The 68,973-nt window shown below is 60.1% G+C and overlaps 2 protein-coding genes and 1 long non-coding RNA gene across 13 annotated transcripts; 2 read left to right on the top strand and 1 right to left on the bottom strand.

Annotated features, from left to right (window-relative positions):
* The first annotated feature begins 5,535 nt into the window (after positions 1 to 5,535).
* Positions 5,536 to 14,372, top strand: CB3H14orf180 (chromosome B3 C14orf180 homolog). 9 transcript variants are annotated; one of them, XM_053225032.1, is made up of 5 exons: positions 5,536 to 5,693; positions 9,702 to 9,828; positions 11,154 to 11,283; positions 12,796 to 12,831; positions 13,119 to 14,372. In XM_053225032.1, exons 2-5 carry the CDS (start codon positions 9,718 to 9,720, stop codon positions 13,565 to 13,567), a joined length of 726 nt encoding a protein of 241 aa, XP_053081007.1. In that variant the 5' UTR covers positions 5,536 to 5,693; positions 9,702 to 9,717; the 3' UTR covers positions 13,568 to 14,372. The 9 variants fall into 9 exon arrangements, with proteins under 9 accessions (XP_053081007.1, XP_026922554.2, XP_026922559.2 ...); XM_027066753.2 differs by having other exon boundaries at positions 13,183 to 13,534; XM_053225035.1 differs by having other exon boundaries at positions 5,693 to 5,713.
* Positions 14,373 to 15,241: 869 nt separating this feature from the next.
* TMEM179 (transmembrane protein 179) lies at positions 15,242 to 59,113 on the bottom strand. Of its 3 annotated transcripts, none has more exons than XM_053225038.1 (5): positions 59,082 to 59,113; positions 26,705 to 26,947; positions 20,055 to 20,192; positions 19,426 to 19,504; positions 15,242 to 17,775 (listed from the first exon to the last, which is right to left on the bottom strand). In XM_053225038.1, the coding sequence occupies exons 1-5, from the start codon at positions 59,096 to 59,098 to the stop codon at positions 17,596 to 17,598; spliced, it is 657 nt and encodes a 218-aa protein (XP_053081013.1). In that variant the 5' UTR covers positions 59,099 to 59,113; the 3' UTR covers positions 15,242 to 17,595. The 3 variants fall into 3 exon arrangements, with proteins under 3 accessions (XP_053081013.1, XP_053081014.1, XP_026922553.1); XM_053225039.1 differs by lacking the exon at positions 59,082 to 59,113 and adding an exon at positions 57,564 to 58,253; XM_027066752.2 differs by lacking the exon at positions 59,082 to 59,113 and having other exon boundaries at positions 26,705 to 27,090.
* Positions 59,114 to 64,750: 5,637 nt separating this feature from the next.
* Positions 64,751 to 66,973, top strand: LOC113601487 (uncharacterized). The gene is made up of 3 exons (XR_003422804.2): positions 64,751 to 64,953; positions 65,361 to 66,148; positions 66,789 to 66,973. It is a non-coding gene; the product is annotated as an uncharacterized LOC113601487 (long non-coding RNA).
* The last annotated feature ends 2,000 nt before the right edge of the window (positions 66,974 to 68,973 follow it).

The following is a 68,973-nucleotide window of genomic DNA, read 5'->3' on the forward strand; positions in this document are numbered from 1 at the left end:
GTTTGGCTTTTGCGGGGGCCGCAGGGTGAACCGAGCGGGGACAGGGTGGGGACCGCCAGCCCTGCATCCCCCGAGTCTTCGGGGACCTTGCCTGTCCGTAACCACCCTGGGGTCTGGAACGGCTCCCGGCCAGGGTGGGCGGTTTTGGAAGCTCCCGCTGGTTTCTTTGGGGTTCATTCCACCAAAATGGCTTTCCCTGCACACGCCAGGGAACCCGTGAGCGGGCAATGCCAGCGGTAACATGCGGCCCAGGCGCACGCCAGGGGCTGGGGCTCTAACCTCACGGCGGAACGCACGTCCCTGGGCCTGCCGTCAGGAGGGCTTGTGGCCGGATGCACTTGTCCCGGCCCCCCTAAGCCTCACTGACCAAGGCAATGTCCGGAGCCCCTGAGATCGAGGCCCACCCGGGCCCTTTATCCGACAGGCTCTCCCCGCCGACCAGCCTGGGGAGGCTCCCGCCTGCACGCGGCGCCCCCGGGGAGGGCAGCGCCCAGTGACGAGCGCGCCCGGGCCGGGCGGGTGGTGGGCACCTCAGCTACTGTGCCCACCCGGCCAGCGCCGCCTGGTGCCCCAGCAGCCCCTGCAGGGGAGGGGTCAGCGGCTCTCTGACGGGCAGTGACTGGCCCCAGGTCACGCAGCCAGGAGAAGGGGGACGGGGGCGCCCCAGCCCTCTGGCCCCAGGGCCAGCTCTTTCTAACGTTTCGCACCAGACGTCCAGGCAGCGATGCAGCCTTGGCTGCGAGGGAGGTGCCAGCGGGCCCGCTACAAACCTTCACCCTGAGCTGCCTCCTCAGGCTCCCGTGCGGGGCAGTCTCCCTGCAAAGCCCAAGTCCTCGTCAGCCAGGGGGGCCAACCCTGGCTCCTACCCACCGGGCTCGGCGAAGGTCGACGGGGGCTCAGCTACGGGAGGGCTCAGCGAGGACGCGCCGCGAAGGTGCCCACACACGAGTGACGCGGAAGGCAGATCACGTGTGAAGACATCGGGGCACGTGTCACGGGTGTGAATACTCAGCCCCGGGGCCAGCCAGGGCCACGTGCCTGCAGTGGGCTCTCAGGGCCCCAAGACCGAGGACCAGAAGCCAGCCAGCGGCACCCCCAGGGCAGGAGCCAGGCCCACACCGGATGGCTCTGCGCCGGAAGCCTGCACCCTGGGGCCGTGCGGTGCCCCCACAGAAGCCCGAGCACAGCCCCTCGGCAGGCTGGGCCAGCGGCGAGGCCCCCCCACCCCCGCCCCTCCGCTCGGTGCCCCCGCCTCTGCAGCCAGCCCCGAGACCTTGCTGGAAAGCCAGCTGTGACAGGCAGATTTCCACGGCCCCTATCTCGGTTATGGCTTATGTACCGCCCCCCAGGCAGCTGGCTCGCGGGAGGGACCGGCTTTATAAATAAAATTTATCATTGTAATTATGGCTCCTGGAGAGAGCTGAGGACTTTTACAGCCTCTTGGAGGTCATGAATAATTTAGGAGATGGGAAAAGGGACCGCTTTTGTTAGTGCACAACGGGGCCCAGAGCCTCCCGTTATCACAGCTGTGGAGACAGATGACTGGGGCCCCACGTCCCAGGGTTCCGACTGGAGCGGACCAGCCGCACGGTGACCCAGGGCCCCGCCAGGCTGGGGTGGGAGCACCACCCGGGCAGCCCGTCCTCCGAACAAGGGCTCCGGCTGGGTGGTAGGGTGGGCACGTGTGGCCCTAACCTCCCGAGCGTCCGTTTCTGTCCGAGAATGACAAGCCGTGGGCTCCAGAGGAAGGGGCGCTGACCTTGCACGGGGGCCTGTGACCCCACCAACATCTGCACTGGAAGAGAAGTCTTTCGCCGGCAGCTGTGCGTCAAGAGCGCCCTGGCGGGCACACAGGCCACAGGCTCACCGCTGCCCCCCTCCCTCCCTCGGTGCTGTCCCCACCCCAAGTGTCGTAGTGGAGTCGTGCGGAGTCCTGGAGAGTCCCCAGAGGCACAAATCACCCTTTGCTTTCCTCCAGTAATGGGGGACTCACTACCTCACGGTCAGCTGTTCCTCCCTTGAACAGAAACCCCCCCCACCCCACCCCACCGCCTCCCGCGAGGGGCAGCCTGTGCCCGGGGACCCCAGCCTGGTCCTTACCCAGAGCGCACACCAGCCCCTCCAGTGTGAAGCCTGTACTGCCCCCGCCCCCGCCGCCCCTCCGTTCTTTGCCCCTGAGCCCTCCCACTCTGGCTCTGCTCTCTCCAATCCACGGAAGAGCTCCGGCAAGTTCAGGGGGCTCTTCCCACTCGCCTCCTGGCCCTGCGGTGGCGCTGGGAGCCCTCTGCCTTCTCCCCACTGCCCAGCCCAGCCCCAGGCCCCCCCAGGCCCCACACTCCTCTGAGCGCCCGACTTCTCACACTGAAGGGGCCCGGGGCTCACCCTCGGGCTCGTCTCTGTGCCTCCGTCCTGGGTGCCCGGGGTCACTCCTCCAGCCCCGGGGCTTCGGCGCCCGCGCTGAGGTGTCCGGTCGTTCGCTGAAGTTGTCATAACAAAGTGCCACAAACAGGATAGTCGAGCGGCAGGAAACAACAGAAATGTATTCACTTACTCCCCGCAGGGGACGCAGCCCCGTGACCAAGGACGCCCGTGGGCTGTGCAGGGGTGAGTGGGGCAGAGTCTTCAGGCCAGTCTCCCCACGAGCCCGGCTGGGTGGCCTGCCCATGCTGGACCTGGCCCTGAGGCTGGGCCAAGGTGGGGGACCACACACGGGCCTCAGCTCCCACCTGCCCACCACAGGGTCCCTCATCCAGCAGGACCTTGGTCCCAGGATGGCCCAGCAGTCGGAGTCAGTGCTGGGCCACAGGCAGGCGCCCGGACGCCTGACAAAAGACGGAGGCCATCGCGACGCTCCCAGGCCATGCCGAGTCGCTGCGGCGGCTGCATTTCAGAGCCTCTGCAGTCTCCCTGGAGCTCCAGGTGGAAACCAGCCCTGCGATGGCTCGTCTTACGCGTCAGCGTGGCTGTGCGACAGGGGCCCAGGTATTTGGGGGAACGTTACGCCCGGCGTTTCTGGGTGAGACGGACATCTGACTCGGCGAACTGAGGGAAACGGAGGCCGCCCGGTGTGGGTGGGCCTCGTCCGATCAGTTGGGGCCTGAAGACGAAGGCGGAGGGGGAGAACCCGCCCCCTCTGCCCGTCTTCCAGCTGGGACACGGGTCTCCTCCCGCCTTTGGGCTCAGAGCGGGACCCACGGCCGGCTCTCCTGGGTCCGGTCGTGGGGCCTTGTGGCCAGCACGAGCACGGGGGGACCCGTCCCTAGAGTGATAGCACGAGCACGGGGGGACCCGTCCCTAGAGTGACAGCACAAGCAGCGGGGGACCCGTCCCTGAGAGTGGCAGCACGAGCAGGGGGGGGACCCGTCCCTGAGAGTGACGGCACGAGCACGGGGGGACCCGTCCCTAGAGTGAATCTCTTTCCACACGCACATGCTGTCGCTTCTGTTTCTCTGGAGAACCCCACTGATAAAGACACCTGTTCTCTCCTGGGCCTCACAGCTCTTGGGACCATAGGTCCTGGGACATCCCGCCTTCCTGGGAAACGACAGGCAAAGGAGGGCACGGGGCCCGGCACGGGGCGAGGCTGCCGCGAAAATCTGTGGAGGGAAAGCCGGCGGGTGTTTTGGTCCCAGTCGCTTGCAGCTCACGGGACGGTCTGGAGGCGTGTTGCCTCCCGTCCCCCGGCCGCACCCGGGGCTCCGGGTCCCCCACAGCGCCTCCCCAGGGACACAGGGACCGAGGCCCCTCGAGGACTCCCCTAGCCTTATCTCGCCCTGCAGACCCCAGGCAGGTACGAAACTCAGTCGGTGAAGGCACGTGGGGAGCGCGCAGTGTGTTGGATCAGATGAGACCAGGAAATACTACCAGGCTAGAGCGGAGCTCGGGCAGACCTCGTGCCGCGGGGCTTGGGGCGCAGAAATCACCGGGGCGGTCTGCCGCAGAGACGCCGGCTTCCAGGACAGCCGGCTGGGCCAGCCCCGTCCCCGTCGGCAAGGGGCACAGAAGCAGTCGTCCCGGAGCCCGGGTCTGGGGGGGTGGCCCCGCCTCCCACGGATGGGGGCGGGCACCTGGGCAGGGGGGGGTGTCACCCGGCCACGCACAGCGGGAGGGGGTCTCGTCCGGCTTCAGGACCTCAGGAGGCCAAGCGGAAGGCGGGACGCCCTCTGTTCCCGGCCCTCCGCGGTGCTGTCCCTAGAGCAGTGGCCGCCCAGCTGCCTCCCTGGGCCAACCGGCCCAGCTGACTTTTACAAATGAGGGTGAAAAGGGCTTTACTGGAACAGAGCCATGCCCGACCCCCGTCCGTCCCATCCACCGTCCATCCCGACCACTGTCCAGCCCATCCACGGTCCATCCCGTCCACCGTCCATGCACATCCACCGTCCGTCCCGTCCACTGTCCATGCCCGTCCACGGTCCATCCTGTGCACGGCTGCTTTGCCCTCTGAGGCAGAGTTGAGCATGACCAGAGACCCGAGTGCGTCTGCCATCAGACCCTTTGCAAGGACAGTCTGCTGCAGAGCGCAGAGATCGCCCACGGGCCCACCCCACACACACAGCACCTCACTGGCCTCTGTATACAGTGTGCACAAATGCTGCTTTCCAGGCCCCGTGGCTTGCGTGGCCCTCAGGGGACCCTGGGACATTCCTCGGCCCACACTGCCCCTCCCAGCCCCCATCCTCCCTGGACACCCTGGGGGCCCCGAAGCTTTGCCTGAGTTCCCGACAGAGACAGGAGGTGGGGATGGTCTCTCCTCGGGCCTCACCCCTTCCGGGCGGCCATATGTGCCCGCAGATCAGGAGCCAGCTGGGGCGAGCTGGGGCGGCGGCGGGGGGGAGGGGGGCGGCACTGAGACCCTGCCCGGCTGCCACCCCTGGGCTGTGTGGCTTTGGGCAAGTTGCCTCCCCTCTCTGAGTGGCACTTCCTCATCTGCTAATGTGGGACGGCTGCCGCTCAGACACAAGGAGCCCCCAGGCCAGAAGGACCCTGGGAAATGGAGGTGCCTTCACCCCTGCTGCCCCCCTCTGACCTGAACACCAGCCCCACCTGCTGGGCCAATATGGGGCTCAGCCAGTGCACCCCAAATGGCAGCATGGGGTCCATGCTTTGCCTGCTCTTCCTGGGACCCCAGAGCAGGATGCAGGGGCGCAGGGGTGAGTAGCAGGGTGGGCGCCCTCCGCCCCGGGGCCCCACTCTGGGGCAGGGTCAGGCAGGGGCCGGACTCTGTTCACCCCACCCTCCTGCCGTCCCCACCCCCACTCCGCCTCCGAGTCCAATCCACGTTTCCCAAGGGCTGCCAGGCTGGAGCCCGCATGTGGGCCAGCAGGGCAGGGCCGGGGCACTGACCCCATATCTTGTCCGTAGGCCTGTGTTCAGGGCCTGGGACACCAGTCCCTCCTCTTCTGCCAGCGGCCTATCCGCAGGGTCACTGCTATTTCTGCCAAAGGGGAGAGGTAATTATAGCTCAGGCGGCCTGGCCTGACGCAGGCCGGCCACAGACCGCCCCGCAGCGGACCAGCAGCGGCACCAGGCCAGAGCGGCAAGAGGCTGGAGGGACTGGGTCTCTCTGGGGGAAGGTGGCGGGTGGGGGGGTGGGGGCGGGGGGGCGCTACGGCCAGGCCTGGGCCGGGACCACACTGACATCCTGTCGCTGGAGACGCCACAGAGCCTGGCTTCACGGCCCCAGGGGGAGCCAGGTGAGATCCCAGCTCAGGGGGTGAGTAGAGGCTCACTTCCCATTTGGGAACGAAGCTGCTAGAGAAGATTCCCAGCCAGAGAAGCAGGAGAGAACCTGCCGTGGGCAGGCGGGCAGGCGGGCAGGCGGGCAGGCGGGGAGGTGGACCAGCCCCCTCTGAAGCCCAAGTCTTGTCTGAAAAGTGCGGGCGGTGGGTGCTCTCACTCCCTGGCGCTCTGAGCCCCCTCCTCTGTGGCCTGGCCTGACCCGAGGACCCCGGCCAGCCCTCCCTCTACACTCCTGCTTGAGGCGCAGCCGTCTGTGGGTCAAGTGGGGGACTTGGCCAGTTCCTACCACAAAGCTGGGGCACGGGGTCTCGATGAATCTCCCCCGGTGATGAGCCAAGCACAGTCCCTTCAGAAGCCACCCGTGGCCAGGAATCTTGTCATTTTGCAGGGGCAGCAGGCTCAGGCACAGACGCCTGCCCCAAAGGCCCCCGAGGGTGCTGCTGAGGGTAGGTCAACGTGGGCACAGCCAAGCTGAGCAGGGAATGGTCTCTTACTCGGGTCATCGAGCCCCAGCCCCAGCCCCAGCATTCGGGACCCTCAGGGAACCAGCCCTTTTCTGAGCTGATCTGATCAGAGGAAGTCCCCATCCTGGCCCACTGTGCACGTGGGTCACCCTCCAGCTCAGAACATGCCGTTCGCTGGGCACCTACTCTGTGCAGGCATGTTATCTCCACCTTTACAACATGCTGGATGGCTTGCAAACGCCCACCATTGTACGGGGGCCTGGGACTCGGGCTGGGTGACCCCCCTGGGTCTCACTGTGGCCAGGGCTGGGGTCCACCTGCTCCCATGTGCCTGGGGCTCTCCAGGCCAAGGTCAGCCATTCCAGAGCGCCCCACTGCACCCAGCAGGCACCCGGCCATCACCCTGAGCTGCTGTTGCCCCATGTCCTAATGTGCAGAGACTTGGGGGAGGGTCCTTGGGGACTGTCAGGACAGCTCCTGCTCCTCGTGCCCCCGACCCCAGGCAGGAGAGCCCAGTGAGCGAGAGGCCGGCCCAAGGGGCGTCCCCAGGGGTTCTCCCCTTGCTCACATCAGAAGTGTGTGTTATCTGGGGATCTGCCAGACTGTTCCGTCCTGTGAGGGCTGGGCTGGGGGCGGCCGGCCGGGCCCGGGAGCCCCCGCCCTCCCGCGGGGAGGCCGGCCTCGGGGTGTCCGTGGCCTCCTGTCCGCTTCTCTGGCCGGAAGAAGGTGCAGCTCGCATCTTGTGCGCTCAGCCCCCTGCCCCCGCCGTTCGGCCACGCCGCTCGGGGGAGGGGGAGGGCACACGGCCCCCACGGCCACCGAGCCCCGCTGTGATGGCCTCCTCGGCGGCCAGACCCTCCGGAGGCCACTGCCCGCTGCTGTAATGGAAACTTCTCGGCGGGCTCGTGAGCCGCGACAGCTCGGGTTCCCGCTCGGCTCCAGGCTCCGATCGGCCGCGGGTGGGGGGCCAGGCAGGTGGGCGAGTCACCCGGAGGTGCGGCGCCTGCAGGAGCCCAGGTGGGCATGTGTACGCGGTGTGGGCACGCACGGGGGTGTGGGGAGCTGTGCGTGTATGTGGTGTGCGAACGGGCGGGGGGGCTCGTGGCTCCGGCTTCTGCGCGGTGACGTCCTGCACGGTTCTCCCACCTGTGCCAACCCCGGGGGCCCCTGGAGGAGGTGACTGTCACCAGCCCCAGGTGAGCGGGGGGAGCCCAGGCCTCGCACTGGAGATGGGCCGGGGCACGAGGAGACCCTCGGCTTGCCCAGGGCTACGGGACCCGGCCAGGTCCTCCGTGGCCTGAACCCCAGGGTCCAGCGGGTGGACAGGCACGGCGCGGGGCGGGAGGGGTGACAGGGAGCCGGCGTGGCTGCTGACCTGGCCGCCCGCCACAAGGTCAGAGCTGAGGAAGGCCCCTTCCCCACGCAGGACTGCACTACATGGGGGGTCTCAGAGGGACCCCCGGCGAGGACGGAGACACTCCTGCAGGCAGTGGGTGGTCAGTGGGCGCGGGGAGGAGTGGGGCACAGAGTGGGGCGCACGGCCCGGGCCCGGGTTGTGGGGGGAGGGAGTGACAAGCCTACCGGGTGGTCACAGAGCCACGGCAGGTCAGGCGGCCCAGCCCGGGGGGGCTCGGTGCCGTCGGAGGCGTTGGGCCAGGCTGGAGCTGGCCCGGCCCGCCTCACACACGCCCAGAGGTCGGCGGGAGAGGCGAGCCGGGGCCGGGTGCAGAGGCGCAGCCCCTGTGGGCCAACCCCGACCCTCTGCGGGGACTTGATGCACAGCCTCGGCCAGACCTGCGCTCCTGCAAGGGAGGGCGGGAGGGCCTGAGGCTCCCCGCTCAGCACCCCGGGCCCACCCGGCCTGGAGCAGGAGATCCGGGGACTCAGCAGGAGATCAGCGTCCTGCGGCCCACCTGTGCCCAGCCAGGCAGGCCCCCACCAGAGACAAGGCTCCAGCCACCGGCAGGCCCCGTCCCAACGGGGCTCTGAGACCTGGCAGGCCTCAGTTTCCCCACCCCCAGGGAGAAGCAAGTGTGGCCTCAAGAAGGTCAGAGGCTGTTGCCCGAGAAGGCCCGCCCTGAGGGGTGGGGGAGGGGAGCGGCGGTGACACACTGCAGGCCCCAGGCCTGAGCTATTTTCCACCCTTTATCACCCATCTGTCACGAGCGGCCTCAGAGTGGAGAGCACTCGTGTTACACACTGTCGCTGCCAGAGGCCCGAGGGTGGGGGCCTGCCGGGCGGCCGGAGGAGGCCCGCGGGGGGGCAGGAGGGGGTACCAAGAGCAGTCTTCGCCTCCCCCTGTGCTACGGGGTAGGGAAACTGAGGCCCAGGGCAGTCACGCTGTTGAACGAGGTCACCGGGCCAAAGAAGGACAGAGCCCAGGACTCCCGCAAAGGCCCCCGCTTCCTCTCGGAGGAAATGACATTTAAGGGGGAGCCGGAGCCGGAACAAGACCGCCCGTGGAGCGAGGCCGGCGGGGCAGGGGCAGCGCGCAGCCGGAGGGCAGGGGGACCGCCCAGTGGCAGACGGTGGCCCAGGCAAAGGCACTTGGCCAGAGAAGGCCCAACACCCCCCCCCCGAGAGCCGCAGGGAAAGGGCACATCCCCCAGAAAGTCCTCACTGCCCTCGCGGGGGTGGGGCGGCCCCAGAGGCAGGGACCCCCACCCCCGGTGTCCGCGTGGCCAGGGAAGCCCTGTGTCCATTTCCCCATATGTGCAATGAGGGGTGGGCCCGCCCGCGCCCTCGCCCTCGCCCCGCGCCCTCGCCCTCGCCCTCGCCCCCCCGCTCCCAGCGCCCTCAAAGGACTAATGCTCGATGCCTGGCTTCACCTGCACGGGTGCCTGGCAGGGTCTGTGCCCGGAGAAGGGCTGGGGAAGGTCTCAAAAGTCAAGAGCCCGTCAAAGTCTGCAAAAGAAAACCCACGCGAGAAGGGCCACAGGTAGGGACGACAGGTGCGTAGCAATCACAGGCTCACAGGTGGGAACGGGGAGGCTCCCACCTGACACCTGATAAGTAAGCGAGTTAAACCTGGGACAGAGAGGGAGGGACAGAGAGGGAGGGAGACGGAGACAGAGTCTGTGCAGAACCGAGGGGCCGCCCCACCAGCCCAAACCCCTCAAGGAGGACGGACCCTCCGGAGCAGCGCCCCCAGCCCCACGGAACCCCAACAGTGCCGGCCCTTCGCTCACCCGCAGAGTCTCCCCCGTGAAAGGGGGAAGCAAGAGGTCTATTGCAACTTTACCCGAGGCCTCCGAACAGTGTGACGACAAGAATAAAATGCAAACTTCCTGCCCACCCAGTATCCGAGGCCGGCCGCAAATGACGGACGGCAGCCTGTGGGCCGTCAGGCAGCCGTGAAAGCTGACGATGAGGGACCCTGTGGCCACCGGGGAGGGCGCAGTGGGTCTCCTCGTGGGCGGGGCTGGCGGGAGAATCCCCCCCGGAGTTCTACTCTACCAGGGTCGCTTGTACAATAAGCAACGTCCTCGCTTGTCTCAGGACCATGCTCCGATAAATGAGGACTGCAGGGCAGACCTTGAGCCCCGACTCCCGGCCAGAGACGCGACATCAGACCAGAAAGAATGAAGAGGCCGCTCCGAGCTCGCCGCAGCCCGGGGCAGGGAGGGTAAGGCAGGGTCCCGGACAAGCCCCCATCCCAGGCTCAGCGATCTGGGCTTCCGCTGGGGCGGGAAGGGGGAGCAGGGGCGGGAGGCTCGGCCCCTGCCCTTGGCCCGGGCTGTCCCCGGCCCCAGGGGAGGAATCACCGGGGTGGGGAGTTCTCCAAAGGTGTGGTCTGGCAGAGAGGGCTGGAGCCTCGCAGGGTGGGACACGGCAGAGGTGCACGGCCAGGGCGGACGGAGGGCCAGCGTGCCATCTGCAAGGGCAGGGAGGGCGGGCCGGGAGGTCTGCACCAGGAGAGACAGCGGAGGAGGCAGAGGAAGCAGGAGCCACGGAGAGCTCTGGAGCGAGGCAGCAGCAAGTCTGGATGCTTCCCTGGCAAGGTCCCCTCGAAGCCCAGGGAGGAGGGTGTACGAGTAGGGGAGGAGGGGGTGGAGAGAGGAGGGCCAGGGTGTCCTGTGAGGGTGCAGGTGCGGAAGCCCAGGCCAGGGCAAAGTGGGAACCAACTTCAGACCTGGGTCCTGACCTAATGTCAGTGCTCACCACCAGGCCGGGCAGGCCGCAGGCACAGGCGTCCCAACCGAGGAGAGGGGACAGCCACGAGCTGGGCCAAACCCCAGGACTAGGTGGGTCTCGTGTGCCCCCCAGGAGGCCGGCAGCAGGCTCTGTGCTGCCAGGGCCCCCCAGCCGGGAGCCACTGAGCAAGGGGCCTGCCTGGGCTCAGAACGGCCTGTTGTGGCCAGTTTACAGATGGAAACACTGAGGCTCAGAGCAGTCCGGTAACTCTACTTTCCAAACTCATTGTGGGTGGGAGGGTGGCCCCTGGGCGGGCCCCTGTGTCCAGGCTCCGTCCGTCCCCAGCCCCCGTCTCATGCTCAGGTCCCTCACCCCGTCCACAGGGGAGTGACAGAGGCCCGCTGTGTGACCCACGCCAGGTACTGACCTCGAGCAGGCCCGGCTCGGGGCAGGGGGACAGTGGCGGGCATGAGCGTGCTGGGACTCAGGGAGGTTTTGTGTGGGCGGCTCGGCCGTGAAGACAGGCCTCGGTGGATATTCACAGTTACCGTCGTCCTCATCACGACCGACCCGTAAAAGTTGTTACAGACACCATCGGGACGGGTGACCAGGGGACACGGGCCTGTGCGGCCACGGACCGCAGCCGTGGCACCGCTAAAGCCGCCGTCCCTTGGGCCGGCCCCGATGGCTTTGTTCCAGGCCCCACCAGTCACCCGGGGGGCTGGGGCTGGGGCTGCAGGTGGGGCGGTCCACGGGGGGGCACCTCGTCTCCCGCGCCCAGGGGCTCACGGCTCCCCTCTGCGTCCCCCCCCCCAGGAGGGCTACAAGAGGTGTCCCCCCTCCATCCTGAGGCAGAGCCGGCCGGAGCGCCGCAGCCGCGGGGCCGAGCCACAGAAGACCGCCAGGCACGTGCGGTTCCGGGAGCCCCCGGAGGTGGCCGTCCACTGTAAGGGCAGAACGCGGCCAGCAGGCCCGGGGACAGGTGGGGCAGGGGGACACGTGTCCTGGGACCCGCAGGAGGCCCTCTGAAGGGACCCCGATGACCCCAACGAAACCCGGGCCCACGGGTCAGTCTGCACACAGAATAACAGTCAACAGAACAGCAACCGGCAGGAAAACAGTAAATCCACAGCTGCCCAAATCGCCACCGTCCTCTCGAGGGAAGGCCGGCGGGCAGGCGTCCCCAGCGGCCCACCCACTCCTCCCTGCAGCGCCCCTCAGCTGCTCCCACCACCGTCCACCTCCCGGCCCCAGCCCCAGAGCCCCTCACCGCCGCCGCCCTCCCCGCCCCCGGCCCACCTCACGCCTGCTTCGGCCCTTCCCTTGGGACCGGCCCCTGTATCCTCTGGCTACACCGGGTGACCACGGACTTAGAGGCTTCGAGCAAGCCACAGTGCCTATTGCAGTGACCCCACGGGTCAGGGGCGTGGACCCGGTGCAGCCTGTCCTCTGCTCAGGCCTGGCTCTCCAGGCTGCCGTCCAGGTGTGGCCCGGGACTGCCTCTCATCTGAGGCCTGCGTCCGTTCCAAGCTCCCTTGCCGTTTGCAGAAGTCAGTTCCTGGCAGCTCTACGAGTCAGCAGCTGCACCTCTGAGAGCAGCAGCAGGCCCTCCCTCCGCTCCTGATTAGGTCGGGCCCACCCAAGATCATCTCCCTTTGGAGGGGACTCCAAGTCAGCTGACCGGGGCCTGCATCTCAGCTGCAGAATCCTTTCCCCTTCGCTGTATTCTCTTGGGTAGAAGCAAGTCACGGCCCCCAACCGGGGAGGGGACGACACAAAAACGGGGACAGTAGGGAGCTAGGAATCACGGGGGCGTCTTACGTTCTGCCCACCACAGCCCCCCCCGGCAAGACCTCACTTCCTGAGATCTGCCGAGCTGTGGATGAAACTCTCTGCCCAACACGTGTTAGGGTCTCCCTGGATGGCCCGTCACGAGCATCCCGGCCTGGCCCCACTCCTCTCCCGATGCCGGGGGGCTCTTGCAAGGCTCCTCCTGCCTGCTCTTCGCCCCCAGCCCCCTGGCCTCCGCGCTCACCCCCAGGAGCCTCCCAACAGCTCTCTATGGATGGGGCACCGGGGCCCAGGTGGTCCAGGGGTGGTCGGGCCCCCCCAGGAGACTGCGCAGGATGGGAGTGAGGGTCCTCTACAGGCCCCCCCCCAGCCACCCGTGGGGTCACCACACCCCACACTGCACAAGCCATGAGAACAGCGCCCAGCCTCTCGGGGTCCCCGAGCCCCGGCAGCTTGAACCTGGGGCAGCGAGGCTGGGACAGACCCTGGAGGGCCCTGCACCTTCCCCTTGTGAAACGGGGTGGCTGTGTCCAACCCGGCCCTTCTCGGGCTCCTTTGGGGGTGGGCGTGGCACACGAGGCCCTGAGGGCGCGGGGCAGGCTGAGGTCGGGTGCGCCCCCAAGCGGGGGCCCTGGCCGCCCAACCGCGTCTCCATTCTTCTCCGCAGACATCGCCAGCAGGGAGTCCACCACGGCCACCAAGGGTGAGTCTGAGCCCTCCCCACACCCCCACACCCCGTGCCCAGGCCACGCTCGCCACACCCCCGGTGGCTCCAGCAGGTCCCCCTCCCAGCCCCTGACACACACGGTTGGCAACAGCACCCCTCTGGGGTCCTGCCCCCTTACTCCTGTCCCAAGGGAGGGTGCCAGAGGCAGGGCCAACAGAGGCCCCAGGCAGGGGTGGGAGACGGATGGAGACGGGGGGGGGGGGGGCCTCCACGCCCCATGGGGACCACGGGGGGCACCCGGGGACCCACCACCCTCCCTGCAGCCTCCCCGCCAGCCCCGCAGGAGCAGGGAGCCCCAGGCTCACCCGGGGCCCCCTCCGCCCCCAGCGCTCGGCCGGCCCCGGTCCCGCGGCGGCTCCCTGCTCCTGCGGCTGTCCGTGTGTCTCCTGCTGGTGCTCGTGCTGGGTCTGTACTGCGGCCGGGCCGAGCGGGTGACACTGGCCCTCGAGGACCTCCGGGCCCGGCTCCTCGCGCTTGCCCTGCGCCTGAGGCACACGGCCGTCACCTGCTGGCACGGCCTGCTGCAGCTGTGACCGCGGCCGGATGCTCGCCCCCACCCCCCACGGCCCCCGTCGTGCAGGGCGGGAGCCCCCGCTGGGGTCTGGGGGCTCCCGGGGCTGGGGGGGGGGCGCCCGGAGCCCTGGCTCTGGAGCAGCAGGCGGCCCACCCATCCAGTCAGGGCCCCGCTTGTATGTGTGGGGGTCCACCGTGAGGTTCTACCAGAAAACCGATTCCTCTGCCTGCTTCGGGCCCCGGAGAGCCCTCACCCCAGTGGGAACTCTCCGTATCCTTGGGCCAGGCCCAGAGGCGGACGCGTGGGGCCCCTTGAAGACAGGGACACCGGCCCTGTGCCCGCGAGACCCCTCAGAAGTAAAACTGGACCTTGCTGCTTGGGGCTTGTGGGGCCTGGACCTCAAAACCCCGCGGAGGCACACGGGTCTGGCTGTTGGCGTGGGGCCCTCCCCACTGCGGCCGCGAGCGTGCAGCGGGGCCTGGCATCTCCCCTTGGTGCTGGTGGTGGGACCCCAGCCTCTGGGCCCCGGGTCTGACGCCGAGGCCTCAGGGGCCCTCTCGTGCCCCAGGGGAAACATGTGCCGCCCACGACCTCCGCTGTCCACCCGGAGCGGCCGAGAGGCAGCCCGCTCTGCCCGGACCCCCACCGCCCCCGGAGCACGGCACGTGCGCCCGGACCCCAGGTGGTGCCACACGCCAGCCACAGTGCCTCCGAGTCCCGTGACCCCGTGCAGACACCGTGCCATCGCCGGTGCTGCAAGGCCATGGGGACCCGTGTGGTCCGGACCCCTGCCTGGAGGGGGGCCTGGAAAAAGCGGGGAGGCCCGTGGTCAGACACCAGGAGGGACTGCCAGGAAGACGCCATCTCCCGCAGCAACCCGCAGACAAGCGTCCACGGGACGGCCAACGCCGTGCTGCTCCTTCCCGGGGTGACGCTCTAAGTGCCTGTCCCCATTACCAAAGTGGGGACACACTGGTTTTCTATTAAAACGCACTGCCACCTCTTTTATTAGTCTGGGGGTTTTTACCCAAAGGAGCGAAACAGGGACCATTTGCTACGGAATTGGCTTCATCGGCTAAAGCAGAGGTGGGGGCAGCGGGGAAGCCTTTTCTGCCGGGCCTCAGGGGCTGGGGCGGTGGTTACAGGGTTCGGGATTCAGGGGCCCCGGGTGGAGAGGAGGGGCCGATCTCCAGAAGCAGGAGCCGACAGGGGCCATGGTGGGGGGAGGACCCCAGCCCTCAGGGACCATCCAGGGTCACAGCTGGTTCTAGCACGACCAGGGTGGTTACCACCTCCCGCAGCAGCCCAGCCCTCCCCCCAGGACCCCACCTCGCCTCACCCCACCCCCCGAAGAGGATGGGCAGATTACTACCCATATTCCAGATGGGGAAACTGAGGCTCAGAGAGGTAGGTCACATGTCCAAGCCCATGGGGCGAGCACAAGCCTCAGGCTCAACCCCTCCAGCCCTGGTCCCGCCCGGGGCAGTCCGCCATGAGGCAAGAGGCAGCCCCCTCCTCACAGCCACTGCTCTCGGCCAAGAGCCCGTGACGGCAAAGACATCCCGGGTCCAGAAGGCCCACAGGACGTGAGCACCTGCTTTGGGGAGAACACTGCTCAGGCTGTGCACGCCCTGAGAGGTCCGAAATCCCGCGTCCAGCCGTGTGCCCCGGGAAGCCCCGGAGCCCGCGCGGACGCGAAAGTCCGAACCCGGAGAGGCCAGGCCCTCATCCCGGCAAGGTTCTGAAGCGACAGGAACAAACACAAGGCAGTTTTTACACCGTAGGAGCGGACGAAACACCGGAAGCCAGGACGCTGAAGGTGGATGGAGGTTGGGGCCGGGGGCGCAGAGGCTCCATTGTCCACAACAAGGCTCAGGACTTTGTGTTTATTTGGACGTTGAACAACAGACACACCAGGCTTAGGAATCATTACTTTCGGTTTTCGTCAGGAGTGGAGTTAAGACAAAGATGTCTGTTATCCACGCGCAGCTGGGAGCAGCAGAAGCGATCGGGGGGGGGGGGGGGCCTTCCTGCCCAGCCCTGGGGGACCCAGCTGTCCCCTCCCTGGAAGCCCCCCGCTGGCCTGACACGGGTCTGTGCCAGCGACAACCCCGCTGCACCAGTGACACCTGCAGGTAAGTGGGCGCGTCTCCCCTAGCCTGACGGAGGAGGGGAGGCCCCAGACCCGGCCGGGCGCTCCAGGAGCGGCAGCCGCCACGGGCGGGCCCAAACCTGCCGTGGACCCTGGGGCTCCAGGAAGCCACGTCCCGCCCCTGCTCCTCTGCCCCGGGGCCTGGCTGTTGCTGGGAGCAGAGCGGAGCGCTCAGGGGCTGGAGAGGGTCCCCTCGGCTCGTGCACGAGGGCTGAGCCGAGACCAGATCGGCTTGGGGGCCTCGGTTCTCCCGAAACAGCTCCCCCAGCAACCCAGCTGCTCTGTCTGACATTCTCGGCCGGGCCCTGGGGCCTCTGAGATGGCAGGAGGTGACGGGCGGCCTCTCTTCCCTGGCCCCGGCTGCCCGCCCCACTCGGCACCTCGCCCCGGACCCGCATCTGTGGCCTCGGGAGATCCGTGCCCCCATGTGGGAGACCAAACCGGCCCCTGGCAGCGTGAGGCACGGATGCGGGGAGCCGGGCATCTTCTTCCCTGGAGGGTGGGGAGCAGCAGGAGGGTCAGCCCGGGAGACGAGAACGGGGTGCCCCACTCCTACAGAGGAGCACTGCGTGCAGATGTGGAAGCCGGGGAGCCCCGCGAGGAGGGGGGTCCACAGCCCAGCAGCCCAGGTGGCTCATCACTGAGCTCTGGGGTCACGGGTCCCCCCGGCTCCTCCACCTGCCCCCGTGTGGACGGGGTCATGCCCTCTGGCGGCCTCAGTGCTCCAGGCTCCGTCACCAGACGGGAAGGCAGCCCCTCCACCGGGGGGGTGGGGGGGGGGGGGGGCCGGGGGCACAGGGGGCGTCCCGGTGGATGAAGGCCAGAGAAGCTGCTGTGTCCTCACCAGCTCTGATGTCTGCTCACACCTTGCGGCACGCACGCACTCATGCTCACGGTTGGGCACACACATTCCCATCCATGCTCACACACTCGTGTGTGCACATGCACGTGCTCACATTCCTGCGCACACTCACTCACACTTGTGAATGTGAGCTCACGTAGAGCTACACGCTCACACACTCACACCTTCCCGTGCACTTATATGCGTGTGCACACACTCGTGTCACACATGCACTAATATCACACAGACACATCCACACACTCACAGGCACTCACACGCTCACCCAGACGCCTCCAGTGGCACCTGCCCCACCCCATCCTCCCTAGGGGGCGCTGTGCCCCTCAGCCCGTGTCCCCGCCTCCCCCACCTCCCCACCCTGTGACACAAACATTGGGGCCCGGGGAGCCTCCAGGCAGGGCCACCCGGGGCTCCCCCGGCAAGTCCCATGGCAGAGGACGAGGGGCACCGGGCGCGGGCCCCCAGTCCTGACACCACAGCCACTTTCCAGGACACCCACACAGCCACCACCTGACTCAGGGCAACACCACTGCCCTATATTTTGACGCTGAGACCAGGCCTGGCCACCTGGGCACCACAAAGCAGGAGCACAGGGAACCGGGCCCTGCGGCAGGGGCGGGGGGTGCAGGGCCAGAAGGTGGGGAACACACTGCCGGAGAGCTCCCTCCTGCACCCACCCCCTAGCTCCCAGGCCACAGAAGTCTTGGCCCACGCACTGCTCAGGAGCAAGGGACAAGAGCGACGCGTGGCCCTCGTGGGCTGGGGTCACTCTGGGGACGCAGGCTGCCCGACAGAATCGCACACAGAATCCCACCCGGGCAAGCCGGCAAGGTGACAGAGACAACACCCAGCCGTGGCGTGCAGGCGAGCCCTACGGCAGGGGTGCCCTAGAGTCTGGACCCCCGCTCAGCAGGCTTGCCCGGCCCGCGCCCCCCGGAAAGGCCAGCCGTGCAAGCACGGAGCCCGGAGGAGGCCCCTGCGTGGCCCTGTCTGAGGGCCGGCGCCCACCCCGGGCAGCCACCACACGCAGGGTGGGGGCGGGGGGCTCGGTGAGCGGGCTCAGTCACTTTGCACGGTGCCGAGGGGGGACATGCAAGGCGAGGGGCAGGTGGGGCCAGGCAGGGCCCCCCGCTGCTCCCCCAGGTGGGGCTGTGAGCCCCGGGGCGAGGCAGGGGTGGAGGGGGGGCGTCTGGGGCCGGGCTCCCCCGCCCGCACCTAGATGACCGCACTCTTCTCCTCCTGGAAGGAGGTGCGGGGGGTCGGCCTGGCCAGCAGCAGCTCCTTCTCGTGGACCAGGCTGTCCAACAGGTCCTCCTGGCGGTAGTTGTGGTAGACTTTCAGGAAAGCCAGGATGGTGACGGCCAGCCAGGCCAGCCACGAGGCCCAGAGGCCGAACTACACAGAGGGCAGAGGCAGGGTCAGGAGGCCGGCCGGCCCGCAACCCCCCCGCCCCGGGGTCCGCCTCGCCTCCTCCCCAACATGCCCATCCCTCCCTGGCATCTGGCGGCCTGCCCTCTGAACCCCGAGCTGCACGATGCTTTTGGGGGTCTGCCCACCCTTGCCCCCAGGCAGCCCAGCCCACCCGGCCCCAAGGAGAGCCCGCCCATGACAGAGCCACCTCCAGCTGCCGGGGTGAATTGACCTTTATCGGCTTCTCCCAAACAGCTGAAGGAGAAACAATTTAACGGAACCAGGCCTGAGCCACACGCAACAGATCCTCGTGTCAGGTTGTCACCAGACTCAGCTCGCGCCTTCCTAATCTAATTGGCGCAAGTAGCCCTGAAGCATTTTCCATTCCATCTTCGTGAAGGAGTCTCTGGTGCTTTCAGGTCATGTCGGCAAAGAACCTTGGACCCACCAGATGTGCAGCCCCCCAGCGGGCTCCTCTCCAAAGGAAGAGTCCTCAGATCAGCCACGGGCCCATGTGAGCCCTGAGAGGCCAGTCTGGGGTCCAAACATGGACCTGGATGCCAGCAAGCCCTGCCCAGGGCTGGAAGAAGCCAACCCCACCTGCGGACCCCGCAGCAGTGTCGTCTGCCTAGATACAAATGTGGACCCAGACACAGGCCCTCACTGACCGCTGACAAGCCCCGACACACCTGTATCCCAGCCAATGGGTCCCCAGAGAGGCACCAGGTCTCCTGAGGCCAGGCAGGGAGAGGGTCTCTGCCCCCCCACACCGTTCCTCAGACATGGCATCTGCTTCCCCTGGCCAGGCAGTAACCACAAGCCCCCCAGCATCTATCGGAGGGTCCCCGCTCCAAGCGCCCTGCCCCGGACTGCAGACCAGGGGTCTGATGCCTGGTTTCCTTTCTTGGCACAGAGCCACTCCCTCACCCCCTGAACCTCACTTCCGCAGTTAGCTCACGCTGGCCCCTCCTCCTAGGAGCCCAATGCCTCACCCCTCTCCACATCCACCTGCGAGAACCCTCACTCAGTCTCTGAGATCCAGCTCTTCCAACCCCTCCTCCAGGAAGCCTTCCCGAATATACCACTCACTCAGCTGCATCGCCTTTGCTTGGCCCCATCCTCGACCTCCCCTGGATGAGAGCGAGAGCCTTTGGAGACAGTCTGTGTATCCGGTGTATTCAGCAGTGAATGGAATCCTCCCCAACGATGCATGCTTCCCTGCCTAGCAGAACAGCCCCGCCTACCCGGCACCCCCTCCCACCAGAACAGCCCCGCATACCTAGCAGCCCCTCCTACCTGAACATCCCCGCCTACCCGGCAGCCCCTCCTACCAGAACAGCCCCGCCTACCCGGCAGCCCCGCCTACTTGGCAACCAGCGTCCCCTACCTGAACAACCCCGCCTACCAGAACAGCCCCGCCTACCCAGCAGCCCCACCTACATGAACAGCCCCGCCTACCCGGTAGCCCCACCTACCAGAACAGCCCCGCCTGCCTGAACAGCCCTGCCTACCAGAACAGCCCGCCTACCTGGGAGCCCCGCCTACCAGAATAGCCCCCGCCTACCCAGAAGCCCCTCCTACCTGAACAACCCCGCCTACCGGGACAGGCCCCGCCTACCCGGCAGCCCCACCTACCTGGGCGATGGCAAACTGGTCGTAGAAGGCAGAGTTGTCCACGTTAAGCTCCAAGTTGATGTCCTGGAGCTCTTCGCAGCTGAAACAGCAAGGCGCGGGGTGGCAGGTGACGCCAGGACACGGGGCATGGGGAGCGGCATGCAGCACCCCCAAACAGTGAGGCAACTGTCCTAGCCCCAAAGGCTTCATCCCTGACCCCCTCCAACCAGAAGCTTCTGCTCCCGCTCCTCCCCATCCCTATCGCTGTCTTCCAAACCCTCCACGACCCAATCCGGCCCAGCACTCAGCCCAGGCCTCTGCCCGCGAGGGCAGCACAGGGCGGGATCTCCAGGGCCTGTGCTGTGTAGCCATATCCGGCCCTCCAGGGTCGAGTGCGCTGGGCCTACGTACCCCCTCCCCCCACACACATTCGGCTTGGCTCCACCTCCAGGGTGTGGGAGGTGCCCTACTTTCACTGAAGGGGGTGTTAAGGCCAAGGGGGCGGGTCCCGGGAAGTCCCTGGCCAGGTGTGCAACGGGGGGGGGGGGGGGGGGCACAGGCAGGAAGGACAAAACCCCGAGCTCAGAATGGGATTCATGCGCCAAGACGTCGGCTGGGGGCAGTGGGGGTGGGGCGGGGCCCAGGCGCACCTGTGGGACACGGTGCCCTTCTCGGTGATGGCATCGCACCACATGGTGAAGCCCACGCTCACAATGGTGCTGGCGATGAAGACGAGAAAGACCACAGAGGCGCTGACCAGAAGGTTCAGGAAGGCGTAGAGGAAGGAGCTTCAGCAAAGGACAGGAGGGGACAGTCACTGCGTGCCACCACCGGGGTCCCCCTGACACCCCAGCAGTGCCAGGAGACAGCTGGCGTGTGGGCCCGATAGGGTGACGGGGCCCTGTGGGGCCGCCAGGGCCACCTTCCCGTCCCTCACTGTCCCTCACCCCAAAGTCCCATGCTGACCCCAGGCTGCCCAGCCCAACCTCCCGGAGACCCAGCATGGGGACACGTGTCAGCACCGCCTTCCGGAGGAGGCAGAGCCAAGACTGAACCCCAGGACGTTTGGTCCCAGAGCGTCAGGACCAGCGCGTGCTGACAAAGCAGGACGCCCTTCCCAGGCCGTTCCTGATGCGGCTGCCCTGAGGCCACGTGCCCACGTGGCCATCGACGCCGCTGGCCTGCACCTGCACCTGCGTCAGGGGCTTGTGGTGCGACCCCGCCCTCATCTCCCCACTGCATCCTAAGGCCCAGCTGTGCCCGGGGAGGGGGTGGGGGACGCAGGAGGCAGGGCCAGGAGGACAGAGCTCACTCGGGGTCCACCCGGACACGGCCCCACCAGGGTGCCTACACAGGACACCAGCGTTTGCTCTCCGGCCGAGGGGGGCGTGTGGCTGGGGCACGGCAGCCCACCCCGCCAGACGCCCCTGCCCCACTACCCGCCATCTCCAAATCGCCCCCTGGAGACTCAGAGTCCCGGGTCTGGCTGAGCCTGGGGACCTGCAGGGTTGGGGGACAGGGCCGCCCTCAGGGGGGACGGCAGCCCCGGCCACACCTACCGCGTGGACATCTGTCCATCGACACATGGAGTCTGAGGGGCGAGATCGACCCAAACTGGCTTCACAGAGAACACATCCTGGAGGTCTCAGCCGGGGCCCCAGCCAGGAAATTGTGAAAGCTGCTGTCGGATGCGGTGGCTTCCCCCGGGACGAAGGGGGATGCACGCAGCGTCCATTTTGCGTTTGTCCCCGCCTGCACCCGCCACGCACTGACTGAGCACCCCCTCACCCCGTGCTGGGCCCTGAGGACAAAGAAATAACCATGCCCCGGTCCTGGCCCCGGGAGGCACCCCAGCCTTGGGCGGGCGATCAACCGCGGCCAGCAGCACGGCCAGCAGGGCCAGGGCTGGGGGCGTGAACAGGAGGCCGGAGGCCTGAGGCTGCAGTCCCAGAATCATAGCCAGCGGGTCTGTGCCCACGTTCACACGGATGCACGGCACGTCAGCACCACTCCCAGCTGACCGGGGCCATCGTCAGGGCCGTGACCAGACAGCTCAGTGTCCAGGTCACGCGTGTTTGCGGCGCAAACCTCCCTGTGTCTGACTCCCGGCGCGGCCTGAGCTGGTCGGGCGTTTCGTCGTGGGTGGGTGGGCTCTGCACCCCCTGCCCACTGCAGACGGCCCGAGGGCTGCTGAGTTCCCCGACTCTGCAGATCATTGCCTCTCCATCCTCTGCCCAGGGGGCTGACCCAAGTAGACCACAGCAATGACCCCTCTCCCCGGCTCCTGGTTGAGCCCAGCCAGTGGGAACCGGGCAGGGGGTGGAAGGAGAGGCAGTGAGCGTTCATCCCCAGGCCCCTGCTGGGGGGGACGTGGGGAGGGGGGATGCCCGCTGGGTGGCCGTCCCTCCACTGAAGGTCATCACGTCTCTTCCGGTGCCTGCAGCCAGAGGAGGTGACAGGGCCGTCGCAGGGCCCGCGCCTGGCCCACATCCTCGTCTCTGCCGACCGCCCTCCTCAGGTTACCCTCACGTGTGTGAGCCTGAGCATCTGTTCCCAGCTGGGACCCCGACAGACAGCTCCAGACCGCAAAATCCACCTGGCCCTGGGCACTCTGAATAAGAGGCCCAGAGTTACAAAGAGGGGTATGTTGGGGCCAACCCCGCCTCCGAGGCTGTCACTGGGGACAGCAGCGTGTCAGCTCCAGCCACCTCTTTGCCAGCGGGGTGACCTTCAGCAAGTCACTTTCTGCGCCTCAATTTCTCCCTCTGTAAATTGGGCAGCAAGAGCCCCCCACTGGGTCACTTTGGAAACTGAGGGAGCCTGCATGGGCAGGGGGCTTCCTCCTGAGCATGAGCACCCCCTGCCTCCCCGGGACAAGCCTCCACCCGCCGCCAGAGCCCTGGGCTGGCGCACCTGCAGCCCTGCGCGTGGGGCTCGGCCTGTGGCCGCGGAGACGGAAGCATGGGAACAGCATCAGCCACCAGATGCAAGGAGCCGGTGGCTGGGGGCCAACTGTGCCCCCTGTGGACCGCGTGGGGCTAAGCAGGGCTCGGAGAGTTCACAGGGGGCCCTCCTTCCCGGGAGCGAATGCTCCAAGGAAAGCAGAGGCTACCCAGAGCCTACACCCCGGCTTTGGATGGCCACTCCGCTCCAGCCCAGGAGAATGAACGGGTCCCGGGGGGCCAGGACCGAGTGTCCACAGTTGGAGCAAAGAAGCCGCCCGCCTTGGGCACGAAGGCCGGCTCCCTAGGTGCCCACCACCTGCCAGCAGCCTTTCACCATCACACCAGGCACCCTGCCCTGCAGGTGCCCGGCATCCCGGATGAGCCGGCTGCTGCCCTCAGCAGGACTTCCTGGAAGAGGGGGGTATGACCAGGGTGCAGAGGATGGGTTTGCTGGGCAGTCCCCAACCTCAAGTCCTGCTCCCCCTCATGGGGGGGGCGGCATCCCCCATGTCCGGCACCAAATTCTAGAGAGGCACACCCGGCTCCATGCTCCCTGTGTGGCCAAAACCACCCCCAGGGAAGCCTGCTCAGCCTGAGACACAGCTCCCACTCCCTGGGGGGCGGGAACAACATAACCTTCCGTAGCCAGAAACTTCCAGCCGCATCCGTGCTAAACAGGCACAACTGGGGGCTCTCCTCCCATGACAGGAACACGGAGTCCCCGAGCCATCAGACAGGGGAGGGTGTGGGGCTGCGGTCATCCCAACAGCCTCCTCCTACTCCCCAAGTCCATCTCTGGCTCGTACCATGGAACCTGTCTGGGCTGCAGAGTTCTGAAGAACCGGGTGTGTCCAGAGCCTCATTCGACTCGGCCCTCAGAGTCCACAGTGCCCCCCCGCCCCGCCCTGCTCCCCAAGGACCCATCAGCCTGCGGCCCTAAACAGGAAGCTCGGCACACACAGGGTTAAGTCCATCTATCTCCCGCCGCCACCACCACCGCCACCACCACCACCACCACCACCGCCGGATGTGCTGTCTCCATGGTGACAGTTATCCGGAAAGCCCTGGGAGCGACTGCAGGCTGGGGGACAAGTGTGGGCAGGCAGATGGGTTGTTCTGACCCAGCACTCCCCAGCTGTGGATCACAAACCGAGGCCACCTGTACCCTCCACTGCCCTGGGCCCCCCCCCCAGGCCTGTGACCCACCCAGGCCTCGCCCAGTGTCCCCAGCCAGCAAGCACCCGAGGAAGCCCCAGGGGCCTCTGTTTCACAGGCCCATTCCTTCAGCCACAACCAGGATGAAGCCTCCTGCAAGCTGTCCCCACCCTTAGCCCTTTATTCTCCTGGGCACAAGCTGTCCAGGGCCCCACTCTGTCCAGGGACATACCGTACGTGAGGAGGGAGCTGGCACCATGGACAGGGTCTAGCTCAGGCACCAGGGACCCGGCCCCGAGCCCCTTCACACAGCCCAAAGGGCAGGGCTCTGCCCTGGGTCTCAGCAGGGTCCTGGCTGGTCTCTGAACGTGGACTCAAGAGAATTAGTGTGCACACACCCCGAAGCAGACCCCAAGGCTGACAGCAGCAGTGATGTCCTTGATGAGCTGGACACCCTGAGGGCCCTCACCACCCCACGAGCTCACTCTAACCACCCTTCCCGGCCTCCTGTCTGTCCCGAGTCCCCTACTGTCCCAGCACCCGCTCGCCTGCTCTACACGGCTGGACCGACATCTGAGCCGGGACCGGCTTCTCCAGGCCCCCATCTTGCCTGCCCATGAGGCAGGCCCAACCTTTCTGGGGGCCCAGGACTCGGCACGGCAGGCCTGCAGGGCTGACCCCTCGGCCAGACTATGGATCTGAAGACCCCAGGGCTGGGGGAGTGGCTGCGAGGGAGCAGACCTCACACGCAGGCCTCCTTTCCGTCTTCATTCAACAAACGCTAATCTGTGACTCCCAAGGTCAGCCCTGAGCACACAGAACCTGCCTTGGCTTCATCCAGCCCAGGGGCCCCTCAGATGGAGCCACTCCTGGGTATCCATCAGGGAGAGCTCTGGCCTCATCCTACCACCAGACCCGGATGAAGGCTTGGCCCTTGGACAGATGTCACAGCGGGCTGGCTGCCGAGGGCCCCTCGTCCCTATAAGACAAATGGCCTAAAGGTGTTCAGGGTCTGGCTGGTGAGGGCCTGCAAGCGGGCAGGGCCCGGCCTCTGGGGCTCACAGCGATGTGGGGTTCCAGAGCCCCAGGGACCCCCAGAGACTGGGAGCAGGGCAGGGAGGGCTGAGAGCCCCAGAGCCTGTGGGAAAGAAACCTCGGTCACTCAGACGGGGCAGCAAATCTAGGGACAGCGGTAACAGCAGCTTCTGTCCTTTGTCAACTCACAGCTGTAATGGGGGGTCTCGTGAGGGTGCTTGTCTTACAGGGACGAGGTGGGACGATGGGCCTGTGCCCACTGCCCCCAGCCTCCCGGACGGCAGGGACCTCGGCTCCCCTACCCTGCTGGCCGTCCTCTCCTCCTCAGACCCTGTCTCATATGCAGAGAGGCTTCCCCTGTCCCCATCTGCACAGGGACACTGACTACGGTAACACCCAAGGTCGGCAACATGCACGCACGTGACACCTGAAATCCCTCCTGGGGACACCAGCCGTCGAGTGGGTTGAGGGAAGTAAGAGGCCTGTGGCGGGGCAGAATGGCCCCCTGGACTGGCCTGGGCTCACCGGGGCAGAGTCCCAGCCCCACAGCGCGCCCCCCCCCCCCACCGCCCCCAGAAGCCTGCCCAGGCTGACACACGGCTTCCCGCAGACCCTGAATCCAGAAACAGTGATGCGCTGAGCTGTGCCCTGACAACGTATGTCCAAGTCTTCGCCTCAGGACAGGTGCCTGTGACCTTAACTGGAGATGGGGTCTTTGCATGTGTCATTCAGCTAAAGACCTCAGGGTGAGGTGCACCTTAAATCCAATGACTGGTGTCTTTATAAGAAGAAGGGAAGAAACAGAGAGAGCAAAGAGGCCATGTGAAGACAGAGACAGCGACAGGAGCGGTAAAGCCCCAGCCAAGGAATGTCAAGGGTTGTGGGCAGGCACCAGAAGCTGGCCTGGAAAGGATTCTCCCTCCAGAGGGAGCCTACCCTGCCAGCCCCTTGATCTCCGACCCTCGGCCTCCAGACCCGTGGGGGAATAAATTGTTTGCGGCCTCAGTGTCTGTGATCTTTCCTGCACCAGCCCCGGAGACCCACACGTGTGTGTGTTGCTGGACCTCACCCTCCTCCGAGTGTGTCAGCCCCCACGCTGGGCTCTGCCTCGGCTGCTCGGGTCCTCTTTACCCTGCCACCCTGTCATTCCTCCCTGGCCCCTCTGAGGGCTCTCCAGAGTCCCTGCTTGAGCCTTCTACCCGCTCGGCCTCTCAGAGCAACAGCTTCTCTCTCACGTCCCCGAAAGAAGAGAAAAGCCCCCCAAACTGCCAAAGAGTGATGTGTGGAGGCCAGTGGGGGGGGGGGGCAGAGTTTGGGAGAAGGCCCGGATCTCCCCTGTGGATGTGAGGGCAGGCAAGGGGCAGGAGTGGCCTCCTGGGAGCACAGCACAGCAGTCCACGGCAAGGGGTGTGGTGGGTCCACAGAGGGTCCCACAGGCTGGAGGTGCCTGGAACGCTACTGGCTGAGGACCCCAGGTGAACCACATCCCACTCTCTCACAGAATTGTGCCAGGGCAGGGAAAGGTGAAGGGGGATGCGGAGGCCAGGAGGGAGGGAGGCCTCAGGGACCTGAGGCTCCCGTCTTACAACCCCAGCCAAGGTCCGAGCGCTGGCCGTAGACCCAGAGAGGGTTCCCTCTGGCCTTTGCCCCACCACCATCCTTCCCAGGAGGATGGGGGTGAGGGGAGGACTGCCCCGTCTGCCTGATCAACCACCAGCCTGGCCTGGCCCCTCCCCTCCACCAGAGGAGCACCCAGGCCCAGACCCGCTAGGGGCTGTCAGAGCACTGAGGGTGTGGGCCCGGCTGAGCTAGCAAGCCAGGGAGGGCCCAGGGCTGCTCCGAGATGACAAGGCAACATTTGCGCCCCAGGGGCAGGGGCGGTAAATGCCCAGAGCGAGAGGTGACGCACACTCGGGGAGGGAAGCACTGGCCTTGTGCGGAGCGCGAGTGACCCTCGGGGTCCCGGGTTCTGCGCAGACAAAGGGCAGTTGGCACGGAGGCGGAGGCGGGGAGCTCCGAGGGCTGACATTTTAGGGCCTGGGAGCTCCCAGGAAGAGGGAGGGGCCGTGGCTCCTCCTCGAGGGGGGAGGGCCTGGGGGGCGCTGCGGGCACGGCAGGGACGCCGTGCGGGGGCTGAGGGCTGCGTCCGCCAGGCCCCCACTTACCCCTCGTGTCCCTTGCACAGGAAGAAGAGCGTGCGCCAGGCGTGCGCGGCGGCGAGCAGCAGCGAGAGGAGGCTGGCGAGCAGGCTGAAGCGGCAGGCGGCCGGCGGGCCCCACTCCTGCACCGTGAAGCGCTCGCGCTCCTGCACCGTCAGGTTGGCGCTCAGCCACATGCCCTCGGTGAACAGCAGGCAGCGGCCGCGGAAGTCGTGGCCGTTCTCGGACAGCGGCACCACCACCACGAAGCTGAAGAGGAAGGCCAGGAAGTAGCAGACGCACTGCGCGAAGAGGAAATTGTTGAGCGCCATGGCTGGCCCGGGCGCGCCCAGGAAGCAGCCGGCGGAGGCCGCGGGGCCGGGCAGGCGGCGCGGGGCGCGGGCCGGGCCGGGGCCGCGCGGGAGACTGCGCAGTGGCGGCGCCGGCGGGTCCCGCGCGCCCCGCCCGGGACGCGTGCGCAGCGGCCGGGCGCGGGCGGCGCCTGCGGTCAGCACCACGGACAGCTCCGGGCGGCCCGCGGGCCCAGGGGACCGCGCGGGGGGTGTGCGGACGCAGGGATGCGGGCGCGGAGCGGAAACTCAAGGGGGACCGGGCGTGTTGCTAGGTCCGCGTACGGGAGGCTGGACTCTGCCATTACTGGCACCAGGAGCTACCTGGGTGGGCCTCACATGGGCTGCCTGTGTCCCCAGTCCCCCGTGAGCCTTAAGGAAAGAAGGCTGAGAGGTCCAGGAGGGATGTGTCTGAGATGCCCACAGTGCTGGGTGGGAGTCAGGTTGCAGTCCAGGCTGGAATGATTTTTTTTTTTTTTTTTTGCTCCAGGGTCCTGGAGTGACAGAGGTCATCTGCGGAGAGGTGGGGGATGGTGAGGCCTGGGTGTAGGGAGGAGGGAGCAGTCTGTGAGCTATATTTGCGTTTCTCCAGCACCTCACCCTCAGAGGGCACATCTGTTATACCACCTGACACAAGTAGGGCCCTGAGTTGATATTTGTAGGATAAATAATGAATGCCCCGAGCACCTCATTAACACAGCCTCTGCTGAGACGGAATCTGCTGATGCATTAATTAATAGAATTAATGCCTTGTCTGCTTCCCTTAAAGACTAAGTCACGTTTAGTCCAATTCCCAGAGTGAGGAAGCTCTACTCTTGCTCTTTCTAAAAGGAATTGCCAAATGGTTTAAATTACATCAGCATTTTTGTTGCAAGCTCTAAAAAAATCTCTTTTATTGCCAAAGTAATATGTGCCTTTTTTTTAAGTCAAGCAATATAGATATAAATTAAGTAAGAAGATAAAGTGTCCTCATTCCCCCGTCCCACCCTTTCACACTACCAGGAGTAACCACATTTCTAGAGATTTTGCTAGGCAACTAAACGCACACCAACACACACAATTTACACACATGCTTCATAGTATACATGCCATTCTGCAGGCCAACCCTTTTAGTCCACAATACATCATGGACATTATTCCCTGCTTGCACATAAAGATCTATTTTATTCTTCTTAATAACTGCATAGCCCTCTATAATAATGATGATTCCACAATTTGCTTAACTATTCCTCTTTGAATGGGTGTTTAATTCGCCAATATCTGCCATTTCAAATGCTGCTGAGTGAACATTCTTACGTATATAGGCTCGCGTACTTGTGCAGGTATTTCTCATCAAGGAAACTCCTGGAACAGGAATGGCTACATCACAGGGTATGCACATGTTAAGTGTCGACAGAAATTGCCAAACTGGTCTCTGAAAATGTTGTGCGAATTTACTCTCATGTCCGTGTCCTAGACACCTTCTCCAAAACTGAGAAATACCAGTTGTTTTAAAATTCTGTCAGTGTTACGTGGAAAACAATATCTCATTGATTGTACATAAACTTGGATTCTCCTTATCGTCATGAGGTTGAACATCCTTTCTTATGCTTGCCACCATTTGTAACAAGTCTTCTGTGAATTGCACGTTCCGTTTGTGTTCACTTTAATTTTTTTTAAGCTCATTTATTTATTTTGTGAGGGGGGAAGGGCAGAGAGAGAGGGAGAGAGAGAATCCCAATCAGGCTCTGTGCTGTCAGCATAGAGCCTGATACGGGTCTCAAGCCCATAGACCATGAGATTATGAAACCAAGAGCCAGACGCTTAACCGACTGAGCCACCCAGGCATCCCTATTTACAGTCACTTTACAGCATACATTGAAGACCAGCCATGGGCTGTGACAGCAACCCTTTTCCTGGAGAATTCACTCAGGGTTTCTGCTATGATGGAGCACCCCAATCCAAGCAAAGGGAACCCACTTAGGAAATTCAGCTCCCACACACCCACATGCACCTGGGGCAAGAGTAGAAATCCCATCCATCTGTTATCTGGCGGGTTGACAGATTTGAACATATCTGTTACACTTGAGGGTTTGGCCAAAACAAATGAGACCATGACAATGAAGAAGGAAGTGGCCAGTGGGAAAACTCTAGGCTAAATTGGAAAGATTATTAAGTTTCTACATTTTAAAAGGTACAAGACCCTGGCATTTTTAGAGATGAGTTCTATTTAACTTTCAAAAGTCAAGGAATTCTCTTGTTATTGAAATAATTTGAAGCTATAAAAAATACAGAAAACTCATTTTTTAAAAAATTCACTTCTTAAAAGTTGGCATTACATTAATGCTAAAGCATCATTAGAAGAGTGAGCCAAAGAAAGTAGCAAGAAATTTTAAAATATTGGCATATTGAATACAACTCGACATGGCAAGAACATTTTAAACACGAACCAGTTACATTTATCACAAACGCAAGAATAGCTTGGCTTTATGAAAACTATCCACAGTTTATCACATCAACAAATAAAGGAGAAAAATCCAGGGTTTTTTTGTTTTGTTTTGTTTTGGTTTGGTTTGGTTTGGTTTTTTTTTTTGTCAAGAGATACCTAAAAGGCATTTCATACAATGGAATGGCTATTCATTATTAAAAAAAAAAACACTGTGTAAGACAAGAAGAAAATTGCCTAAATATGATAAAGACAGCCTTAAAATAGTATCAAAAATCTGCAGCTACTTTAATAAGGAAAAAGGATGAGAATTCTCACTATTGCAACCATTACTGACAATTTGCCTGGCAATTCTACTTAATGAAACAAGTCAAGAAATTGAAATATGCAGTCTATCTAAGGGGTGCCTGGGTGGTGCAGTCAGAGCATCCGACTCTTGATTTCAACTCAAGTAATGATCTCACAGTTGTGAGTTCAAACCCCACATCAGGCTCTGTACTGACAGTGTGAAGCCTGCTTGAGATTCTCTCTCTCTCTCTCTCTCTCTCTCTCTCTCTCTCTCTCTCTCCCTCTCTCTGACCCTTCCTATGCACTCTCTCTCTCAAAATAAATGAACAAGCTTAAAAAAAATTTAAAGATACTCTCCAAAGAATATTAGAATTTGCAATTTTATACAATGACTAGATATAAGATAAACATACAAAATTCAACCCCGGGGTGCCTGGGTGGCTCAATTGGTTAAGTGTCCGACTTCGGCTCAGGTCATGATCTCATGTGTTGTGGCTTCGAGCCCCGTGTCGGGCTCTGTGCTGACAGCTCGGAGCCTGGAGCCTGCTTTGGATTGTGTCTCCCTCTCTCTCTCTCTCTGCCTCTCTCTCTCTCTCTCTCTCTCTCTCTCTCTCTCAAAAATAAATAAACATTAAAAAAATTCAACACCCTTTCTCTGGTATCTTAGGTCAGGTTCTCTGGGAAATTGACTCTGCGACTCTGAAATTTACATGCAGCAACACACGTGATGAAGCTGGTCACAGACCCGGGCGCAGGGAGCAGCTGTACCAGAAGCCTCAGCCACCACCACGGGAAGTTCTGAGAGTCAGACGGTCCCTGGGAAAGGTCCCAAGCTGAGGCAAGGAGACCATGTCTATTCTCTCACATTTTCTGGTGAAGGGATGTGGCCTTGGGGAGGATGAGTTCTGTTGGGTGAAGCGGCTGTCTTTGGCAGAGGGCAATTTCTAGAGGGAGTTGTGGTTGTGGGCAGATGGCGGCCAACATCTCTGGGGGCCGAGGAGTAAGTGCCTCTGTCCTGAAGGGGGGGCTAGTGACACACCGCGGCATTCAGTCCTCGGGCAGCCCAGGTCTACGAGCGAGCGGCATGTAGGAAGTTCCCCTGGTTTGGGAACAGCTTCTCTCAAGCTCTACTCTTTGGGAACGTTTCCCGTCGCCTCCCCTTGGGGGCCAGAATCAGAGGTGGGGCTCTGCTCCCACAAGCCTTTCTCTTGTGACTTTTCTCAGGTAAAGGCCAGCAGAATCCTGCTCCCGTGGCTCACCTGTCACTTTCTGCTGTGACTGTTCCTGACCCACTTCTCTGTTCTCACTGGCGGCCATGAGCTTGTGCTTTACTGGGTCAGACCCGCGGTGAGGTGCATGCCCGTACAGGGCGCGCTGGCCAGCCGGGAGCTGTTGCGTAGGTGACATTCAATTCCCCTCTGTAGCTGGCAGGGTCTTGCTCCAGAACCCTAGTGTCTACACTGTGATGATCCCACTGGCTTTATCTTCAACTCCACACAGCATCTTCCCCACTATAAACACCTCTAATACCGTAGGCATAAGATCTGCCCGTTTGTATGTCCCAAGGGCTGTTTGTACCATAGCTTTGCATTTCTACAGGGTCTTGTCCTGCTCTGGGACCCGGTCTGGGACCCTGGCAGCCCTCCGTGTCACTCAGATACGGAGAGGTAGAAGAAGCGGGCTTCAGAGCCCAAAGAGCTCTCTTCCTTCTTGGTGATGGCAGGTGCAGAATGCAGTAATTTGTGCTTTTCTTCGTAGACAGTGTCCCAGCATGCTAGCGACCTGAAAGATGCCGGTGTGGTGGGATCCTGAGTCCTGTAGAGCTCACGCATCTTAACACGGCCTCCAACATACTTGCCATTTCTCGTCCCATCCGCTCAGATTAGAATGCTGTCACTGATACGGTGGCCGGTGTGACGGTGTGAAGCATGCCCAGATGGCTGTGTCCTTTCAAGTACATCATGACAGGACAGGAGAGTTAACACAGCCCTGGGGCGGGACTGAGTGAACGCTGTTGTTCCTCCCACACGAAAGCAAACCGTTTCTGGTGGGGGTGGAAATGAACATGTGCCAGATCGACCACCGAATGTCGTGTATGGGGGCGGGGGGGGGGGTACGTTATTCTGCTCTGCAAAGACAGCACATCTGGAAAGGAGGCTGCATTCAGACTTCTGCTTGGCTGTGCTTGTGGGCATCCCCCTGTCCCCCTGTAGAATGTGCCCAGTTCACGCAGGCACCAGGCTGGTGACGCTGGTGACTCAGGTGGGGATGCGGGGACCACCCCCTGCCCCCTCTTGGTCTTCAAAGTGGCTCTTGGCTCTGCCCCTCCCTCCAGGATTTGAGATTGCTTTCGGTTTACTCTCTCGGTGGGTGCGGGGGTGACTTCCAGACGCTTGGCTGGCCTTTCCCTCCAGGAAACAAAGTGCAGGTTCTTCCAACTACGTGTGTACATTTCCAACCATTTATACTCTCGAGAACCTAGTAGATGACCACAGGTGACTCAGAGCCCAGAAGTCTCTCTACCACCTGGGCGTCTGACAGAGCAAGCAGGCCAAGATGACACTGTGCCCCGTGGACATTAGTCTCAACCCAAAGCCTGTGCCAAACCGTCCTCGAAATGTGTGGCCATGTCCTTTCCCCCTCGAAGGTGCCTGAGCAAACGGCTGAGATACTGTCAGGAAAGGACGGGGAGTCGGCACCCAAACGTGGGTCTCAATGTGGCCGGCCCCGTCCTGCTCCAGCCGTGGGTTCTGCTCTGTAACCTGGCTCAGGTCTGGAAAAGGGACCTTTCCTGCAGCGGAACGTGACGTCGTGTGGGGAAGGGGCTGCCTCGGGCTCATCCGCTGTCACTTCCCCGGAGGCCATCCGTCCCCGGGGACACCAGACAGATCACCTATCTCTGTGGCTCTCTGCCACCAGGACACGGCTGCCCTCGCCCGCACACACCCCATCCCACACCGGTGCGTCTTCTCTGCGAGCCGCGGGTCCCCAGGGCACGCTCGCTCTGCACAGCGGTCCCACTGCCCGCGGGGGGAGTGCGGCAGACCCCCTCCCAGAGGCTGTGTGCCCCTGCAAGGCAGGATTGCCACACCACCTCCAAGCAAGACGCTAAGGGCTGAACCAAAGATGTAGTGCAGTCCTAAGCCCCCGGGCCCTCAAAACGTGACTTTGTGTGGAAATAGGGATGGCCTTTACGGAGGTGATCAATCAAAATGAGGTCACCAGGGTGGGCCCTCGCTACCACGACCGGTGTCTCGTCAAAGGTAGGAACTGCAGACAGGCCCGCGCGCAGGGACCCGCCTTGGGAAGACAGAAGCAGAGGTCACCTCGGTGTGGCCTGGAGCAGCCCTGCCCACACCCTGGCCTCCGACTTCCTGCCTCCAGAAGTGGGAGCCAGTAAACGCCTGCTGTTTACGCCTGCTCTTTGCGCCCGCTGTAGGGGACTTTGCTTCTGCAGCCCCGGGACGCTGATCCCCCAGGGAGGCGCCTGCCTTTAACGGGTGGGGGGCACTTCCGTGGGGTCGCGAGGACCTGGGGCTGCGGTCTCTGAGCTGGCGCAGGTCTGGCCCCCGGGGAAGCGGTTTGGGCCGGGTCCCTGCAGGGAGGGCTGCGGGCGCTGTGCTCAGTGGCTGGGAAAGGAAAGGAGGAAAGCAAGACGGGCAGCGGGGTGGCGACCTCCACTGACCCTGCGAGCCTCCGGCCTTCACGGCCACGTGCTGACCGGTCACAGAAGCGGCCACCCTGGGACGGGGGCTTGACCTCGGTTAGGGGCCTGAGGAGAGGGCAATGCCCGGGGCCACTAGAGGAACGAGTACTACTTCCCTTCTGAGGCACGGCTGCTACCGAACCGGATGCTGGGGGTGGGGGGGCTTGCCAAGGCCGAGACCCGTCTCCTCCGGAGCTCTGCTGCCCTCAGAATCAAGGCCTGGGCCTGGACCCCGCTGTCTCTGCTCTCCTCTCCTAGGCTGCCGAGAAGGCCCTCTGGCTGTCACGCCCGTCACACACATGCTCTGCGTGCACGTCCTTCTCCGAGAGCACCTGCCCCGCACCAGCATCTGGTCCCACCCTCCGTACTTCCTGTGCCCCCCACCTGTCCAGCTCCCGAGTTGGGGCACCAACCAGCGCATTCCCTTCCCCTGGTGCCCACCTGATGCGGTGGGGCTGTCACCTCTCCACCAGCCACCAAGATGGAGACGCTGGCAACCAGCCCACCGGTGGCCCATGGCCAGAATCCCACGTTCGGTCTGCGTCCCGGGACTCCCCCCCACCCCAGGTCAAATTCTGGGAAACAGAAGCTGGGCTTTGAGCTCCATGGGCAGGAGGACGGAGGGCAGGGGGAGGGTCCTCTTGGAACAGCACCTGTGAAGTGACCAAGAACAGCAAGACTGAGCCACCTGATGACACAGCAGCAGTAGAGAACTAATCCCACGGCGACGACCCTTCCAGATCATCCCAAACTGGGGCCTGGATCTTTGTATCCCCAAGTTGGCTGCCTCCCCTGGGAGGAGTCAAAGCCTGAGAGGAGGTAGTTATCTCCCGGAATCGCCAAGGGGGTTGCAGCTGGCGGCCAGCAGCGGGGGAGGGAGTGGGCACCTGGGTCCTGCCGGGACTCCGCATGGGTCTGCCCAGCATCCCCGGCAACAAACCCCCACAGGAGGCGCAACCCACTCACTCTGGCCGCAAGACCCGTGAACCAGAGAGGATCGCACGTGACAGGCAGCCAGCTCTCCAGATGGAAGGGACACAGGGTCGCTGGGGCACATAGAGCAAGACAGCGCATGGTGAGAAACCCAAGGTCGGGGTGACGTGCCTGGGTGATGTGTCTAACTGCCACCAAAGCCCCAATCTTTTCCAAAGGAAACCGGCCAAGTCCTGTTTCTAATGACCAGATGTAACTATTTTAAGGTCTAGTTCCAATGATTGCTGGAAATTTTTGCAAAATGTTAAGGTTCACCATGAAGCCATGCTGGCTAGCAAAGACGTGGTGAACAGGAGAAAGCAGCAGAATGGACCAAAACCCAGTTCAAGTGCACATGGGAACTGGTCTGGGACAAGTGGCCTCTCTGTCCTGAGGGAGGGAGGGCTCCCTTCACAAGGCTGGGGTGCAGAGGACCCACCATCGGACAGAAAACACCTTTAGCCCGTACCTCAAACGATACAAAAATAAACTCATCATGTTTTAAAAGGCCAGGAAGCGAAACAAACAAAAAAAATAAGAGAAAAAAAATGTAAGAGTCTAGTTGCATAACTTTAGGTAAGGGTGACCTTTCTAAGCAAGACAGGGAGCCCAGTAACAATAAAGGAAAAGACAGAAAGACTAGACCATATACAATCGTAAATCCTCAACGGCAAATAAACTATGTGAGTGTCAGAGTCACAAGACAAACAGTAGATAGGACGAAAATATTTGCAGCCCCCGTAAACGGGCACACTTTAATCCCCCAAAAGTACAAATGAGCTCTGGCAAATTGACATGTAAAGGGAGAGGGATGATTCACGAAAGTGGAAACACAGGCATGAATATCAAAGATGCTCTGTCTCTGTAGCAGAAGCAAATCGAAACGGAAATGAAACGTGGAAGCTTCACAAGATTGGTCGTGTGTGCTCCTGGCCAGGAGGCGCCGTGGTGGCTGGGCCGGGGACCTCGCTGTCCCTCCGGAGGGCAAACTGTGAGCCCCGGGACACGTCCCCTGACCCCGCTCTGACACTTCTCAGAAGCTGTGGTTCAACAGCAAATCTTCCTTCGTTGGGACATACGTACACGAGTGCTTATTACGAAGACCTGTGCATGCAAAAAATGGAAATAACCAGCACATTTATAAACCGGGGAGAGGAGTGGCTGGGTGGCTCCGTGGGTGAAGCCTCCAACTCTTAGTTTCGGCTCAGGTTCCTGAGATCACGCCCCACGTCGGGCTCCGCACTGACCGCACAGAGCCTGCTTGGGACTCTCTCTCTGCATCTCTCCCGCTCGTGCTCTCCCTTTCTCTCTCAAAATAAATAAATAAACAAACAAAACTTTTTAAAAAATTACTATAAATCAGGGAGAGGTTGAAGAAATTCTAGTAGCTCCTTAGGAGATGGGAGATCACACAGCATCAAACAGGAGGCAGGGCTGTGGGTACCGGCTTGAAAGATTGTCACCGAGTTAAACTGAAAAGCAAAGTGCAAAGTAACGTGTGTAGTATTATCCCTTTTTGTACACAAGAAGTATGGCTATGTGCTTGAATGCGTGTGCAAGAGCCCAGACAGAGAGAGAAGAGCCACTTGCTGCCCACTGGGGGACAGCAGAGACAGCAGCTGCCCGTGTCCAGTTTGTTTCCACGACTTTGGCCCACAGCTACCCAATACTGCTGTGATTTGAAAGAAGGCTCTGGAAGTTAGAGACGGTCGGCATGGCGTTTACGTCAGCAGCTGGAATCCCGCGGCAGCGGCCCAGGCACCGCGAGGACAGGGCCAGGACGCCGTGTGGCGTGCACAAAAGTCCAAGAGACCGGCCTCATCCTGGCCCGGTGGCTGACTGCCGGGAGCACTCACCTCGCTGGGCCTTGGCTTCCTCATCTGCAAACTGGGACAATAACAACCCCCACACTGGGCCAGGCGTCCACCGGGGGCTGCTGCAGAGCTGTTCTGAGGTGATGGGAGGTACAGGGGCTCCTCCGTCTCCCTCCCGTGGGCCATCCCCGCACGGCTGCTCCATTCCAGGCCCTGAGCCAGGCACGGGTCCTGCCCTCCAGGACCCCCAGGACTTCCAGCTACACGAAGGCCATGGGAACCGCAGGTACTGATGGCAGAGGCAGCAGAGACTCCGAAAACAAGCCCAGACCATCACGCGTCTGCTTCGTGCCATTTTCTCTGCTGGTATTGAGGATGCACATAAGAAAGGGTCATATAGGAAAGAAGATGTCTTTCCTCCTGAAAGGTTGCTGAGGACACAGTGCTTATTCATCATCCCACTCACTGTGTAGCAGCTGAGTACTACCTGACAGACACCTCTCAGCATAGGGAGGGAAACAAGTGTATCACTCTGGAAGGGCTGCTGACATGGTAGATGGATGGAGGGGGGCGGGGCGGGGGCATAAGGAGCCATCCAGTTTTACATGGATGAAATGAACTGATGCATCAGTAGGTGGTCTGACAAATGGATCAGAGGGTGGGCAGATTGGTCAGTGGATGGATGGATGGATGGATGAATGGATGGATGGATGAGTGAATGAATGGATGATTGGATGGATGGATGGATGGATGGATGGATGGATGGATGGATAATTGACTGGTTGGATGACTGGATGGATGGATGGGTGGATGGGTTGATGAGTGAATGGATGGATGGATGGATGGATGGATGGTAGATAGGTAGGTGGATAGGTGGATGGATGGATGGACAGATGGACAGGTAGATGGATGGATGGGTGGATGGATGGATGGATGGATGGATAATTGGTTGGATGGATGGATGGAAGGATGGGTGGATGGATGGGTTGATGAGTGAATGGATGGATGGATGGTAGATAGATAGGTGGATAGGGGGATGGATGGATGGACAGATAGATGGGTAGATGGATGGGTGGATGGATGGATGGATGGATGGATAATTGATTGGTTAGATGACTGGATGGATAGATGGGTGGATGGGTTGATGAGTGAATGGATGGATGGATGGATGGATGGTAGATAGGTAGGTGGATAGGTGGATGGATGGATGGACAGATGGACGGGTAGATGGATGGGTGGATGGATGGATAATTGATTGGTTGGATGGATGGATGGATGGATGGATGGATGGATGAAAGGATGGGTGGATGAATGGGTTGATGAGTGAATGGATGGATGGATGGATGGATGGATGGTAGATAGGTAGGTGGATAGGTGGATGGATGGATGGACAGATGGACGGGTAGATGGATGGGTGGATGGATGGATAATTGATTGGTTGGATGGATGGATGGATGGATGGATGGAAGGATGGGTGGATGGATGGGTTGATGAGTGAATGGATGGATGGATGGATGGATGGTAGATAGATAGGTGGATAGGGGGATGAATGGATGGACAGATAGACGGGTAGATGGATGGGTAGATGGAAGGATGGATGGATGGATGGATGGATGGATGGATGGATAATTGATTGGTTAGATGACTGGATGGATAGATGGGTGGATGGGTTGATGAGTGAATGGATGGATGGATGGATGGATGGATGGTAGATAGGTAGGTGGATAGGTGGATGGATGGATGGACAGATGGACAGGTAGATGGATGGGTGGATGGATGGATGGATGGATGGATGGATAATTGGTTGGTTGGATGGATGGATGGATGGATGGATGGATGGAAGGATGGGTAGATGGATGGGTTGATGAGTGAATGGATGGATGGATGGATGGATGGTAGATAGGTAGGTGGATAGGTGGATGGATGGATGGATAGATGGATGGGTGGATGGATGGATGGATGGATGGATAATTGGTTGGATGGATGGAAGGATGGATGGTTGGAGGATGAAAGTGGATAGGAGAATGGCAGGAAGAATGAAGGATGAACAAAAGTATTGAACGAGCAGTAGGGGTGGATGGATGGGTGGGTGTGTGAATAGGCAGGTGGATGAGACTGCAGATGAAGAATGAGTAAAAAAATTTGGGCGGCCACACTTTGGTTCTGAAGAGCTCTCACAGAATGATATTCATGGCCTTTTGAGTTTGCTATTTTGGGGTGTGGACTTCAGCACTGCCAGCTCAGAAACACATATCTGTGGGTTCACCATGAGTGGGGCTAGTAACCACACCATAACCAGATTCAGATGGCTGACATAGTAAACCAGAGTGTCAATGTACGAATATACCCAGACAGGGGACTGTCAGCAGGACGAGAACACCAGGCATCCGTCCGCAAAGGGCGCTGGCTCCCAGTCAGCAATCCCACAGGAGAAGGCGTCTTCAGAAGGCATCATGTAGAGCATGGACTCCGATGGGGAGTGAGATCACTGGCGTGATCATGAGCTCGGGCTAAAAGGGGCTGATGCCTGAGTGTCCCAGTAGTATCCACCTGCCCAGGTGACTGGAACATTCGAGCCCAAAATGGGGCTGCAGGGGTGCTCGCCCACCCTCGACCATGCCGGGAAAGGCACAGCCAACGTGAACCTCTAGGTCTGCTTCTGTGGCTCCAGCTGCCTTTCTGCTAACACTTTACTTCTCTGAGCCCGTGTTGTTCTTTTGCTGGCTCTCCCCGTTAAGAATCTTAACCCATCGACTTTCGGTTTTAAAAAATGACCTCAGCCTGTCCATTTTCCTCTTGGTAACACTTTTATAGTCCATTCGCTTCTTTGATTTCTGGGGGGGCATCTCCTATCACGACTACGAATTTATAAATTTCTCTTGGCTTCGCGTATGTTTCCATCCTGTTTCACTCCATGACCCGTGTGCCTTCTTTATGAGCTGCTCTGTTTGCCAAGTTGAAACCCCCCGTGCTTTTCATCCCTTTTAAATATTTTGCCTTGAACTTTATTTTGTACGACGTACTTGTAATGAGGACTGCTGACTCTGTGGTGGCATTTTTCACAGATTTTCTTCAGCCTTTTAGTTTGTAATATCCTAGCTTCCTTTAACGGTTTCACAATATTTTGTTTGGAATTTGACATTTATTTCCCTTGAATCTGAAAGCCTAACCCATCGGCACGTATCATCATTACTGGTAAAAGGAAATCTTACTCTGTATTTTCTATTTTATCTGTTTCCAGTCCCCTTTCCCACATTATTTTAGAGAAAAGGTTCATCTTATTCCATCTTTGGCTTAACTGGCTTTGAAATACTTACATCCCGTTTCCAATCTTCTCTTGGTTCCCAACAGGCTCACCAAACACAGACTTCAGCTTGTGTTTTCCTGATGGTGTCAAGCCTCAGTCAGGACGTCCTTCCAACGAGACGATCACATACCCTCCTTCCTTCTGGTCCTGGAATGTCCCTCAAGCCCCCCACGTTCCTCCCACCAGGGCGTCGGTTCCAGGGTGTGAACCATCTTTCACGAGAGATGCTGGGGCTTACACTTCCGCACCTGCACGACTGGAGGCACAGCCCTGCCACCAGAGGGTCCACGGAGAGAGCCCGCAGACGGCACGTCACAGGTCCCAGTGATGACATCGTCACCGTCACCGCCAGCTCCCGGCTCCCCTCTCTTCCTCCCAGGGAGCGTCTTCCAGGGACCGTGGGAGCTAAGTGTCTTCACTTTCCGTTCACACATAAATCACAGGTTGTCTGAGGATTTCACCTCTGAACTGGGAAGATTCTGCTGTCCTGATGTGTCCCCGCCCCCCAACACTGGGAAGACAGGTGTCCATCTGGTCCCTGTTCCTTTTCAATAATCTGGGTGTGCCCTCCCCACCCAGCCCACATCGGAAGCCCTCGGATCTTCTCTGTAGCTGGGATGATCCACGTTGCGCTCTGATGGGTCGGTGGGGGGGGCCAGTCTGGGTTCTGCGGGTTTGTATTTATCTGCATGGCATCCGGTGGGGCCGGCGTCTGTGTTTAGCCCCGGAAACGTCCATAAAGCCTTCCCGTGCCTCCCCCTGGAATCCGAGTAGATGGGTACAGGGACTTCCGGGTCTGTCCTCACACCTCCGGGGCACCTGTGCCTCCCCACTCCTCCCTGCGTGCGGCTCCCAGCTCACCGCCCCCCCTCCATGGCATGTCCGTCCTCCATGAGCCCATCTGGGAAGACATTAGATTCCTAGACCTCTCCTTGTTTCTCTGGAACGCTGGCTGCCTCACTCCTCTTGAGGATGCCGGCTCCTTCGGTCCTGATTCACTCTCTCTCCTGGTGGACATCGTCCCGGAAACTGGGTGACGCCTGGCTGTGACACCAGCTTTGCAGCCGTGCTGCCTTGGGAGGGCACCTGCTGTGTCTGTGTGCCATGACCCTTGGGGGTGGCCAGGACCCCTCCTTGACCGAGCTTGAGTCGGCCTCCTCCAAACCCAAGCCTCGTCCTTGGCCAGCTGAGTCCAGTTTCACAAAGACTAAACCCGTGTCGCAAGAATCCCCTGCCTCAGGTGCCGGCCAGGCCCTTCTTCCTCCCGGCCGTGCTCCACTCATCCCCTCCCCCGCCGGTCTCTGTCTCGGCAGAGTCCAGCCCTCTCTCCCCTGCCGCAACAGTCTTGAACAAAGTCTTCCCTGGCTCTCTCACAGCGTCCAGTGCCAAGTTACAAGGGGCGGGCGACACTTTTGGCTAAGACTTAACTTCCTTGTGTCTTTGCTCAGTAGGAGAGCAGGCCAGGCCTGGCCGGCACTCTTTCCTTCCGGCTGGGGAGGGCTGTTCCTGCCCCCAGGGCCACCAGAAGCCAGGACAGGCCCTGTGTCTTTGAACTAAGACCAGGCCAGGGAGGAGAGGCAGGTGGAGAGCGGCCCAATGGGCCGGCACCGCAGGGGTTCTGTGCCCCTTCTGCGCCCACAGTGCCCCACACCCAGGGACGGCCGGCTCCCTGTCCCAGGGACCAGATGTCCCCACTCGCCCTTGGTACCCGCAGCCACAGAAGGGGTGTGGAGCCCATCTCCCATCTCCAGCTGGGGGGGGCCTCTGGCCCCGGGGAGGGGGTGGGTACAGGGCTGAGGGCAGGGAAAGCAAGTTCGGGGAGCTTCTGCCTCTCATCTGGCACTTCCGTTTTTAGAAGAAACATGTTATTGTCTCAGGAAAGCAAGAGAAGAACCAAAACTAACAAATTATCACGCCCTACTATGCGAAGGCCGGCTGCAAGGCAGCAAATTTGTGCACACAGGCAAAGAAATTGTTCCTGAAAAAACGTGCAGATTGCTACGTGGCTGCATGTAAATGAACCGCTAATTGCTTTCTGCAAACAATATTTATGCAAATGGCCCCACACTCCGCAAAGCTGCACACGCATTTACATTTGTCACCACCCTGCTTTCATCAGGACTGCGCACCAGCCCAGCGAGGGGAGCCCCGCCCCACATGTTCACACCTTGCCCTCTGCGCCCCCTCCTGGGGCCTCTGCCTGTGACAGCGCCCTCGCCTGCGAGAAGAGCTCGGGTCGAGTCCCGCCTCCCGCGGGAGGCCCCGTTCTGTCCGCTGGCCCTGCAGTCAGAGCTGGCCACACGCCCCCATCAGCGAATTCAGTAGACGACCACGAACTTGGGGAAAGTCTGGCGTGTCTGGATTTTTCTAAGATGTAAGGGCGTTCTGAGAATCGGAAAGAGAAGGAGGCCCGCAGGTAGCAGAGGAAAACTCACAAGCAAGATGAACGATCACAGAAAACACGATGGGCTGATTCCGACGCAGGTGAGAAGGAGCTTGAAATCACTCGTAGTGAAGAAACACACGTGGAATCGGCCCTAAGGAGCCCTCTGGGCACCCAGGGAGGGGGGAACCTGCCTGGGCCTGCGTCACCCGTCGCCCGAGTCACCCGAGCGGCCGCCAGAACCCGTGCTGAACAAGAGGGACAAATAAAGCCACACGGAAGCAGATCCGTCTGCATAATCAGAAGACGGGGAATGCCCGACTTCAAAGCAAGGGTAAGAGAGGAAAGAACAGAAAAAAGATGAACATCCCAGCAGGTGGTGCCTCCCACTCGGAGGAGCCCAGGAAGAGGAGGGGGGAGCTGCTGGGCAGGACAGCTGCCTGCGTCCTCGTCCTCGTCCTTGTCCTCAGGGATCGGGGCACTAACCACACACACGCTTAGGAGCATGTGCAACTTTCCGTGGAATCTTGCAAAGGCAGAGCGTCCAGAGGAGTAGGACCGAGGACAAGGCAGAGGCGCTTTTCTAGAGGGATTGGGGGCAAAGGCACAAAGGAGTGAAAAGGGAGAGTTGTAGGTCCTGTTAGGAAAAAAGGAACCACAGATCTGGAGGACGCACAACCCCTCCCACTCCCACCGCCAGAAAACACATCCCCACGGGATCCACTGTAGAAACCAGGCCTCGCTACACACACGAACCACAAGTCCCATAAAAGCACCCAAATCCGCAAAGTGAACAGAAGGAAATTAGGCCTAAGTCACCACAAAAATCAGAATGTGAAAATCAACACACTCAGCCCACACAACGCCCCTTCCTCCACAACAAAAAAGCGGGGCATTAAAAACTGTGAGACGCTGGGGGGCGCCTGGGTGACTCAGTCTGATGAGCTTCCGGCTCTTGATTTCAGCTCAGGTCATGATCCCAGGGCTGTGGGATCGAGCCCCGTGTCGGGCTCCAAGTTGAGCGTGGAAACTGCCTGAGATTCTTTCTCTCTCCCTCTGCCCCTCCCCCTGCCAGCCCTCTGTCTCTCTAAAATAACATTTTTTTCTTTGAAAAAATAAAAATAAAAAGTGTAAGAACAGAGGGAATCATGATTGTAAAACTACAAATACTTTAAGAAAAACAGCAAAAACAAAAGAGCAAAGAACACGCATCGCATAGCAAACATTACAACACGCACATAATTGAGGGCTTTTTCATGCGAGAAGACACGATTCCCAACAAAAACAAAAGTCACAAATCAAATAACACAGGGACCACCTTATGAGGCAAAAACTCGCACCTTACAAGGAGTCTGGAAGCATGCTGATCACAGAGACGGTGCCCCCCACCCCCAGGGCCGGACAGACCGAGGGAACGAGGGAAAAAGGACCGCACCAGCACGGGTCCCCCAAAAGCAGCAGGAGTTGGAGTCAGGACCACAGGAGGCTTACTGGGGGCCACTGTCAAGGACGAAGGGAGGGACACAGGATTGGACAGGAAGAGCCTCAGACTGGGAAATGCACGTCAGACAGACTCCACCAGCCCCGGTGGGGGGGGGTGGGGGTTGAAGCCCACACATCCGGGATCCCGTGTGGGGCAAAGCTGGCCAGGTGCTGGTGCCCCCCACCCTAGCACTGTCATCGTCAGGGACGCCCAGGAGTGACGTGCCCTCGGTGCAAACGTGTGCGGGTCCCACAGGTGCTGCAGCTGGTCCATCGGCCAACTGCTGTCCTCACAGCCCAGCAGGTTCTTCCTTTGAGCGACACGCCGCAGGGCCACCAAAAGAGGGTAGAGAAGAGCCACACACATGGCCAGTAGGTGGAGCTTAAGGACATAGCTGATATTTGCACACACACAGCTTTAAGCCTGGAGGATTCCAGAGGCACCTTCTCTTTTTTGTTTTCAACGTTTATTCATTTTTGAGAGAGAGAGAGACAGGGCATGAGCGGGAGAGGAGCAGAGAGAGAGGGAGACACAGAATCCGAAGCAGGCTCCAGGCTCCAAGCTGTCAGCACAGAGCCGGACGCGGGGCCTGAACTCATGAGCTGTGAGATCATGTACTGAGCTGAAGTTGGAACTTAACCGACTGAGCCCCCCAGGCGCCCCCAGATGCACCTTCTCAAGCATTCGTGGAACATTCACAAAAAACTAATCTTGTACAAATTGATCCAAAAATCAGTAAGTTCCATAAGGTAGAACATTACAATCAATTGTCTCTGATCACTATCCCATAAAACCAGAAATTGTTGACAAAATGAAAAACAAAAAGGTCTTTCCACTTGGAAAGAAAAATTTTTTTTTAATCTATGAAACCATTCTTGGGTGAAAATGGAAAACACACGGAGACAACTTACTTGAAAAAAATAATGATGGTGAAGATATGTAACATTGGCTCTGTGGGATATACTTAAAGCAGTGATCAAAGGAAAATTCACAACTATGAACACTTTTATCAATAAACATGAAAGAATGAAAAAAGGAATAAAATTCCCAGCTCACGCAAGTAGGAATGGAACCACAGAATAAACCAAAAGAAAGCTCAAGGAATTAAATGGAAAGATAAAAGTAGAAATTAAGGAGATGGAGGAACAGAAAAGCACTCAACCTAATTAATAAATCAAAAGCGTAATTTCTTTAATTAACAAAATAGGCAACCCACTAACTAACCTTATCATAAAAAAAAAAAGGAGAAAACTCAAACACACAAAATAAGAAATGACAAGAGGAAGCAACCAATGGAGAAGAAGAAATTCTTAAAAGTCATGGGACTAGTTTGCACACTTCCCTGCAAATAAATTTGAAAACATTGTTGTTATGGGTTGAATTGTGTCCCCTGTCCAAAAAAAAGATATTGAAGTCCTACCCCCAGCTCCTCAGGACATGACCTTATTTGGAAATGGAGTTGTCGTCAGTACAATTGGTTATGGTGACATCATCACCTCAACTCACCTTAACTCTTTGGTGAGAGTGAGCCCCTAACCCAATATAACTGGTGTTTGGTGAGAAGAGGGGACTCTGGGGCAACAGAGAAGGAAGATGCCGTGTGAATACAGACAGAGAGGGGAGGGATGCATCCATGAGCCAAGAAATGCCAAAGATTGCCACCAACACCGGAAGCTAGGAAGAGGCCAGGAAGGGCTCCTACAGGTTTCAGAGGGAGGTGGCCCACCTGATATCTTGTTTCAGACTCCTGGCCTCCAGACGGTGAGACAATAAATCTTTGTTGTTTTACGCCCTCCAGTTTGTAGCCCTTTGTCACAGAAGTCCTAGGAAACCAACACACATGATAAAAGAGATAAATGCCAACAGAAATACCTATTACCAAAACTGACCTAAGTGGAGACAGGAAACATAAACAGAATAATTTCCAGAGAAAAAATGGAGAAATTGTCAAGGAACTTCCCCACGAGGAAAGCACCAGGCCCAGATGATTTCACAGGGAAGTGCTACCAAATTTTCAAAGACCAAATAGTTCCAATATCTCATAAATTGATCCAGATCACTGAAAAAGAAGGAGAACATGAAAATATAACATTGAAACCTCAATCTTATAAAAGCAGTATAAACAAAAAGAAAACTACAGAACAATATCATTTATAAATATAAATGCAAAAGTTCTAAGGGAAGTATTAGCAAACAGTGTGCAATACCACATAAAGAAAATAATGTATCATGACCAAGTGGAATTTATTCCAGGGATGCAAAGTTGATTCACTATTAATAAATATGTGCACCATGGTGCACGTGTACAGGGAAGACTCCATGTGAAGACATCTATATACGTATCTTGTCCTAAAGCCTGTATCTCACTAAATGTAGAAATAGTAAGGAATTTCCTCTCAGATTAAGAAGAAGGCAGGTATATCTACTATCTCTGCTGCTATTCAACATTGTACCATAAGTATTAGCCAATGCAATTAGATAAGAAAAATAAAATCGAAGCATAAGTATTAGAAAAGAACTAAAACTCTGTCAATTTACAAATGATATACTAGTATTTCTTGAACACTGTTAAGAACCAATGATAAAACTAACTCATACCATAAAATGTTCCAGTAAGGTAGCAGGAGAAACCAATAGCCTTCTTATACATAAAACACTGACCAGTTAGAGGACATAATGGGTACAGAAAACCCCAATTACAATAGCAACAAGGAAGATTAAGTAGTTAGAGATAAACTCAACAACGACAACAACAAAAAAAAATGTGTGAAAACCTATGTGAAGAAAACTTTAAAATGTTCCGGAAGGACTGAAGCTAAAGGAAAGACAACACTGTTCTTAGATAAAACGGCTCATCACAAAGATATCAGTTCCCTTTCAGTTAATTCATAAATTTATTGGAATCCCAATAAAATACAAACAAGGTTTATTATGGAGCTAGAAGAGTTAATACTGAAGTTGTTATGGAAAAAAATATATACAAATAGTGCCAGGAAAACTCTGGAAAAGAAAAGAAAGCTATGTGGCAAGACTCTCCGCACCAGATCTTCAAGCATACTACAAAGCCACTTGTGGAATGGAATAGAACGTCCAGAAAGAAACACATGCATACATGAAAATTTAATATATCATAAAGACGACAGGTCAATTCACAGGGACAAAGATGGAGTCTGTGGGTGCGTGTGGCAGTTCTGCGCTCTTCCTCACGTGTTCCATGCACATGCCCATCTGCGACCACAATCACTCTATAGCCCCCCCAGCCCCTCTACCTCCAAACCCTAACCCCTGACAACCACTAATCTGCTCTCCACCCCTCTTACTGCATTGTTCCAAGAATATTTTATAAATGGACTCGTGTAGTTGCCTACCTTTTGAGATTTTCACTCGGCCTAATTCCCAGTCATTATGTGTTGTCAATAGCTTGTTCCTTCTTATTACTGAGCAGTACGCCCTGGTTTGGCTGAACCAGTCTGTTCAACCATTCACCTGCTGAAGACCATTTGGGGGGTTTCTAATTTGGGGGTATTACAAACATGGCGGCTGTGAGCTCTCATGTACAGGCTGTTGCACGAACTTAAGTTTTCATTTCTCTGACATAAAAGCCAAAGCAATTGTTGGGTCAGAGTAACTGCGTCCTTAGTTTTAAGAAGACGTTGCCAAAAAATTGATAAACTGGACATCATCAAAATTTAAACCTTTTTCTCCAAAAAATCCTGTTGAGAGAATGATAAGACAAATACAGACAGGAAGAAAGTACTGGCAACCACATATTTGACTAAAGGCTTGTATCTGGAATTTGTAAAGAACTGTCAAAACTAGGGGTGCCTGGGGGGCTCAGTCGGTTAAGCGTCTGACTTCAGCTCGGGTCACGATCTCACAATTCCTGGGTTCCGGCCCCACGTCCGGCTCTGTGCTGACAGCTCAGAGCCAGGAACCTGCTTCGGATTCTGTGTCTTCCCCTCTCTCTGCCCCTCCCCCCGCTCATGCTCTCTCTCTCTCTCTCTCTCTCTCTCTCTCTCTCAAAAATAAACATTAAAAAAAATTTTTTTTTAAACTGTCAAAACTAAAAGGTAAAAAAATAATTCTAGTCCAATTTAAAAATGGGCAAAAGACACAGACATTTCACAGAAAAAGACACACGGACAGCAGACAGGAATGCAGGAAGTTGTTCAATACAATTAGCAGTTAGGAAATTGCAAATCACAACCACAAGTTGCTGAGACTGCACACCTATCAAAATGGCTAAAATAAAAAAACTTGATAACACCAAGTGCTGACAATGTTATTGGATCCCTCATACAGACATTGCTGGTGGGAATGCAAGCTGGTGCAGCCACTCTGGAAAACAATATGGAGGTTCCTCAAAAAACTAAAAATAGAATTACCCTACGACCCAGCAATTGCACTACTAGGCATTTATCCACAGGATACAAGTGTGCTGTTTTGAAGGGACACATGCACCCCCATGTTTATAGCAGCCATATCAACAATAGCCAAAGGATGGAAAGAGCCCAAATGTCCATCGATGGACGAATGGATAAAGAAGATGTGGTATAACAATACGATGGAGTATTGGTCAACAATCAAAAAGAATGAAATCTTGCCATTTGCAGCTACGTGGATGGAACTGGAGGGTATTATGCTAAGTGAAATGAGTCAGTCAGAGAAAGACAAAAATCATATGACTTCACTCATATGTGGAATTTAAGATACAAAACAGATGAACATAAGGGAAGGGAAGCAAAAATAATATAAAAACAGGGAGGGGGACAAAACATCAGAGACTCTTAAATACAAAGAACAAACTGAGGGTTGCTGGAGGGGTTGTGAAGGGGGCATGGGCTAAATGGACAAGGGGCATTGAGGAGGACACTTGTTGGGATGGGCACTGGGTGTTATATGTAGGGGATGAATCACCGGAATCTACTCCTGAAATCATTGTTGCATCATATGCTAACTAACTGGGATGTAAATTAAAAAACGAATAAATTAACTTTAAAAAATACACAAAAGGGGCGCCTGGGTGGCTCAGTTGGCTGAGCGACCAACTTCGGCTCAGGTCATGATCTCACAGTTTGTGAGTTTGAGCCCCGCGATGGGCTCTGTGCTGATGGCTCAGAGCCCAGAGCCTGCTTCAGATTCTGTGTTTCCTCCTCTCTCTGCCCCTCCCCTGCTCATGCTCTGTGTCTCTCTGTCTCTCAATAATAAATAAACGTTAAAAATTTTTTTTAATAAAAAATAAAAAAAATAAATAAAAGACGGACTCTTTTACAAAAGGTTGAAGCAACAGGGTAGCCATTTAGGAAAGACAATGAGGTCCTTCCCTCACACCACACACCTGCCCGAGGTCCACATGGCTCAGGGATCTACATGTAAAACTCAAACCACACCAGTGCCAGAAGTTAATAGGGGTGAATCCTTGTAACTTGGGTGCAGGGAAAGGATTCCTAACTATGACTCAATATTCAGAGACAAAAAAAGACTGATAAATTTTATAAACTTAAAATTTTACATTGAAAAAATACTGTAAAGTCAAAAGATGACTGGAAAATTGGTAAAGAAAAGAATATTTACAATTCATAGCATAGACAAAAGGTTAATATTCCTAACACTAAAAATTCTTAAATATCGAAGATGGAAGAACCCACTAGAAAAATGGAGAAAAGGCATGAACAGGCAATTCCCAAAAAGAGGTAAAAATGGCCCTAAACGCATGGAATGATGTTCAACCTCACACATGACCCTCAAATGAGAGAATTAGAATACAAATCGCCAAAGAACATGACTTAAAACACCATCAAAACCCACAGATTCAAAAAGAAAGGACATTCTGACATTGGCTACAACGTGGAGGAAGCTTGAGGACGTGATGCTCAGTGACATAAGCCCATCACAGGGGACAACAACTGTGTGATTCCACTCTCACGTGGGACCTAGCGGAGTCACCTCCACAGGGCCAGAGAGGAGATGGACGCGCCAGGGGCCGGGGAGGGGGACATGCGTGTTTGGTGGGGACAGAACTTAGGTTTGCGGAAGAGGAGAAGGTTCTGGAGATGGACGGTGGTGACACTGCACAACAGTGTGAATGTGCTTCATGCTGCTGAGTCAAAGGGGCGCCTGGGGGGCTCAGTCGATTAAGCGTCCAACTCCAGCTCAGGTCATGATCTCAAGGTTCGTGGGTTCAAGCTCCACATCGGGCTCTGTGCTGACAGCTCGGAGCCCAGAGCCTACTTCGGATTCTGTGTCTCCCTGTCTCTCTGCCCCTCCCCCGCTCACGCTCTGTCTCTCTTGCTCTCAAAAATAAACAAACATTAAAAAAAATTTTTTTTTTAAGTCAATACAAGGGTCCAGGGCTTCTTGGAGAAGTGGTCACAGAAGTGGTCAAAGAACAATGGAGACAGGTCAAAAGAACACAGCAGATAACTCCAAGGAGGCCCCACCCCCGCCCATGGCAAAAGTGTTGAGCTAATGCAGATAAAGTAAGAATTCATGAGTTTATACTGATATCCATATGCAATGTTTATAAAATCGGAATTATAATACTGATATAAATCAATAATTTAACAAGTGGGTGTATATATCATTAAACGATTACAAATAAAGCCATTAAAATCAACAATCTTTAAATCGATGAATAGATTCACCAGGAGTTCAGACACAGCTGGAGAGAAAACCATTATCCGTGTCCCCAGAACGCAGAGCGGAGGAAACAAGTTTTCCCACCATGAAGGAGTCAGGAAGGTTCTACCGTGCTCTCACGGAGGCTCCGGAAGGGGACTAGAACGGGGGTGGCGTCTGCGGGGTCCCCGGGCCCACCCCCCAGTTTCGGCGGCTTACCAGGAGGACCCACAGGACTCAGGACGTAGCCGTGCTCACGGCTGGGATTTGCCGCAGTGAGAGGACGCAGGCTTGTGTGGGACGAAGTCTGAGGGCACCAGGGACCAGCTTCCAAGAGTCCTTCCCCAGCGGGGCCGCGTGGGACTCGGGAGCGAAGACCCAAGGAGAAACCATAAACCCCAAACTGGTTTCTGCCCAGTGGGGGCTCCAGTGCTGCCTCCCAGGGTTCCCGAGCGGTCACCGTGCACGTGGAAGCCGTGCCTGTCCCCCTAATCTCTCCTCTGGGGACGGATCACTTAGAAGGGCTTTTCATTTCAAAACTATGGGTTTTGTGACTTGTTGATTTCTACGCTGACCCCGGTGGGATCAGAGAACACGACCTGCGGCACCCACAACTAGGCATTCAGAAATGTGGTTGGTCCGAGACGCCACGGCCTCCGGGGGCACTTGACAAGGAGGCACGGCCTCTAATGGAGCCCAGCCGCCACCTGTACCCGCACAATTAAACGGCTTAATTGTTTCTCCTGGCTTTCCTGTCCTTGCTCATTTTTATAATTGTTTGCCAGTCACAAGTGACCATCGAGCACTTGAAATATGGCCAGTCCAACAGGCCTGAGAAACCGAGTTTTGCATTTTATTCGATGTTAATTAGTTTAAATTTAAGCAGCGACACCATCGTGTTGCGTGGGGATACAGGTTAGTTTGTTTAACAAATGACACAGGGTGGGGGGAGCGCCTGGGTGGCTCAGTTGGTTAAGCATCTGACTTCAACTCAGGTCATGATCTCACGGCTCATGAGTTCAGGCCCTGCGTCCGGCTCTGTGCCAACAGCTCGGAGCCTGGAACCTGCTTTGGATTCTGTGTCTCCCTCTTTCTCTCCTCCTCCCCCACTCACACACACTCTCTCTCTCTCTCAAAAATAAATAAACATCAAAAAAAATTTTTTTAATCTTTTTTTTTAACGTTTATTTATTTTTGAGACAGAGAGAGACAGAGCGTGAACGGGGGAGGGGCAGAGAGAGAGGGAGACACAGAATCGGAAGCAGGCTCCAGGCTCTGAGCCATCAGCCCAGAGCCCGACGCGGGGCTCGAACCCACGGACAGCGAGATCATGACCTGAGCTGAAGCCGGACGCTTAACCGACTGAGCCACCTAGGCGCCCCCAAAAAAATTTTTTTAAATAACACCGAAACGTTTGCTTTCCACGCAGGAAGGTCTCAGCTCGGTTTCGAACACATTAAATTCCAGATGGATGAAAGGCAGAGAGTGAACAGCGAAGATGTGAAACCTTTAGAAGAAAACAGACAGGATATGCTGTTGGGGGAGCAGCAGACCCCCAGCCTCACAAAACAAACACACGATAAAGGAATGTGTTGATAGGCTTGCCCGGCTTCACGGTATAACCTCTGAATGTCAAGAGCAGACCACAGAGGAAGCCAGCACAGGCTTGGAGCCCGACCTTCGCCGGGCCCCTGACTGACGAATTATTAGAATCCGGAATATATAAAGAGCTCCTATAAACAGCGACTTGAGAAGAAAAACAGACGTGCATCCCAGCTGAAAAGTGAGCCGAGGATATGGTTAAAGGGCCCTGGGTGTCTGTCGCCTTCGGTTCCTACTCATGGATCCTTGCTGGGGCAGGCGACTCGGCCCTCACCTGAGCCCCCGCCCTAGCCATCACCACCTCAGTGGCCAGCCGCACACGGGCTGTCACTCACTCACTCACTCACTCGCCGGGCACTCAAACCCTCCGCCCGGTTCCTGACAAACTCAGTCCAATCCGCCTTCCCTCCCGGCGGGAGGTTAGAGGTGCCCGGGACACTGGCCCCGATGAAACGCCTCTAATGGCCAACCTCCATCTGCCCGTCCCTTTGAGTTCTGCAAGAGCGAGGTGGCTGCGGGCCCAGGGTCCGCCAGCCCGGACGGGACCCCGGCCCCAGGCCGCCCCTGGCCGGAGGTCTCCTCAGGTCTCCACAGACGGAGGGGGATGAGCGGGGCCAGCTCGGAGACTGCCCAGGCAGACCGCGGCCAAGTCCACACGGATCCACGCTGCGGGGAATGGCTTGGCCCCGTGGGGCGACAGGGACCCTCCCTTCCTCTCCGCTCCTGGGTCCCTCCCCGACACAGTCCAGCCAAATGCAGCCAGGACTGGGGCCTGCCCTGTTTTCTGAGCAGCCGGCCGGGACCCTCCCGTGCAAGGACCAAGGCCAGCACCCTTCTGAGCTCATTAACCATAATTACTTCCCATCTCCAAATACAGCCACACCAGGGGTTAGGCTTCAACAGAGACACCCGCGGGGACACAATTCAGCCCTCAGCATCCTCCCAGCCCGTCTCCCGACGCCTCTGTAGGGCTCCCTGCCTGGTCCTGGGGGTGGCTCAGCCGCCCAGCCCCTGCTGGCAGGAAAGCAGGGCGGGCACCCCCGGGACGGTGCCTGTGGCCCAAGCGCACCCGGTGACAGAACTGAGGCCGTGATGGTGCCCACCCCTTGTTGTGGGGCCAGGGAGCACCCCCTGTGAGCCTGCGTCCCCCACCCCTCCGGGCAGCCAGGGCCGCCCGACCTACCTGCCGCCTCTGATCCCACGGCTACGTCAATATCGTGTACGCATTCCAGACCCCAGCAGTGGTGGCCGGGCAGGAAAGCAGAAACTGCAGGGCGCCCACCCCTCCGAGCCAGTGCTGCGCCCCCTCCCGCGGACCTGCATTCCCGAGCTGGAAGCTAACCTGCCGGCCTTCGGGACAGACCGGGCTCGTGGCTCCTCTAGGCCGATCAATAAAAAGCCTGTTGCGGTTCATTTAAATCACCGAGTAACTAACCAGACCGGGCCCACCCCCAATTCTCCGCAAAGCCCTGGAAGTGGAGGGGCCCGGGCTCAGGGTCAGCAGCAGCCAGGCAGCCACCCCAAGCCCACCGAGCGGGCGGTCCCACCCGTGGCCTGGGCCACACTGGGATGAGCGGTGGCTCTTCCGGGCAGGGCGTCCGGGGGGGCAGGGGTCCAGGGAGCTCTGCCTCCTCACCCAGCAATGTGCCCTGTGGGACCACCCTCCTCCGGGATGGGGGCCAGCAATGACCTGAGCCAGCCCCATTATGACCCCTGACCTTGACCCAGAATGACCCCCCCGGGTCTCAGATCAGCACAGAAAGGAGGGGTGTGGCAGAGGGCTTGCCCACGAGCCAAGATCCCCACAAGGCCCATTAGAGCGCCACCCCTCCACCTTTCACCCCTGCGCCCCTCCACCCTCCACTCTCCACCCCCCACCCCTGCGCCCCTCCACCCTCCAGTCCTCACCCCTCTACCCTTCACCCTCACCTTCCACCCTCTACCCCTACACCCCCTACCCTGCACCCTATACACCCTTGCCCCCCACCCCGACCCCACACCACCTACTCTACAGGGGAGACACCCAGGCAGCCCCAGACACCAAGTGGTCCCAGCTGAGGGAGGCTGGACTGCTCCTGCGGCATTTCCCTCCACCGTGAACTTGGAGCTGTCGTCCTCAGGAGGGTTCCGGGACCCACGGCCAGGCCAGCTCCCTCCTCACCCCTGCCCCCACAGACCCGGATCCAGCTCCAACCTCCCCCTGTACCCACAGACCCAGGCCCAGCTCCCTCCTCACCCCTGCCCCCACAGACCCTCGCCCAGCTCCAACCTCCCCTTGTACCCACAGACCCAGGCCCAGCTTCCTCGTCACCCCTGCCCCCACAGACCCTTACCCCTGCCCCCACAGACCCTCGCCCAGCTCCAACCTCCCCCTGCCCTCACAGACCCTCACCCCCACACCCTGCACCCACACACCGCCAAGGGTTCTAGCGCTCTCCTGTTTTGCAGGTCAGACGCCAGGCAGAGAGCCACTAAGCAGCCAGTGGGAGCCTCCAGGCCTCAGCTCAGAGCCCGCTCTGCACATTCCTGTTGAGGAGGGAGGTGGGGGGGAGAGGGCCGTGGCCTGCCGGTGACCTCCCCCCTCCAGGCAGGGGAACAGCAGAAGCACCGGCAGCGGTGTGGGCGTGCGTGGCCTGTCCCCATGGTGGACACACCCTAGGTGTTTGGGGCATCTTGGGGAGAGGAGGATGGAGAGGGCACCCAGGACCAGAAGGAGGGCCTTGTCCCCAATCCACTCCAGCCTCCACAGCACCACAGACAAGGCGCCTAAACACAGACATCACAGTTCCGAAGGTGCAGGTCTGAGATCAAGGTGCAGGTGACAAGTGCCCCGTCTCCTCGCACAAGGGCACTGACCCCACACAGGGGCCCCACCCTCCTGACGCATGTAACCCCACCACCCCCACGGGCCCACCTCCAAAGCCCATCACACCAGGGGCACGGCCTCCACATGTGGATCTGGGGACACATTCAGGCCACACCGGGCTGAGCAGTCACCCGCCTGCCTCGTCTCAGGGCCCAGATCAACACGGCAGGCACAGGTGCAGACCTCCCTTTAGAAATTCCCCCGCCAGAAAAGACAAGGGGGTGCAGCCGTCTCCCCGCTCCTTGCTGCTTCCCCCGGGGTGACCAGCCTGGGGGCCACAGCCTAGTGGGGCTGACCCCACCCCCGTGTCACCAGCCGGACCCCAAGACCTGAGTTTTACTGCCCTCCTGCCTGTACCCACCGACCTTGGCCTCACGTTCTTCCTTAAGCTCTTCTCCCCCAGCTTATTTCTTAACTCAGGCAAAGGACCGGAAGGGCGTCACATCCCCGACGAAACAGAAACCGCCCCTCAGGCAGTAACTACCGCCTGAAGCTCTGCGGCCGCCAGACCCGGGCGAGCTCAACCCCCTCACGCCTGCGCAGATGCCCACAGAGTGGCTCACCGAGTGACCCTCATTATAAAGTGAACCCCCCCCCCCCGGAGGGGCACAGGAATGCACCCGCAGGCGTGTTTCCTTCAGGACACGACTTTGGGCCGCCTCTCCAGACGAGGACGAGGCTCCCTTTCTGGATGCTCGTCCTAACCCTGAATGAAAAGAATCCGCCCACCCTGGTTCGGGGACTCACGGTTTTGTGAGCTCTTCTCCCGGATCCCATTTGCTGCAAATAAAGTTTCCCTTGTGCCACCCCTCACCTGGCGTGCTTTCTCTCCGTGACTCGCCAAGGAGCGAACTGGCCTTGCCTCCGACACACCTGTACCGCCCACCTGCTTCCGCGGGACGCACGGGCCTGGGGGCCTGCTCGGCATCCCTCGGGCCCCACAGGCCTGTGAGCTGCCTGGCCCACGGATGGTGCCCACGGAGCACGGGCTCCCCCTCCCTCCCCCGGGGGGTTCTGGGCGCACCTGCCAGCATCATGCGGTCGTCCAGGACGGCTCCCCGTTCCACACACCCCTCCCTGTGCCCCGGCCCCGCCCTCGGTGCCCAGCTCCTCCCACCAGCTCGCCCACAGTCAAGGGAAAGACGCTGGTTCTGCCATTCAGCTTTGAACAGCGCTGGTCCCGGAATAAAGGGAGGTCACCTGAACCCAAGAGCACGCCTCCGCCCGCCTCCGCGCCCCAGCTGCGCCCGCCGCTCCCGCTGCAGGGTAGCGAAGGGTTCGTCTACCGGTGGTCAGGCTCCTGGAGGGGCTTCTAAAACCCCGGGAGTCCCTGCGGACAGGGGTGTCTTTGGAATTCAGGAGACCTCCGACCCCACCTGCGCTCACGCGAGGGGCCAGCCACCAGAGAGAGCACGGGGGGCAGAGGGCGGCCTACAGAGGGGGGGCTTGGGGACACTTCAGTAGCACAGCCAGTGATCCAGTCAATCAGACCCATGTAACGAGACCCCAAGGAAAGCTGGGCACCGGGCTTGGGTGCACCTGCCCGAGGTGGACGCAGGAACGTGCTGGGGGGGCCCCTTCCTGGAGTCCACAGGGACAGGCCACAGATGCTCAGGGCTGGCCCGTGTGTCTCCTCACGGAGGAGGAGACTGCCCCCGGCCCGCGTCCCTCCTGATAACACCTCGGGGCTCGGTGAGTCTGTCCCCCGGATTACAGAACCGGGTGTGGGGCAGGAGGAGCACACGGGCACCCCAGCTCGGTAGCCAGTTGGCCAGAAGCGCAGTGGCTCCGCGTCCCTCACAGGTGGCTGGCGTGTGAGGTGGTGACACTGCCGTTGGGGACCTGCCCCTTCACCCAGTGGGGTGTGCACCACCTGCAGGAGGTCAGTGAGGAACCGGGCTCAGTACCCCGGCTGGGGGGAGGGGGCAGGACGAGGCGGCTTCCTTCCGGGGCGGGACGGGCCCGCACAGGGGACAGACACGCGCAGGAAGCAAGGACACGGAAGGGCCCGAGTCAGAGAGCGACTCGGAGCAGCCCTTTCTGAGAGCGAGAGCACGTCAGGACCAGCGAACTCACCTACCCCGCTTTTATTTTCTTCTGTACACATGCAGAGAGTGCGCTGTGACCAAATGCTGTGATGAAAGGGGTCCAGGGAGTCCCCGTGTGAACGTGAAACACAACTTCTACACGACAAGGAGCGGGCATAGTTTCACACGCAGCGTTCCGTCTGCGCCTAAAGTAGCGGTGACAAAATGTGGGTGCAGACAACACGGTCCAGAGAAACGCTCGCCCTGGACAGTCCGCGGGGGCCTCCCGGGCCTCCTGAAGGGACCAAAGGAGCAAAGCCCCCCTGGGAATGGCCTCGACAGACGCCGGGAGGGACTGTGTAAAGTTCCCCTCCTTTTACAGTTTCTGAAAACTCTCAGAGAACCTCCTCCGCTGGTAAAATCTATTTCTGGGGCGCCTGGGTGGCTCCGACTCTTGAGGTTGGCTCAGGTCATGATGCCAGGGTCGTGGGACTGAGCCCCATGTCAGGGTCCGCCCTGAGTGTGGAGCCTGCCTAGGATTCTCTCTCCGTCTCTGCCCCACTCATACTCTCTCTCTCTAAAATAAAATATTTTTTTTCTCCAAAAACTCTCTCGAAATATCAGACGTAAGACAGAAATCCAAGACTCGATGTCTCCAGGATCAGCTGTAAGTCAGGATGTCCCTTGTCGCACTGGTTAATGGAACCCTCAAAGTCCCAGAAACGTGCAAGCCAAAAGCACGATGAAGTGACAGGTGTCAGGGCTGGGAAGGAGGAAATGAGATGGCCACTGCCTGTGGCTGACGAGGCCACCCTCGTGGTCCTCGTGGGTCCTCGTGGCAGATATAACCGGATCAAACAACTCTTAGAACTAGTAAGAGTTACAAGATAAACCTACCGGAATCAGTACCAAGACTCCGCCGGCAGAAACCGCCCAGAAAATCAGACACCGCTCCCAGCAGCCACCGGGACCACGGAGCGGCTCGGCATCCGATGACACAGAGCGCCTGGAACCCCAGCGCCACCGCCAGACGTGCGTGACTCACCACAGACGGCTGTCCCCAGGTCGGTTTCCAGATCCACATCACGAAGATCGCGGTTCCCACAAGCTTTTTAAAGACACTCGGAACCCGCCCCCTGAAGTCACCGAGGAAGATCCAGGCCCAGGAGCAGGGGCGCCAGGCGCAGAAAGAGCGAAGAGGCGAGGGCCGCGGCCCCCACGTGAGGACGGACGGGAAGGCCAGGACCAGCACGGATGAGTCGATGAGGAGCCGGTGACGAGCAAGCTGGCCCTGGACAGGCCTGCGGCCTCGCGGCCTCACAAGGGCAGAGGGGCCGCGGTGCAGGGGGAAGAGGGCTCGTCACCCGGGAGCTGTGCCCGGATTCCTACGTTACACCCTATAAAAAGCCGGCTCCAGATGGGCTGGAGGCAGAAACGGAAAGCTGTGAGAGGAGCCACGGGGGCGGCCGCGTGTGGGGAAGAGTCCCTTCCAACGGCCCACGGAAGACAGCCCGAGCCAGCAGCTCAGAAAATACCCGTGGCAACCTGAGCTCCCACCGCTGCCCACCGGCCGGGCCAAGCTGAGGGGTCGGACACGTGGAGGGTCTGCACGCGCCGGGCAGGAGGGGTCGTGTGGCATCACCACCTCAGGGCGAGGGCACCTGTGCCCCACGGCCCGGCCGTCTGGAGGGGCAGATCCAGCAGGGCCCCATCCCCTGGGCTCAGAGGGCACCGCGGGACCCCGCCACGGTAAGGAGTCCGGGCCGCCCCAGGGAGCCCCGCGGGAGAGCCCTACCCGTGGGGCTGGACGCGAACGCCCACCAAGCCCCTCCCCCGCCTTGAAGGGGGTCCAACCCGGGCCGAGAGGGGACACGGAGAAGGGGGTCACGTGGACAGCCTGCTGGAGCCGGGGCCCTGAGGACCGCCAGTTACCGCCCCCCTGGACTGGCCCCCCGAAACCAAGAACAGAAAAGACACCCCAGAGTGGAGGACGATGGGAGGGCAGCCTGGAGACCCCTGCCACTGTCCCCTGGAGTCTGCCACCGCCAGTGGGAAGTCATCGCCAGCCTGGGCCTGAAGGGGGACCCCCCCCTCCAAAAAAAGCGCCTGACCTCAGCCCACTCTTGGCACTCCTGTGCCAAGTAAATCTTACTGGCGTGTACATGACTGATAGATTTCAGGGGGCAACACCAGCTCAAGACATCGATTTTGACACCTGATTCCAGCGCCCGGACCGTGGGGGTCTTGCCAGTGTCCGGAGCAGTCCGCCGGGGCGGGCTGGGCCTGGCGGCAGGTGCTGGCTGGGCCCCGCTGTCACCGGGAGGCCCCTCTGCAGCAAGCCCAGGTCACTGCCTCCAGCCCCCAGGCCCTCCCCGGAGACACCGCGGCCCACACCTAGCACAGCCCCGACTTCAAACAGGTTCCTTGAGGGGGAGGAGAACCAACCGCCTTCATATAAATGTTTAATTGCGAATTAATATTTATGAGGCTCTTGAATGACGGGGCTGAGGGCTTCATAAATATTAACAAGGGATGCGTCTCTCCCCCACCCCCCTGTTAATACCTCTGTTTGCGCGGCATCCATTACGCACGCGTCCCTCAGCTTCAGCCCCGGGAACAGAGTGGGACCCGCCCCCTCCCGCGGGGCTCCCGCGGGAGGGGCGCGGCCTCGGGCCTGGCCCACGGTCGCCACATCCCAGCCCGCCCCAGCTCCGCGCAGCCTGCTCCCCGAGATGCTGCCTCCCCCAGGAAGCCCCCCGGGCCTGCGCGGAGGAGCAGCGCGTCCCCTGCTCGCCGTGCTCCTCACCAGAGGCCGGTGGAGCCAGGCCCGCAGCCCCCCCACCCCCGGACCCGGGAGCGGCCCGCCCCAGCAGGTCAGAGCGCCCCCCCCCCCCTGCCCAGGGTCCCGGGTTTCCCGATTGGATGCGGCCGGGGAAGGGGTCCCCGAGGCCGGGACGGTGGGTGGAGCTCGGGCGCCCTCGCGTGGCCACCGGTGAGGACACCATCGGAGACCCGGGGGTCGCGCCCGGGGCGGAGGAGGACCCGGTGGTGACCCCGGGACCTGAGACAGCCGCCCCTGCCCGGGCTTTCCTCCCCGGCCCTGCTCAGGGACCCCCGCCTCCAGCTGTCTACGGACGCCCCTGCAGGGACGGGAGACGGAGCCCAGCGCCCCTGCCCGCATGCCACCGAGGTAGCCCCACCCGGGCAGCCCGCCACCCCGGCCCTACCTCCCCGACGCAGACGCGTCTGTGGGGTCCCCACGCCTGGGGGCCCGCTTCCATCAATCCTCTGCGGGTTCTCACCACCGGCAGGTCCTGGGCCCTGCCGCCCCCCACCCCTGCCTTGCACGTGGGTCTGGGCACTTCCATGGTAGATAGAGGGCACAGGCCCAGCGCCTCGCCCCTCCTCTGCATGCCCCCAGTTAGCTTGCGCCGCCAGTGCCTTGGAGGAGGAGGCAGGCAGACACCCCTTCCAGAGCCGGGGGAGAGGGGTGCAAAACCAGCCCCTTGTAGTGTTACCCGCTCCGGTGGCGGCTGGGGCTTGAGGGAGAGGGCTCTTCTGCGTGGGCACCGCGCTGTACTCACCCGGCCCAAGCCGCCCATCCCGCCCGACTCTCAGGGCCGCCTCCCTGCCCCACCCACCGTCTCCTCTCCCCTGATCCCCATGTGGCACACCTGCCCCCTCCTGCCACACAGGCAGCGGGAGGGACCTTCTTAAATGCCAACTTGACCCTGGCACCACCCTGCTTAACACCCACCTCTGCCTTCCTGCTCTCTGGAGAGACACCACCCTGCCCTGCCCAGCCTGGCCCCTTACTTACCCCTCCAGCTCTCCCGCAGCTCCTCAAAGCAAGCCCGTCTCTGGCCTCAGGGCTTCCTGACTTGCTGTTCCCTGCCTGGAACCGTCTCCCCCCCCCTTCCCCGCCCTCCCTTTACCTACGTTTCACTTGCTTCCATTGTAGCCCGTGGTCTTCCTCGGCCAGCTGGACGCCCGGCCGTGTGACCACTGAGCATCGGGCAGGAATAACAATGCAAAGAAACGGAAGGTCGCGGACCCGACGCGTTGCAGGTGACCGTTCTGAGTGGAAGAACAGCTGTGGGAACAAACAGGTGGCCCGTGAGCCCCCAGGTCCCCGGGGCGAGAGGACCCCGGGCCGGCTGGGGCACCACCTGCTGCACCGCTGCCTGGTCCTGCCTTTCCGCTGGTGGTAGGAGTCGGGGACCCCGATTTTGTTTGCCAGAGAGCTGCAGGAGCAGGGCCCCACACGGCCTCGTGGGAAATTAAATTTGGAAATCAGGTGCCAGGTTTGGCAGGGACCACAGCGGAGCCCCCGCAGAGCCCCGCGGACAGTCCGTGGAGCCCACACCACAGCGATTAACCTTTTGCCCCAAAACACACGGAGAGCTGCCAGAAACCCGGGAGAATTTGCCTAAGTGACAGTCACCGCGGGAGGCCAGCCCACCTTGCACAGCGCTTGCCAGATCGAAACGACGAGTGAGGGAAAGGGAGTATGAATGGAACAGGCAACCACCGTGAATTAAGAGCTATACAGGGCCCGGCGTTCAACAAAGAGCGTGTGTGAGGACCCCCGGAAAACCTCAGCGGGTTCCCGAAAGGGGAAACGGAGGGGCGCCTGGGAGCTCAGTCAGTTAAGCGGCGGACTCCTGATTTCGGTTCAGCTCGTGATGTCACAGTTCGTGAGTTCAAGCCCCGCGTCGGGCCCTGCGCAGACAGTCCGGAGCCTGCTTGGGGTTCTCTCTCTCTCCCTCTCCTTCTGCCCCTCCTCTGCTCTCTCGCTCTCTCTCTCTCTGTTTCAAAGTGAATAAATGAATTTCTGAAAGGCGGGGGGGCCGGTGCAGGCCGTGCTCCCTGGCCCCGTGCAGGAACACAGAGCCAACAGCAGGTAAGGTCTCTCCAAGCGGCCCCCCCGCGGACCGCACCCCACCGGCCCCGCCCGGCCCTGCTGCCTCGAGCGCAGGGCGAGGTCCTCTGTGTCCTGGAGGCTGAACGTGGCAAAGCGTTCACAGACGCCCCACACGGGCGGCGCTCCGGCCCTGTCAGCTGCCACGGCCAGGGCCCCACGCGGCTCACACAGTCTTCTGAGCTGAAGAGGAAATGCAACATGAAACGTCACGTCACAGACCCTTAGTCAGTTTGGGGACGAGGGCGCTGATGCCAAAACCCCGACGTGGCCCAGGAGACCGTGGATCGCCGCGACTCTGACCCGGGGGACAGGGCATGAGACTACGTGTCCCTTTAAGAGGCCGGACGCGGAAGAACAGCCCATCCAGAGCCAGGCCCCGGTCCCCCCTCCCCCCCACTGCCTGTGAGTGACACTTGTCACCACGCAGCCTGGGTTCTCCTTGGGAACACGTGACTTCTAAAGCATAGGGGAGCAGAACACGCTGTGCCTGCGGGGAGGGAACGCCAGGCGTCCACAGCCCCAGCTGGACTCCACTGCCCACCGTCGCCTCCTCAAGGTCAGGGACGCGGAGGGACAGCCGGCCGGTGCCCACAGCCCAGGGCTCCTTCCACAGGACGCTTCAAACACGTCCTCCCACAGCAAAGCGGACCCCGGTGCCCACCCTCCCGAGTCGGCCAGCCCGCGTTGTCCAGATGGGCCCCCCGCCCCGTCAGCCGTCTGTCCCTCAGATGCACACCTCCGCCCCGTCTCTGAAAGCTCTCCAGCAGACGGACGGTTAACTAACTAGAGTTCGGAAGTTGTTTCCGGTTCTCTATTTCTTTCGAGGGAAGCTGTAGACGCGGCCCACCGTACTCAGCGGCAGAAGGCGGTGCCCGCTGACGCCCGCGGCGTGATGACCCCGAAGCCCCACGCGCAGGGGAAGAAGCCAGGCGGGAGGGGCCCCCGCCACGCGATTCCACTCACGCGAAATGTCCCGGGTGGGGGCGCCGGCGGAGACGGAGGGGGCTCAGGGCTGCGGGCCCGTCAGCCGAGTGCACCGCGAGTGCCTTCTAACAGAAGCCACTCTGGAACATTCCTCCTGCCGCTGCCCTAAGTCCCCGTCCCCACCCCCAATCCCAGACCTGATTCAGGGCCACTGGTCCCCGAAAACAAAGGAGGGTGATGCCGCCTCCGGCCACCAGATGGCGCTCCTCTCAGCCAACTAGCTGGGGCCAGCGGCAGGTGGTTCCCTGCACCTGCCAGAGGGAGGGCTCCCTGCACCTGCGGAATTGGTGGGGTCACTGGGAGCCGCCATCCTGGGTCCTAGCTCAGCCCCCCGCCCCCGGCCAGCCCCCTCCTCTCGCTGGCCCCCACCCTGGGGCAGAGGCACTGGATGTGACAGGACTGGGGACATGATGCCCTGGAGCTCTGGCGCGATGTGAAGGATCCCACAGCTGGGTGGACCCCCACCCCCACAAAGGCAGGCGGGGCCCCTGCTGGGACCCAGGCTTGGCCACGAAGGTCCTGAAGGTGGCTGGGTGTCGGGGACCCCTGTTCTGTCTTCTGGCCCCCTGCAGAGCTCCGGAGTCCCAGCTCCAGGGAAGGTGGTCCCGTGCCCCTTCAGAGAATGACCCCGCGCGGCCCGCTGGAGGGAGGACCTGTGCCCAGGGCCACCCGGAGCCAGCCGTGACTCGTCCAGCTGAGAGCTGTGTGACCTGGCCGTGGTCACTGCCTGTGGGGCTGAGCTTGGCATGTCCTGAGTCTGGGGTGGTGACTCCTGTCAGCGACCGAATCTGCAGTGGGCCCCTCCCCCCCCTCCCCCCACTCTGCCTGCTTCTTGGGGGGCGGGGGTGGGGGTGGGGAAAGGGTCCTGCTGCCTTCTACTGCGCTCTGGCGGGCTGCGTCGTTGTGTCCTGCGTGTCGTGCGGTCCTGGGTTCGCAGGTGCTGGAGGATGTGCCCTCAGCGCCTGCAGAGCTCTTGTGGGGTCCCCTGGCCCCTGTGTGGTCCGTGCCATCCGCCCACACACCCCGTGGTCCCGTCCGCCTGGGTGGGCGTTTTCCGGGATTTCCCTTAGTCTAAGACCTAAGAGCCCCAGGGCCTAATAATCGTACAAAAACGCGTCCCAGTGTTAGTCATTCTGGCTCAGTTTCCCTGAGTGTACGTGACGTGTCCTTTCAGCACGTGAGTCCCAGACTTTGCGGACCAGGTGGGTTGACGTGGGTTTTAGTGTTCCGTCTGCTCTGCTCCGGTGCTGTGGGGTTTCCCCGGGACGTCGGATTATACGCTGTTGGCTCCTCCGCTTTCTCTCCTTCCCTTGCACCGCGATCGACACGTAACTTACACGTCACGCCCTTCGCCCATCTCACGCGTGCCATTCAACGGTTTTCAGCGTCTTTACAAAGTCGTGCAGCCAAACCACGAACCTGCTCTACTCTCAGGACCTTTCCTCGCCCCGAAGGGACACCTCACCCCTGTTAGCCGTCCCAGCCCACACCCCCAGCGACGCCGCAGCTCCGCCCTCCGTGCGGCCGCCCCGCTGCGCCTGAGCAGATGCCCCGCGCGCCCACCTGCCCCCACCTGTCGAGGCGCGTCTGGGCGCTTGTTGGCCGTGGCGCAGCTGCGCCTGGAGACACCCCAGCGCCCCGCTTTGCCCCTTTCCTCGATTTTCCGCTTTCTCTCCAATCCTTTTCATGCGTTTTTACTTCCTTCTATGCTTCTCCAAATGCTTTTGTGTGCCTCCACTTTTGTGGCCCCTCTGCTCTAATCTTCATTTCCAAACTAATGTTCAGTTTATTTCTAATTCTGATTTGCGGTATTTTTCACATATCGTGTGATTCCTGCGGTCTTCAAGCTCGTTTTGAAGTGTTGCGTCGTGTATTCGTGTGGTAGCCAACCGCCCAGAGGGCCTGTGCGTCCTCGGCGTCCAGAATTCCTGCCCCTGTGGGCTCCCACCTGCTTCAAATCAGGGTCAAAGTTGCACACGGCGCGCGTGAAGGACGTCGCCCGTGCTGGTTTCTGGGACTAGGTCATCCGTGGGATGGCGGCCGCCCCCTTGGTTTCTCGGAGCACTTGTGGGGGCGGGGGGGGGGGGGGGGGGCAGCCGTCATGTGGTGAGGAAGCTCCAGCAGCTCACATGGAAAGGCCCGCAGAGAGTCACAGAGAGGCCCGCGTGGAGACCCACATGGAGGGGAGCACTTAGAGGGGAGCTCACAGAGGGGCCCACGCGGAGGGGAGCACTCAGAGGGGAGCACACGGAGGGGCCCACATGGAGGGAGCACATGGAGGGGTGCACACGGAGGCGAATACACGGAGGGGCCCACGTGGCCCACGCGGAGGGGCGCACAGGGTACCGCATGGGCTTTGTGGGCCTCTCTGCCCGTGGGCCCCCGTCTCCTGCAGGGACACTAACCCTCTCCTCCTCGTCCTCTGTTTTCCTTCGAGCGTCTGTGCAGGTTCTGACCATGAGTCACTCCGCGGCTCAGGCTCCTGTGAAATCCGTTTCTGGTGCTGCTCCTCCCACACCTGCCCCAGGTCCGTGTCCCTCTGCCCGCCCCCTGCCGTCTAGCTGGCCTTTCCTGCGACTGTGTTGACCCTGCACGTCCCCGTGTGGATCTGTCCCTCTGAGAGCTCAGGGTGGCCTGACTGCTGACCCTCGCCTCCCCGCTGACGTGGTGCCCTCCCTGGGCAGGTGGACGGGTGACCACACCCCCCTGTGCCCCGGGGGGGTGGGGGGGGCCTCCACCTCGCCTTATTCCCGCTGCCGCTCTACACGGCCAGTCTTACCTGCAGTGGTTCCTGTCGCCCTGCCCGTGCTGGCCCTGCCCTCACGACTTGCCCCAGGTTCAGCTGCCCAGGTCCCCATTTGTCGTCTACGATCATGGTTGCCAAACCTACTGCTGCCTTTTCTCATGATTTTTTCTTGTTTCTTACTGATAAAGGACCCCTTTATCTACTCGCGTGGATCTAACCCGTTGGCTGTATTTGATTTGAGGTCTTCATGCTTATCTACATCACATTCTCGGTACATCTGTCCCCGTGACGGTGCCCCACACGCTGAGCAGGGGATGCGCACCGGCGCCTCTGGCCACTGTGGCCCGAGAATACGCATTCTGGCTCTGGATCTGTGTCGTGAGCTGCCCGGCCTAGTCGCGTATCCCCAGAGCCCGAGGGGGACGGGGGACGCCTCCCGTGAGACCAAATGTATGTTTGCTCTGCATCGTGCTTCTGGCTCCCTAACCCCCTGGGGTTTTCCAAGTGAGAAGAGCCAATAAGGTGTCTTTTGTATCATAATGGGGAGACGCTGGAAAGCCCCTAGGATCGCACTGGTGGCCAGGGATCCAAGCCTGTGATCTGAGAGCAGGAACCACCTGGCCTCTGGGAGGGGAGAGGGCCTGGGGGTTGAATGGATCACCTATGGCCAATGACTTGATCAAGCCTCCGTAAAAAGCCAAAGAAGGATGGGGTTGGGGTCAGAGAGCTTCGGGCGGTTGAACTCTTGGAGACTGGGGACAGCCGTGTGCTCAAGGGCTCGAGGGAGCTCCACCCCTCCCCTCCCCTCGCCCTGCCCGGCTCTGCAGCTCTTGGGCTGTTCTGAGTTCTAGCCTTGACGATGACCAGCTGATCGACTGAGTAAAGTGTTCCCTGTGAGCTGCCCTAGCCAACCAGGTGGGCCCACGGAGGGAGTCACTGGAACCTCCAATCTATAGCCAGCTGCTCAGAGGCACAGGTGACAACCAGGACGGCCACCGGCATCCGGAGTTGGGGGAGGGGCAGTCTTGTGGGACCCAGGGGGCTGAGGCCAGTCCCCAGGAGGACGGTGTCGGAACGGAGGAGAGTTGTAGGGCCCCCGCGGGTGGGAGGGTGGGGGAGCTGATGTGGGAGGCATATTCCCCCTGCAAGTGCCCTCAGCAAGCCCCCCGCCCGGCGAGGGCTCCCTAACCACCAATCGCCCGCCCGGGCGCCGAGGCCGAGGGCGGAGGTGGGCTCCCCAGCAGCCATCACCTTGTTCTCAACAGCCCTCGCCCTGGAGGGCCAGACCCCCACCTCCTCCTGGCCCTCCCCACCGCCCCGCAGCCGCCCCGTTCCAGACAACCTCAGTGCCCGGGTTTCCCCCTGGGGTCCATCCTTGTCCTCCTTCTGTGGTCCCCCCGGGGGGACGGGGCAAGAGCCCGCATTAGCCAGGAACCGGGACAGGACAGAGGAGACAGGCCATGGAGGGGCCCTGGTGGGGAAGACACCTCCCACCCCGGGAGCTCTGCTCTTCTGCTGAGACGTCTTAGCTTCGGCAGGGTGGGCACCCGTGGCTGGTTAGAGGGGCCCCTAGGAAGCCTGCTGGTAGTGGACGAGGCCATTCCCTCCTCTCTCAGCAGGGCCTGGGGGCCTGGGGAGGCCGGGACCACCCCCCTGCCACACACACACACAGCAAACCTCCACCAGCTACTTCGCGGGGCCCTGTGAAGCTGGGAGGGACTCTGGGGCGGCGAGGGGCAAATACTGTCCCCCTTCAAGAAGGCCGAGTTATTCACTAGCCTCCATAATAAATAAATGAGCGCCACAGTACTTAACAGAAGGTGTTTTAATTCTTACCTTGACCAGAGAAGCAATCCCCCTGCCGCACACGAGTGTGTGCTTCCAGGTCGTCCTGCGCACTTGTCCCGCCTTCCAGCGGACACGGGCTGTCCCCGCGTGCCCCGCCCCCACGCCCAGAGCCGGCCCCGCCCCTACACCCTGGGATGGCCCCACCCCCACGCCCACGGATGGCCCTGCCCCCAGACCTTGCCCCCAGACCCCTCAGGCACAGCTGTGGGAGAAAGGACCCCCTAGCGTTCTGGAGACTGAGGGTTGGCCCCGCGGACACCTGCGAAGAGACCAGGGGGCGTGGGGGTCCACGCGGGAAAGTGCCCTCCAGGACCAGGAGCTCGGGGTCCCTTCTGCGGGCCCTGCTTCGATAGCCGTCTGCTGTGGGCCGAACTGTGTCCCTCCAACTCACGTGTTCAAGCCCATATTCCAGTGTGACTGGATTTGGAGACAGGCCTGGGGGGGGGGGGGGGATGTCAAGGTTAAATGAGGTCATAAGGTCCTGATCCGGTGGGGTGGCACCCTCACGAGAGCAGAAACCCCAGAGCCCGCTGGCCGTGGGAGGACACAGCAAGAAAGTGGCCTCTGCGGGCAGGGAGGGCCTCTTCCGGGAACCTGACCCTGCCTGCACCCTGCCCTTGAACTTCAGCCTCCAGAAAGAGAAACCAATGTCGTCTAAGCCCCCAGCCTGTGGTGCTCAGTTCCAGGGGCCCTGGCCCCCGATGGCCTGCCCCTGCCCATGAGGCTGTTGGGAGGTGTCACCCCACAGCCACTGAGGCCCCAGGTGGGTCCTGAGAAGGGCTGATATGCGCCAGCAGCTGAGATAGAAAGACCTGTGTCCCTGGAATGCAGCATCCCCTCCCAGGGCAGGTGACATCCCAGTAACAAAGGCCTTCCGTGCCTTTGGCCAGGTGACCCCCGGGTGACTGGAGGGATGGCAGCCTCCGGCGGTTGCGAGACCACAGCACCTGCAGGGCACCAGGAACAGGGCACAGATTTGCCCCCCACCAGGCCACAGGGGCTCTGTGATAGGACCACGTGACCACCTCTCAGAGCTCAGACTCTCTTCTGGCCTTGACTCACCTTCCTGTGACTAATCTGTCATCCACAACACATCATGGACCAGAAACAGGCACGGGGGAGCCTTCTGAAGGGGGGGGGAGTTCTCCCCTCCTTGTCCCGGGTGCAGGTCCCACCGTCTGCTTGTCAAATGCCTGTGCGTTTCGCTGCATGCAAATCGTCCCTCAAACACACACACCCCAGAAAAGTCGTCATTACTTTAAAAAGTCAGAAAATACAGACGACCGAAAGGTACGAATCCCCAAAGTGTGGTGCACAGAGGCCGCCTTGGAATTTGCTGACTTCCGTCAGTAACAGAACACGATATTCCACCAGATCTGCCACAATTATTTTAGTGACTGTGACTTCAAACTACGTGTAAACCAAAAAATTTTTTTAAATTTTTTTTTAACTTTTTAAATTTATTTTTGAGAGAGAGAGAGACAGAGCATGAACGGGGGAGGGGCAGAGAGAGAGGGAGACCCAGAATCGGAAACGGGCTCCAGGCTCCGAGCGGTCAGCACGGAGCCCGACGCGGGGCTCCAACCCACGGACAGTGAGATCGTGACCTGAGCCGAAGTCGGCCGTTTAACCGACTGAGCCACCCAGGCGCCCCCCAAAATTTTTTTCAACAAATTACCTACCATTGGGAATTCACCGCTTGTAGGGTTTTTCTTTCGACGTTGTGAACGGTTCCGCACCCTGGCCACTCCCTCGCAGTGCTGGTTCCAAGGTCACCATCTTGGTCTACGGCCGGACCACCCTGAACGCGCCCCATCCGTCTAAGTTATCGCCTTGAGACAAGTCCCAGGATTGGTATCGCTGGGGCAAAATGCACCCCCAGTTTTAAAAGCTTGGGCTTTTTTTGTTTGTTTGTTTTAAATGCCATGTGAGAAGCAGTGATTTCAACAGACT

This window comes from Acinonyx jubatus, chromosome B3, assembly GCF_027475565.1.
Source record: "Acinonyx jubatus isolate Ajub_Pintada_27869175 chromosome B3, VMU_Ajub_asm_v1.0, whole genome shotgun sequence".
NCBI classification, from domain to species: Eukaryota; Metazoa; Chordata; class Mammalia; order Carnivora; family Felidae; genus Acinonyx; species Acinonyx jubatus.

Bases quoted from the DNA above. Each gene is read 5' to 3' on its own strand.
- CB3H14orf180 (XM_053225032.1), top strand. From the start codon at position 9,718: ATGAGGACTGCAGGGCAGACCTTGAGCCCCGACTCCCGGCCAGAGACG. The intron at 9,829-11,153 runs GTAAGGCAGGGT...CCCCCCCCCCAG, and splicing joins CGCAGCCCGGGGCAGGGAGG to GAGGGCTACAAGAGGTGTCC. The intron at 12,832-13,118 runs GTGAGTCTGAGC...CCCTCCCTGCAG, and splicing joins GTCCACCACGGCCACCAAGG to CCTCCCCGCCAGCCCCGCAG.
- TMEM179 (XM_027066752.2), bottom strand. From the start codon at position 27,009: ATGGCGCTCAACAATTTCCTCTTCGCGCAGTGCGTCTGCTACTTCCTG. The intron at 20,193-26,704 runs GTAAGTGGGGGC...CCTTTGCTGAAG, and splicing joins CTGTGCAAGGGACACGAGGG to CTCCTTCCTCTACGCCTTCC. The intron at 19,505-20,054 runs GTGCGCCTGGGC...TTGCTGTTTCAG, and splicing joins AAGGGCACCGTGTCCCACAG to CTGCGAAGAGCTCCAGGACA.